We start from the raw sequence: 60,948 nt of genomic DNA, 5'->3' as shown, positions 1-60,948 counted from the left end.
CACCCACTGAGAACACGCCTGACTTTGCGCCAAGAATGTGGACACAGCTCTCACTTTGGTTATACATCTCGTAGCAATGAATCCGGTACCCCATACTTCAAGTCTACAAAACACATGTATACTGGATGGGCGAACTCCCATGACCCCTCCAACAGCCCTGCAAGGGTAAAGAGCTGGTCCACTGTGCCACGACCAGGAAGAAAACCGCATTGTTCCTCTTCAATCTGAGGTTCGACAATCGGGCGGAGCCTCCTTTCCAGCACCTGGAGTAGACTTTCCCAGGAAGGCTGAGTAGTGTGATACCCCGATAATTGGAGCAAACCCTCCGGTCCCCTTTTTTGAAAATGGGGACCACCACCCCGGTCTGACAATCCACAGGTACTGTCCCTGACCTCCACGCGACAACCCGTAGTCGCATTGAGGCGACACTCTTGTTCCCCGGGGAGAACTCCAACACAGCGGCGCTCAGCCAAGGACTCATGAGTATCCCCACACCCACCTGGCACCTCTCGCTCTGACAAACTTGGGAAAAGGAGAGATTCCAGCCCCTCTCCAGGAGTCTGGTTCCAGAGCCGACACCGTGCGTGGAAGCAAGCCCAACTATATCTAGCTGGTAGCGCTCAGCCTCCCGCACCAGCTCCGGCTCCTTCCCCTCCAGAGAGGTGACGTTCCATGTCCATAGAGCCAGTCTACGATGCCAGGGATGCGCACGCCCAGGACCCCACCTTGGCCTGTCACCTGGCTCTCCATGCACCCAACCCCTGTAGCGGCCCCTGCAGGTGGTGAGCCCACAGGGTTGCGGTTCCACATTATTCCTTCGTGCCTGGCCCAGCTGGGCCCCGTGGATCCAGGCCCAGCCACCACACGCTCGCCAGCGGGCTCCCCTCACAGAAGGAGGCCCCGGTTTCTCTAACCTGGGTGAAGGAACATTGATCTTTCGGTTCCGCTGGCCCCTCCCCTGGAATCACTTTGCCTTGGGAGACCCTACCAGGGGCTATAGCCCCCGACAACACAGCTCCCAGGCTCACAGGGGCGCACAAACTCCCCCACCGTGATTAGGCGGCGATTCATTGGGGGAGAGCAGGAGGATCAATTACAGCTAAAACAGTTTAAATGTACTCATGGCCGTCTGACTACTGACTTGTAATGTTGTGAACTTGTCCTTTAACATCTTTACTCCTGCATTACAAAGTCATCCGGCTGAAGCTGAAGCTGTCGTATGTGTTTCCTCCACAAGATGGAAGCACAGCATCAAAGAATAAAACCCACCCTCTGAAAAGTGCTGGTGGGGGTGGGACTTACAAAAGGTGACTGATCCAACATATTTGCATCTTTCTGTCTGTTTTTATTCATGTTCCTGCACTGAAAGGGTTAGTTCAGATTATTTGAAGTGTGGTGGCATGAGGTCCTTTTCTGTTGTCAGTGTATCTCCTACAGTAGATGTGGAGAGGGCGGCAGGAGAAGACTTTTACCCTAAAAGAATCCACCTCAGTTTAAATGTGTCAGCTACATTACTTAACATGAGAATAAACACTGGACGGCAACTGGAAAGACAGATGTTTGTATTAAAAGCATTTATTTCATTAATAATGAGAATGATGACAGTAATAACTTGGATTAATAAACCACCTTTCAAGAAACCCAAGACACTTAAAAACCTTGTTTATTATCTTATATGGCTTTGCTGTTTTACAGAGTTAGTTGGGTTCTGAACTAACGTGTTAAAACACCAAAGTCACAGCAACAGAACTGTCAACTCTTTTTGTGTTCAGCAAAGTAAAATCACAGCTTTTCTCAATGGAGTCTGGTGGCTTTGAGGACAAACATGGGACAGCTGTCTGTTTAGCAAAAATGATCTTCCAGGTCTCTCTCTGTAGGGATCCTTTCTATAACACTGTCCAAAACAGTAGAGGTTTACTGTCGATGCCTGAGACCTGAACAAGACTAAATCCTGGACAGTTCTGACTAAACAATGCAAATGTCCCTTCTTTTATAGCCCCAAATCAGCAGAATGATGTCATCTGCCCCCCACCAGCATCTGCACCCGGCCAACTAGAATATACCAGACTTTATACCAGTCTCAATATTTGATTCCACAAGTTTCATCTACTTCTCTGACCTTTAACCTCCCAAAACATGAAGAGAAACACATTCATACACAGCTGTAATCAGCAGAGTTCAGAGTTCAGTTTATTCCCTGAAAGACTCTCACAGCAGGTTTCCAGTCCTCCTTCTTCTCATTATGGACATTAACATCAGATTGTGTGTGTGCGATAGGTGTCTTCCCTTTTCTTCTCCAAACAGCGGTTGCTGGTCTTCATGGCTCCACACACACAAGTGAAGAGAATTAAAACATGGACAACAATTTAAAATGATTCAGTATTAATAATAAAGAGACAAATCCTGAACAGACCAGAGATAAAGATCAGAACAATGTACACATGAAAAGATCGTCAGTAGAAACAAAAAGTAGATTTTCAAACTAAATAACAAAGACAAAATAAAATCAATAAAGAACAATAGCTGAAACTAAAATATGCATCTTTGGAATAATGAGAATAATGAGACAGGTGGAGGACAGGTGCTGCTTCATCCTCTTTATCTCTGACTGCTCTGTCCCACTGTCACACTGACCTGCACTGGTAATATCTTCACTGGGAGATTATCCCAAGTGTCCATGTATGGAAACATCCTCTGAGTGAAGGTGTGTGTGAAGGTGTGTATGTGTGTGTTAGTATCAGGATCAGAGAACGTCAGCTTTCGTCTGTTCCAGTCCAGATTCACTCTGACTATGAGGCTTCTTCTTCACTACGAGATCAGTGACTGGAGCTGGTGGTGAGATTGCTGAGTATTTACCATCATAGAATCTTATTAACCAGGATCCAGACAGTGTGTCTCCCTTCCTCTGGACAGACTCTGATAACAGACCCAAAAACCAGCTTCTGTTGTCTCCAACCTCGACATCCCAGCTGTGAGTCCCTGAGGTGAAGCCCTCAGATCCCAGAATACTTAAACAATCAAACCTCTCTGGATTATCAGGAAGCTGCTGTTTCCCTCCTCCTCTCAGGCTGCTCAGATCTTCAGACAGGATGAGTTGTGGATGTGCAGTGTTTGGGTCCAGGATCACAGGAGAGTAGGAGACCATGTCCTTCATCTTGTTCCAGATGTTGAAGGTCAGGTTGCCCAGGTGTTTGGCCTCGTCTATCAGAGCTCCTGAGGGCAGCTGTGGATCCTCCAGCAGGGGGCGCTGCTGGACTCTCTCCACTGCAGCCTTGTAGTTGTTCAGGAATGAGACGTCTTCAGCTCTCAGCTCCTTCTCTGTGGCTCTGACTGTGTGTGAAAGAGCTGCTATCTCTCTGCTCAGAGCCTCCATCTTCTCCTTCATCATCTGACTCTTCTGCTGCTCTTCCTCCCTCAGTGCAGCCATCCTCACCTCCTCTTCCTCTTCTAGAAACTGGTGAAGCTTCTTAAACTGCTCCTTAATCTGCCTCTCTGTCTGTCGGGCCTGGACCTTAATGTGTTCTGCTGTTTGATCAAACTTCACTTTAACATGTTCAGAAACCTTTAACTTCTCCTTTAAGGGCTCAAGAGTTTCCTGAAGTTTCTTCTTGTGTTGTCGTGCAGCTTCATCAATTGGTCTGAATCTGTGGTTGGTGTGTTTTTCTGAATCTTTGCAGATGAGACACACCGGCTGCTGATGGTCCAGACAGAAGAGTTTGAGTTTCTCAGAGTGCAGACTGCAGAGAGCCTCTGAAGCTCTCTGATCTCTCTCCAGTAAGAAGGACTCACACAGGTTCTTTAGCACCAGGTTTAAAGGAGGTTCTGACCTTGAAGATCTTCTCTTACAAAGTGGACACTCCTGTGTTTGTTTCTCTCTCCACCATCTCTTCAGACAGTCTTTACAGAAGCTGTGGCTACATGACAGAACAACAGGATGTCTGAAGACGTCGTGACAGACCGGACAGCAGAGATCCTCCTCTGATCTGGAAGCCATTTTGTCAGTGAGTGAAGCTGAAAACTCAGCAGACAGGGAGCACAGTCAGCCACAGCTCCCCTCCCTTCTCTCCTAACCACAGTGAAGTTTACTTTCAGTGTGACTCCAGTTTTTAGTCAAACTCACATGCAGTGTTTGGAGACTCGGCAGGTTGAAGCAGCAGTGTTGTAGTTTCCACTTTTCTCTCCTGTAGCTGAACTCACTCAGAGAAAGTTGGTAGTTTGGTCTGAAGGTGAATCTGATCGTCTGCTCTTCAGTCCGTGTCACTCTTTACTCAGGAAGAAACTGTTTCCTGCTTTGTCTTGGTTCAGTCTGGTGAGGGGTGGGGCTTTGTAGATTTAAAACGTACACTGAATGCAGTGGAAGAGTTAGAAGATAACTTAAAGCCCAGGAGTATTATAGGACTGGTGGACCATGGACTATGGAGGGAAAGGGATGGAGGGAGGGAGGTGTGTAGGTGACCATAGCCCAGTGTCACTGTGGTCATGAAGGGGACACTACTCTACTCTCTATATAGGCTACATGTTTGGATAGAGTTGAGTTTTTATAGTAAACTGGCAGGCCGTTCCTCACAATCACCCCTCTCCAGGTTTCTCCATCATTGCCCATGTGAGTGTTGAAGTCTCCCAGTAGAACTAAGGAGTCCCCAGATGGAACCCCTTCCAGGATCCCATCCAGAGCCTCCAAGAAGGCCGGATAGTCAGAACTGCCGTTTGGTGCAAACGCACACACAACAGTCAGAGCCTTCCCCCCCAGCAACCCGTCATCGCATGTAGGCGGCCCTCTTGTTCACCAGGGAGAACTCCAACACAGCGGCGCTCAGCTGGGGACTCACACCCACCTGGCGCCTCTCACCCTGAGCAACTCCAGAAAAGGAGAGAGTCCAGCCCCTCTCCAGGAGTCTGGTTCCAGAGCCGACACTGTGCGTGGAAGCAAGCTCAACTATTTCTAGCTGCAAGCGCTCAGCCTCCCGCACCAGCTCCGGCTCCTTCCCCTCCAGAGAGAAGACGTTCCATGTCCATGTCCAATTGGAAAAGGCAGATGTTTGTATTAAAAGTAAAAATGTTTGTAATAAAAGAATGAAGACAGTAATTACTTCCTCTGGACAGACTCTTCTAACAGACCCAGTGTCCAGCCTCTGTTGTCTCCAACCTTGACATCCCAGCTGTGAGTCCCTGAGGTGAAGCCCTCAGATCCCAGAACACTTAAATAATAATCAACCCTCTCTGGATTATCAGGTAGCTGCTGTTTCCCTCCTTCTATTACGCTGCTCAGATCTTCAGACAGGGTGAGTTGTGGATGTGCAGTGTTTGGGTCCAGGATCACAGGAGAGTAGGAGACCATGTCCTTCATCTTGTTCCAGATGTTGAAGGTGTTATAAGAATTTCCACTAAAGGACATGCTCAGCAAGTTACAAGAATTTGCAGTCAAGGATATGCTCTGCAGCAGTGTGTACCCATTCAAGGACAAGAGGACCTGAACTATCCAGATGTCTGCCACCAGTAGATGATCACACGGCCAACTCCCTGAACAGAATTTCACACCCAGGACTGAGATGATAAAAACCAACTGTACACGCTCACTTGCTGAACCTTTTACTCTGTAACCTCCATGATGTTGTTGCTCTTGCAAGATAAAAACTTTGTTAAAACTCACAAGTTGGCTCCAATCTCCTCTATGTAAAGTAAAGGTCTTTTGACAATTTGGCGCCCAACATGGGGCTTCTCTTCCTCCAGACAAAGCAGACCTTGTGCAAGGCTGAGTGAAAAACTCAGGGGTAAGACCTCCACCGAAGGGTTCTTAAAAAAACGTTTTGGACAGGGAGGCCAGGACTACTGGAGAAAGGTATGGTGACGGTGCCAACAGAGGAGTGACGGACCAGATACCCTGAGTCTGGGACTCAACAACAGGGGTGAGTTTAAACCAAAGACTAGGTCAGGGACCTAAGGCAAGTCATGGACTTGCAGTGAAAGACGACAAAAGCTAATCTCTCAGCACCTGAGTTAACAATAATAGACGTCAAGTAGTCAGGGACTTCAGGGAGTCAGGGACTCACAAATAATAAAGAATAAATTATAAATTAACTATAGAGAAGGCAAAAAAGGAAGGACTTACAGAAGCCAAGGCGTGGTTAAGAGAAGCAGAAGCTAGACGAAAAAAGATGAAGGAGGAGAGGAAAAACAAAGACAGAGGGAAAAGAAAGAGAAAGAATCAGAAGGGGATAAGAAAATTCCACCATACCTGGATTCACAACAATCACCTCTGCTGTCCACGCCTCTCCTGGTGAATGTCCCTCCAACGTCCTCCACTCCAGGATCGTCCTCCTCATCGTCTGCCCCCCACCAGTTACCTCAATCACCCATGACCGTGTAACCATCCCTGTCCGGGGTGGACACACCACACCGGACCCGGAGTGGTAATGTATACAATTCTTTACATTACTTCAGTTCTCCACCACCACCGGTACCTAATCAAGGATTTAGAGATGCAGAGGTGTTTCCTATGATAGAAACGCCAAATCCCAGAGCAGGACAGAGTAATCAACCACCCACTGTCAGAGTATACAGACCATGGACTGATGCAGACGTAAAAGAAGCTGCTGCAGGCAACGTCCATCCCTAAACAAATCCAGAAGAGTTCATAACAGAAATAAAGAGACTGTGTGACAGTTTCAGGCTGGACACAGTGGAGACTGAGAGAGTTCTGTGATGTGTCATAAAACAGGATTGGTGTTTGGTGAAGGGGACATGGGACCCCTTTGAAAACAACGCACCCAATTCATTCGGAGTTGGGCAATATACTGAGAGGACAGAGGCACTGTATGGTAGAATAGTCCAACACTACAGAGGACAGGCTTGTTACTCTCAAGTGTTGAGTGCTGAGTCAGATTTTTGCAACTCACAGTGGTGTTCCTGTAGACCATGCAGACACGAGTAATTACAACCTACAGCTAAAAAAATGCATTCCTACATGGAATGCATCCACAAATCTGTCAATGCATCAAAAAGCACCTCATTGGATGGAGAAGTCCAGGGAAAAAAAAAAAAGACACTTAAGTTTAAAAGTAATGATACTTTTCTAACTGAGGACTGTGATGAATTTCCCACTGATGAATATTATGATGTTTGTTACCGAGGAGATGATTGCAGGGGAGGTGGAGGCAGATGAGGATGAGGACAAGGACGGGGAGGAGGAGGAGGAGGACACGGAGGACCGGGAGGGGATGGCAAATGCTACAATTGTGGCAAATTTGGACATTGGGCCGGAGAATGCAGGGGGCCGAGACGAAGAGGAGGATCAAGAGGAGGATCACGAGGGGGAGGAGGACCCAGGCAACATGACACTATAGCTCTCCTACAACACTTAGCTGATCAAGGTCATAAAGCTAGCAAAAACAAACTCCAACACTGGAAATCAACGTTCAAATATTTAGGTTTCAATATCTCACAGGAAGGAAAACATCTAGACAAGAGTAGAAAACAGCAATATTTCAAGCACCAAAACCAGTGACTAAAAACCAGAAGATTTTTTCTGCAGAACCTGGATTGCCAATTATGCAGAAGTCGCCCAGCCACTGTTAAGTCTGATCTATGATCAGCCGATGGCTGCTGGTGATCCCATCATCTGGACACAAAAAGCAGAGAAATAATTCACAGAGGTGAAACAATTACTAGTAGTAGTACTAGTAAAACCATTTGTCCAAACATGTGATGCACGACGGGGTTTTATAACAAGTGTTCTTACACAGGAAACCAGTTGCATACTATTCCTCCAAACTAGACCCAATTGTGAGAGCAATGCCACAATGCCTGCAGGCTGTACAAGCAGCAGCATTGGCTGTGCAGTGCTCAGCAACAATAGTGTTATTCCACCCACTCACACTGAAAGTATCACATGCAGTAGAGGCACTTCTCACTCAGACCAAAATAAGTTTTATGTCAACTGCTAGACATCTCAGTTGTATGACAGTTTTACTCTCACAATCTCGTAGAGATGTACAACACTGAATCCATCTACACTCCTACCTAATGAATTAGATGGTGCTAAACATGACTGTGTAGCAGAGACCACAACAACGGTCTTACCAAGACCTGATCTCACTGTAATGTAACAAAAAAATCACAGTATCACAGCCAGTATGCTTTTTCCACTCTACATGTGTTTGCACAACAGTGGAAAAATAGAGGTATGCCAACATCAACTGGAAAATCAATCATGCACAAAGACTTTATTTTCAATCTGTTAAAGGCAATTCAATTGCCCTCAAAAGTAGCAGTATGTAAATGTTCAGCTCACACAACAGGAACTGATCCAGTTTCACAAGGAAACCACAGAGCAGATGAGAAAGCAATATTAGCCGCAGCTAGGCAACTTCCTGCTGACGGAGTGTACACAGCTAGTGACAAGCACACACACATTGATCATGACATACTTAGAGACATGCAGCATAACACAGAAAAACAATTGTGGAGCACTAAAGGTGCCACCCAGACAGATGGGGGATTATGGCAATGACCTGAAGGCAAACTAATCCTTCCAAAAAATCTTTTTAGATTTGCAGCTATTTTGAGGAGGGATGATATCTATGATAAACAAAACATATACAACTTATGGTTTCCAAAACTTGTGCTTCATGTCTGATATGTTCTAAACAAAATTCACGAGGGAGAATGAGACCAAGACCAGATACATTTCCTGAATCAACCTACTCTTTTCAAATTATTTGTATGGATTTCATAGAACTAAATAAAAACGAAGGGAAAAGATATTGTTTGGTGATAATAGATGTGTTCTCAAAATGGGTAGAAGTAACTCCAACAGTAACAAATGATGCCATGACAGTAGCTAAAATCCTTGATACAGTAATAGCAACTAGATTTGGATTGCCGGAAAGGATCTATTGTGATAAAGATCCACATTTCAGGAATCTAGTCATGATGAAACCTAGTGAACTCTTTTCAATACAATTAAAATACCATTGCAGTTACCATCCACAATCAGCTGGACTAGTAGAAAGAGTCAATGGAACAATAAAAGCAAAGCTACAAAAAGCTATGTAAGAAACAAAAAAGGTTGGATAACATGCCAACCAGCCTTTATGTTAAGTCACCATTCGAAGTCTTGTGGATCACACAGGTTCTTTGGCACCAGGTTTAAAGGAGGTTCTGATCTTGGGTTAGGGTTGGGTTGGGGTTGGGGTTCCGGGTTCCAAATAGGGTAAGTAGCAATGGCCTATTGATCTGCTGTGTGGTGTAGTGGGGAGGGCCGTGGTGGCCGACATCAGGGACCTGGGTTCAATCCCCAGGCAGAACACAGTGAGGGAGAGAAGGAGAGCGGCCCACTGGGTGATCCTCTAACAAAAATGCAGGGTTTGTGCTGCTGTGGTGGTATTTATTGCCATGTAAATGTAGGTTCAGGGTTGGGACAGCCAATCCAGGGATAGATGGATCTGTTTAGGCCTTTCATTTAAAAATCATTAAGGCCTCCTGGAGTGGTGGTCCCAAGTCTGTGGATCCAAATCCTTTCCGCTCTCCTTCTCTGTCCCGTGGTCCAGTGGTCATTGTTTTCCAGACCGGAGATTATGAGATGATTGGGGGGGTGTAATTGAAAGTGTGTGATTAGGGGGGTGCCAAGTCGACCTAGCCTAATGTTACGGAGGTGTTGTGAGAGACGGGTGTGTATGGAATGTCGTGTTTCGCCTATGTAATGTTTGTTACAGAGTGTGCATGTGATGATGTAAATGACGTTTGTGGTGGTGATAGGGTTAGAAACGGGGGTGGAAAAGGGGTTAAGGTGAGGTATAAGGAAAGGGGCGGGGTCAAGAGGAGAGATGCGGGGAGGAGAGGAGTTAAGGTTAGATGTGGGGTGGAGAGGGGAGTTGGGATTGGGGGAGGAAGGGAGGCGGTTAAGGTGAGGTATGGGGGAGGAAAGGAGGTGGGGGTCAGGTAAGTGAGAGGAAGGGAAGGAAGGTGGAGGCGGCTCTGGTCCCGGGACCTGGGCTGGGGGGGAGGAAGAGGAGGAGCGAATGGGAGCAAGAGTTGCCAGGGTGTTGTTTTTGATGGAGCGGAACCGTTTTGAATAGCCTCTGGGGCGGAGGCTATGGAAAAGGGTCTGAGTGGCTGTGTGAAAGTCAGTGATATCTGAGCAAATACGGAAAAAGCGGATGATTTGTGACTTTATGATGGCTGTGAATGTGTGTTTTGGGTGATAGCTAGACTTATGTAAAAGAGCATGTGAATCTGTGGGTTTGAAGTAAACTTTGGTTTGTAGCTTCTTATGTGTGGTGTTGAATGGCCTGAAAAAAACTGTTGTATCGAGAAAGTTGATTTGTTCTGGGTCTATGGTGTGTTTGACCTTAATGGATGGATGATGGTTATTGAGGATGTGGATGAATTCTGTGAAGTGGGAAATGTTGTGTGGCCAAATACCGATGATGTCGTCCAGGAATCTGAGATATAGAGATGGTTGAAGTGGGCATTTGGCTAGGGCTTCTCGCTCCCATTTGCTCATGTAGAGGTTCGCGTAGGAGGGGGCGAATCTTTGACCCATGGCTGTCCCGAGGATCTGAAGGAAAAACTCGTTATTGAAAAGAAAGTCATTGTTATTGAGACAGAGTTCTATGAGTTATAAAAGTTCCTGATCTGGTCTGTTCCGGTCCGGGTTTCTATTGAATATTTTCCGGAGTATTTGTAGGCCTAGGGTGGTGTCGATGTTGGTGTATAGATTGTCGATGTCTATTGTAAAGAGATATGATTGGTTGGGGACAGCCATGGGTCTGATGGTGTCAATGAAGTGGTATGTGTCCTTTATGTAGCTGGGATGTTTGGAGGAGAGGGGGCCCAGGAGGTGATCGATGTATTGTGAAATGTGGTAGGTGGCGCTGTTGCAATCGGAGACTATTGGTCGACCGGGGGGAACCTCAAAGGGAATGGTCCAAGTCTGTGGTTCCTTGTGAATTTTGGGCAGTAGGTAAAAGTAACGGGGACGTGGGTTATCTGGTCCAAGTAGGAAGTCTCGTTGTTTGGCTGTGATGTATTTATCGTTGTACAGTGTGTGTATGATAGTCCTGAGTTTGGTCTGGGTTTGGGGTTGACTTTGGTCGTCCAGTCGTCTATAGTAAGTGGTATTGTTGAGTTGGCGGTTGGCTTCAAAGAGATACTGTTGGCGGTCTAGGATTACTATTTTTGAGCCTTTGTCTGCTGGTTTAATGATGATGGTGGGGTTATGGGTGAGTCCGGTCAGGGCCCCGCGTTCGGCCCGTGACAGATTGTCTGGGACATCTGCCGGGGGCCGATATTGTCGCAGGGCCCGTCTGTTTGTGTGGATGAGAGTTTGTGTTAGTGGATTGAGTCCGGTCAGTTCTGGTTCCCAGTGTGACGGATGGGTGAAAGGTCTGTGTTTATGATTGGAGTGGGGGTGGAGGTGGAAGTGATCAATGAGTTTGAGTCGTCTATGAAAGTTGTGTAGGTCCCTTTGAAGTTCCTCCCGGTCATATTTTGTGGGCCGTGGGATGAAGGAGAGCCCCCTCTCCTGGAGTTGGCGTTGTGGTGTGGACGGTGTGAAGAGGGTAGCCAGAGTGAGGATGTTGGAGGGGGAATTCCAGCCCAGGTCCCGGTCCTGTTGTGTAGAAGGTGTGTGTGTGTGTGTGTGTGTGTGTTCCTGAGTTGGTCTTGGTGGTTAATGTAAATTTAGCTGTTTGCACCAGTTCTGTAGAATTAGGTTGGCTGTGGTGGCTGTCCAGTGGATGTTATCTTCACTGGTTGAGAATGTGTCATGCGGGATTCCAGTCAGAAATGGAAAATGTGTAGCCATGGTGTTGTTAATGAGTTTAAGGTTCTGTTTCTGTATGGATGTGAGATGAGGTGAGAAGTTCATGATGGGAAAAACAATGTTGGCATTAGGGAAGGTCGACCTGGCCTGATGGAAGAGAGCTTTGAGTTGTTTAATTGTGGTCTGCCTGGGGTCCTGGTCCCTGTTGTTAATACCCACCGAGAAGATGACGATCTTGGTGTGTGGGTTGGGGATGGCTTTCTCGCAGACTTTGAGGAAATGGTAAGCGGTGGCTCCAGGATAGCTGTCCAGTTGGATTTGGGGATGGTTGTGGGTTGGGATCCGGCTTATGTTTGTCTCACCCAGTACCAGGACTGGCCTCCTGCCTGTGAAGTGCCAGTCCTGGATTTTGTGGTGGGTGCGTGCCGTGTGCCTGGTTGGTCTGTTAAGGGAATGTGGAGAAGGATGAGTGTTGACTGTGGTGAAAATTGAGAAGGGAGAGAGAGCAGGAGAGGAAGATGGGGGAGGAGGGGGTGGTGGGGGAGGGGGGATTGCAGGGAAAAGGGGGGAGGGAGAGGAGGAGTAGGTTGCGTTATGTGGGAGAGGAATAGGTTGAATAGAGGTCAGGGGTCGTGGGGGGAGGGAGGGGGGACAGGTTGGGGTGAGGCAGGAGAGCTGGGGTGAGAGTAAGAAGCTGGAGGGGAGGTAGATTTAGGAGAGGAGGGAGAGTGAATGGATTTGGAGGGAGAGAAGGAATGGTGGGGGGAGAGAGGTGAAAGGTTAGTGAGCTGGTGATGTTGTGCTGATGAGCTGGTGCCCGGGGTAGGGGTGCCCGGCCGTCTGGCGGTTAGGAGGTTCTGATCTTGGGTTAGGATGCAGTTCAAATAAATAAAAGGATTCCTGCTGGTCCTTCCAGATGGTGTTCAGTCCAATGTGGAGATGAGGGAGGAAGCAGTGGTGGCTGTTTGTCCTTGGTAGTGAATTACTAACCGGTTAAAGGGCCATTTAAAAACCAAGCCATGCCATAAAAAGCCATCAATAAAGGACCATTAAGAACTGTGCTAAAAAGCAAATAAAAGAAAGATAAAAAAGGTTAAAAGAGCTGCCTAACATTTCGCCAATTTAGGCTTCATCAGAGGAGCAAGAAAGAGCACCAGCATCTCTTGGAATTTAAATGAAGGTAGGAGAGGATCATTGCTGACGTGTCAGTTGCTGATTGGTCCTATTTTCCTCCTTCCTGTCATGTGACTTTCAGGTGTAGTTTTTTTGAACTCTCCTGTTTTGTGTTGGCTCCCCCTATAGGTTCGGAGCTTCAAGTTTTCCAGGTGAGTGTGTGTGTATACATCTGAACCATAAATATTCTTATATCTATTTATATGTAGGTATATATAGATTTACATGTATGTATATGTATACTTAAGTACATGTATGTAGAGGTATGTGGTGATGTATATAGATTCCTATGGCGATGCTGGTGGTTAGGCCTGCTTCTGCTATTTCCCCCTAGAGAAAAGAGAGAAGAGAGTGTGGGGGAAATAGGGGGAGACTGGCAGCTGGGATCATGACCTGGGCTCGGGCTAGGTTAGGATGCAGAGAAACTGGTGAAACTTCTTAAACTGCTCCTTAATCTGCCGTGAACCCACAAGGTTGCGGTTCCACGTTATTCCTTCGGGCTTGGCCCAGCTGGTCCCCATGGGTCCAGGCCCAGCCACCAACCGCTCGCCAGCGGGCTCCCCTCCCAGGTCTGGCTCTGGTTTCCCTAAACCGGGTGAGGGAACATTGCGGTTCCACTCCGCTGGAATCAGTTTGCCTTGGGAGACCCTACCAGGGCCTATAGCCCCCGACAACACAGCTCCCAGGTTCACAGGGGCGAGCAGGAGGAACAATTACAGCTAAAACAGTTTAAATGTACTCATGGGCGTCTGACTACTGACTTGTAATGTTGTGAACTTGTCCTTTAACATCTTTACTCCTGCATCACAAACTCATCCGGCTGAAGCTGAAGCTGTCGTATGTGTTTCCTCCACAAGATGGAAGCACAGCATCTCTGAAAAGTGCTGGTGGGGGTGGGACTTACAAAAGGTGACTGATCCAACATATTTGCATCTTTCTGTCTGTTTTTATTCATGTTCCTGCACTGAAAGGGTTAGTTCAGATTATTTGAAGTGTGGTGGCATGAGGTCCTTTTCTGTTGTCAGTGTATCTCCTACAGTAGATGTGGAGAGGGCGGCAGGAGAAGACTTTTACCCTAAAAGAATCCACCTCAGTTTAAATGTGTCAGCTACATTACTTAACGTGAGAATAAACACTGGACGACAACTGGAAAGACAGATGTTTGTATTAAAAGCATTTATTTCAATAATAATGAGAATGATGACAGTAATAACTTGGATTAATAAAGCACCTTTCAAGGAACCCAAGACACTTAAAAACCTTGTTTATTATCTTATATGGCTTTGCTGTTTTACAGAGTTAGTTGGGTTCTGAACTAACGTGTTAAAACACCAAAGTCACAGCAACAGAACTGTCAACTCTTTTTGTGTTCAGCAACGTAAACTCACAGCTTTTATCAATGGAGTCTGGTGGCTTTGAGGACAAACATGGGACAGCTGTCTGTTTAGCAAAAAGGATCTTCCAGGTCTCTCTCTGTGGGGATCCTTTCTATAACACTTTCCAAAACAGTAGAGGTTTACTGTCGATACCTGAGACCTGAACAAGACTAAATCCTGGACAGTTCTGACTAAACAATGCAAAGGTCCCTTCTTTTATAGCCCCAAATCAGCAGAATGATCTCATCTGCCCCCCACCAGCATCTGCACCCAGCCAACTAGAATACACCAGACTTTACCAGGAGGAGTTTGTCCCTCTGGCCTTAATGTGACCTGATCACTTTGTCCTACCTGGGAATTATTACTGAGCACTTATTATTTCTATTGATCCACAGCAGCTCCTGCTGACACCATCAGGCTCCAACTCTTCCTCAGTACATTTATTCAAACAAAGTGTAAAACAACAGATTTAAAAAGAGAATAAAATGTGATATTTGGTGACATTCTGGTTACATTGATTCACACTTATTGATTGGTTACATGTTCCATCACCTTTGTTAATTGATCAACACTCGTGTCATACTAACCATCGTGTTACATGTCTTTATCAATTCCTACTTCATCTTAATCAATACTTAATCAGGACGTTACATTTACATCGTGTGATATGTCAATATTTGATTCCACAATATTAATCTACTTCTCTGACCTTTAACCTCCCAAAACATGAAGAGAAACACATTCATACACAGCTGTAATCATCACAGTTCAGAGTTCAGTTTAAAAGACAAATCCTGAACAGACCAGAGATAAAGATCAGAACAATGTACACATGAAAAGATCGTCAGTAGAAACAAAAAGTAGATTTTCAAACTAATTAACAAAAACCAAATAAAAACAATAAAGAACAATAGCTGAAACTAAAATATGCGTCTTTGGAATAATGAGAATAATGAGACAGGTGGAGGACAGGTGCAGCTTCATCCTCTTTATCTCTGACTGCTCTGTCCCACTGTCACACTGACCTGCACTGGTAATATCTTCACTGGGAGATTATCCCAAGTGTCCATGTATGGAAACATCCTCTCAGTGAAGGTGTGTGTGAAGGTGTGTATGTGTCTGTTAGTATCAGGATCAGAGAACGACAGCTTTCGTCTGTTCCAGTCCAGATTCACTCTGATCCTCTGAGGATTCTTCTGCACTACGAGATCAGTGACTGGAGCTGGTGGTGACCATGCTGAGTATTTACCATTAGAGAGTCCTATAAACCAGGATCCAGACAGTGTGTCTCCCTTCCTCTGGACAGACTCTGCTAACAGACCCAAAAACCAGCCTCTGTTTTCTCCAACCTCGACATCCCAGCTGTGAGTCCCTGAGGTGAAGCCCTCAGATCCCAGAATACTTAAACAATCAAATCTCTCTGGATTATCAGGAAGCTGCTGTTTCTCTCCTCCTCTCAGGCTGCTCAGATCTTCAGACAGGATGAGTTGTGGATGTGCAGTGTTTGGGTCCAGGATCACAGGAGAGTAGGAGACCATGTCCTTCATCTTGTTCCAGATGTTGAAGGTCAGGTTGCCCAGGTGTTTGGCCTCGTCTATCAGAGCTCCTGAGGGCAGCTGTGGATCCTCCAGCAGGAGGCGCTGCTGGACTCTCTCCACTGCAGCCTTGTAGTTGTTCAGGAATGAGACGTCTTCAGCTCTCAGCTCCTCCTCTGTGGCTCTGACTGTGTGTGAAAGAGCTGCTATCTCTCTGCTCAGAGCCTCCATCTTCTCCTTCACCATCTGACTCTTCTGCTCCTCTTCCTCCCTCAGTGCAGCCATCCTCACCTCCTCTTCCTCTTCTAGAAACTGGTGAAGCTTCTTAAACTGCTCCTTAATCTGCCTCTCTGTCTGTCTGGCCTGGACCTTAATGTGTTCTGCTGTTTGATCAAACTTCACTTTAACTTGTTCAGAAACCTTTAACTTCTCCTTTAAGGGCTCCAGAGTTTCCTGAAGTTTCTTCTTGTGTTGTCGTGCAGCTTCATCAATTGGTTTGCATCTGTGGTTGGTGTGTTTTTCCGAATCTTTGCAGATGAGACACACCGGCTGCTGATGGTCCAGACAGAAGAGTTTGAGTTTCTCAGAGTGCAGACTGCAGAGAGCCTCTGAAGCTCTCTGATCTCTCTCCAGTAAGAAGGACTCACACAGGTTCTTTAACGTCAGGCTTAAAGGAGGTTCTGACTTTGAAGATCTTCTGTTACAAAGTGGACACTCCTGTGTTTGTTTCTCTCTCCACCAGCTCTTCAGACAGTCTTTACAGAAGCTGTGGCTACATGACAGAACAACGGGATGTCTGAAGACGTCGTGACAGACCGGACAGCAGAGATCCTCCTCTGATCTGGAAGCCATTTTGTCTGTGAGTGAAGCTGAAAACACAGCAGACAGGGAACACAGTCAGCCACAGCTCCCCTCCCTTCTCTGCTAACGACAATGAAGTTTACTTTCAGTGTGACTCCAGTTTTTAGTCAAACTCACATGCAGTGTTTGGAGACTCGGCAGGTTGAAGCAGCAGTGTTGTAGTTTCCACTTTTCTCTCCTGTAGCTGAACTCACTCAGAGAAAGTTGGTAGTTTGGTCTGAAGATGAATCTGATCGTCTGCTCCTCAGTCTGTGTCTCTCTCCTCACTGAGGAAAAATAACAAACTGTTTCCTGGTTTGTCTCAGGTGAGTCAGGTGATGGGTGGAGTCAGACCGGCTCTGCTACATGCTTTTACTTCACATGTAACACAGGGGTTTGTCTCAGTTTCAGGAAATGACTGATTCCTTGCTTGGAAAGCAGACTTATGGTGTGTTCAAGATGTGGCAGATCAGTTATGTTTATATTCAAAAATAGTCTGAACGTAGGCTGAATGTTGTGGAGATGTTCAATCATAAGTTCATGAATTACCAATGATATGATTGAACATGGAGGGAAAGGGGTAACATGGTTGGAGAGGGGTAGTATCTGCCTGAAGGGGTGCTGCATGGAATAATGTATGTAAGTAGTAATAAATACTAGTAATTCTGCTTGTGATCCATACAGACTGTGTCCTTCCCCCCCAACCATTCAAACCATTTAACTCTATAAAGTCTAACAGAAGAGGAGTTCTGCAGAACAATCTAATCAAAGTTAAAGTTACCACCACTGGCAAAGTCAAACAGGACAGGAGAGTTAAATGAGGAGCATAAGATGTTCCTCAATTAGTCCCACGACGGGGACATTTACATCATTACAGCTGACAGGAGGAGATATAAAAAACATGCACAGTTTAGACAGAGGAGGAATAAATAGAAAGAAACGATATGAATGGGGGGAAATCAAAAAGAAGGTGAGATATATGTGATATATAAGAATGTGTGATGTTCCTGTCTGTGTGTCTCTGGTTCTAGTTTGTTGTTGTTTTGTTTTATTAGATTTCCAGAAGTGAAATATAATGAATTGAAATGCTCTTTGTGCTGTAGCTAGATTCAGGGTTTAGAGAAAGTGGTTGAGGTTAGAGTCTCTCATTTTATTTGTCAGTGTGAGTTAGTCAAACTTAAAATGTGTGTGTTTTTGGAGACACACAGAAAGAAGTTCAGGCTAAAAAGACGTAGCGTTCACCTCATTTGTCTCATTTAGACTCCTGAAGCTTCATATTAGCTTCAGCTTCAAGCTTAAACTTAGTATACTTGGAACTTAGAACCACGGCCTCAGACTTAGAGGTGCTGACCCTCATCCCAAACCGCTCCAGCGCCTGCTGAAGGTCACGGTCTGAGGAAGCCAACAGAACCACATCATGTATTCTGAGGTCCCCAAACCGGACGCTCTCCTCACCTCGACTGTGCCTTGAGATCCTGTCCATGAAAATCACCAACAGGATCGGTGATAAGGGGCAGCCTTGGTGGAGTCCAACACCCACTGAGAACACGCTTGACTTTGCACCAAGAATGTGGACACAGCTCTCACTTTGGTTATACATCTCGTAGCAATGAATCCGGTACCCCATACTCCAAGTCTACAAAACACATGTATACTGGATGGGCAAACTCCCATGACCCCTCCAACAGCCCCGCAAGGGTAAAGAGCTGGTCCACTGTGCAACGACCAGGAAGAAAACCGCATTGTTCCTCTTCAATCTGAGGTTCGACAATCGGGCGGAGCCTCCTTTCCAGCACCTGGAGTAGACTTTCCCAGGAAGGCTGAGTAGTGTGATACCCTGATAATTGGAGCACACCCTCTGGTCCCCTTTTTTGAAAATGGGGACCACCACCCCGGTCTGACAATCCACAGGTACTGTCCCTGACCTCCACGCGACAACCCGTAGTCGCATTGAGGCGACACTCTTGTTCCCCGGGGAGAACTCCAACACAGCGGCGCTCAGCCAAGGACTCATGAGTATCCCCACACCCACCTGGCACCTCTCGCTCTGACAAACTTGGGAAAAGGAGAGATTCCAGCCCTTCTCCAGGAGTCTGGTTCCAGAGCCGACACCGTGCGTGGAAGCAAGCCCAACTATATCTAGCTGGTAGCGCTCAGCCTCCCGCACCAGCTCCGGCTCCTTCCCCTCCAGAGAGGTGATGTTCCATGTCCATAGAGCCAGTCTACGATGCCAGGGATGCGCACGCCCAGGACTCCACCTTGGCCTGTCACCTGGCTCTCCATGCACCCAACCCCTGTAGCGGCCCCTGCAGGTGGTGAGCCCACAGGGTTGCGGTTCCACATTATTCCTTCGGGCTTGGCCCAGATGGGCCCCGTGAATCCAGGACCAGCCACCACACGCTCGCCAGCGGGCTCCCCTCCCAGGTCTGGCTCCAGAAGGAGGCCCCGGTTTCTCTAACCTGGGTGAAGGAGCATTGATCTTTCGGTTCCGCTGGCCCCTCCCCTGGAATCACTTTGCCTTGGGAGACCCTACCAGGGGCTATAGCCCCCGACAACACAGCTCCCAGGCTCACAGGGGCGCACAAACTCCCCCACCGCGATTAGGTGGCGATTCATTGGGGGAGAGCAGGAGGAACAATTACAGCTAAAACAGTTTAAATGTACTCATGGCCGTCTGACTACTGACTTGTAATGTTGTGAACTTGTCCTTTAACATCTTTACTCCTGCATCACAAACTCATCCGGCTGAAGCTGAAGCTGTCGTATGTGTTTCCTCCACAAGATGGAAGCACAGCTTCTCTGAAAAGTGCTGGTGGGGGTGGGACTTACAAAAGGTGACTGATCCAACATATTTGCATCTTTCTGTCTGTTTTTATTCATGTTCCTGCACTGAAAGGGTTAGTTCAGATTATTTGAAGTGTGGTGGCATGAGGTCCTTTTCTGTTGTCAGTGTATCTCCTACAGTAGATGTGGAGAGGGCGGCAGGAGAAGACTTTTACCCTAAAAGAATCCACCTCAGTTTAAATGTGTCAGCTATATTACTTAACGTGAGAATAAACACTGGACGACAACTGGAAAGACAGATGGTTGTATTAAAAGCATTTATTTCAATAATAATGAGAATGATGACAGTAATAACTTGGATTAATAAAGCACCTTTCAAGAAACCCAAGACACTTAAAAACCTTGTTTATTATCTTATATTGCTTTGCTGTTTTACAGAGTTAGTTGGGTTCTGAACTAACGTGCTAAAACACCAAAGTCACAGCAACAGAACTGTCAACTCTTTTTGTGTTCAGCAACGTAAAATCACAGCTTTTATCAATGGAGTCTGGTGGCTTTGAGGGCAAACATGGGACAGCTGTCTGTTTAGCAAAAAGGATCTTCCAGGTCTCTCTCTGTGGGGATCCTTTCTATAACACTGTCCAAAACAGTAGAGGTTTACTGTCGATACCTGAGACCTGAACAAGACTAAATCCTGGACAGTTCTGACTAAACAATGCAAAGGTCCCTTCTTTTATAGCCCCAAATCAGCAGAATGATCTCATCTGCCCACCACCAGCATCTGCACCCAGCCAACTACAATATACCAGACTTTACCAGGAGGACTTTGTCCCTCTGACCTTAATGTGACCTGATCACTTTGTCCTACCTGGGAATTATTACTGAGCACTTATTATTTCTATTGATCCACAGCAGCTCCTGCTGACACCATCAGGCTCCAACTCTTCCTCAGTACATTTGTTCAAACAATGTGTCAAACAACAGATTTAAAAAGAGAATAAAATGTGATATTTGGTGACATTCTGGTTACATTGATTCACACTTATTGATTGGTTACATGTTCCATCACCTTTGTTAACTGATCAACACTCCTGTCATACTAACCATCGTGTTACATGTCTTTATCAATTCCTACTTCATCTTAATCAATACTTAATCAGGACGTTACATTTACATCGTGTGATATGTCAATATTTGATTCCTCAATATTCATCTACTTCTCTGACCTTTAACCTCCCAAAACATGAAGAGAAACACATTCATACACAGCTGGAATCATCAGAGTTCAGAGTTCAGTTTAAAAGACAAATCCTGAACAGACCAGAGATAAAGATCAGAACAATGTACACATGAAAAGATCGTCAGTAGAAACAAAAAGTAGATTTTCAAACTAAATAACAAAGAGAAAATAAAAACAATAAAGAACAATAGCTGAAACTAAAATATGCGTCTTTGGAATAATGAGAATAATGAGACAGGTGGAGGACAGGTGCAGCTTCATCCTCTTTATCTCTGACTGCTCTGTCCCACTGTCACACTGACCTGCACTGGTAATATCTTCATTGGGAGATTATCCCAAGTGTAAATGATTGGAAACATCCTTTGAGTGAAGGTGTGTGTGAAGGTGTGTATGTGTGTGTTAGTATCAGGATCAGAGAACGACAGCTTTCCTCTGTTCCAGTCCAGATTTACTCTGATCCTCTGAGGATTCTTCTGCACTACGAGATCAGTGACTGGAGCCGATGGTGACCTTGCTGAGTATTTACCTTCATGGAATCTCATTCTCCAGAATCCAGACTGTATGCGTCCCTTCCTCTGGACAGACTCTGCTAACAGACCCAAAAACCATCTTCTGTTGTCTCCAACCTCGACATCCCAGCTGTGAGTCCCTGAGGTGAAGCCCTCAGATCCCAGAACACGTTTAAAATAATCAAACCTCTCTGGATTATCAGGAAGCTGCTGTTTCTCTCCTCCTCTCACGCTGCTCAGATCTTTAGACAGGATGAGGTCTGGATGTGCAGTGTTTGGGTCCAGGATCACAGGAGAGTAGGAGACCATGTCCTTCATCTTGTTCCAGATGTTGAAGGTCAGGTTGCCCAGGTGTTTGGCCTCGTCTATCAGAGCTCCTGAGGGCAGCTGTGGATCCTCCAGCAGGGGGCGCTGCTGGACTCTCTCCACTGCAGCCTTGTAGTTGTTCAGGAATGAGACGTCTTCAGCTCTCAGCTCCACCTCTGTGGCTCTGACTGTGTGTGAAAGAGCTGCTATCTCTCTGCTCAGAGCCTCCATCTTCTCCTTCATCATCTGACTCTTCTGCTGCTCTTCCTCCCTCAGTGCAGCCATCCTCACCTCCTCTTCCTCTTCTAGAAACTGGTGAAGCTTCTTAAACTGCTCCTTAATCTGCCTCTCTGTCTGTCGGGCCTGGACCTTAATGTGTTTTGCTGTTTGATCAAACTTCACTTTAACTTGTTCAGAAACCTTTAACTTCTCCTTTAAGGGCTTCAGAGTTTCCTGAAGTTTCTTCTTGTGTTGTCGTGCAGCTTCATCAATTGGTTTGAATCTGTGGTTGGTGTGTTTTTCTGAATCTCTGCAGATGATACACACCGGCTGCTGATGGTCCAGACAGAAGAGTTTGAGTTTCTCAGAGTGCAGACTGCAGAGAGCCTCTGAAGCTCTCTGATCTCTCTCCAGTAAGAAGGACTCACACAGGTTCTTTAACGTCAGGCTTACAGGAGGTTCTGGCTTTGAAGATCTTCTCTTACAAAGTGGACACTCCTGTATTTGTTTCTCTCTCCACCATCTCTTCAGACAGTCTTTACAGAAGCTGTGGCTACATGACAGAACAACAGGATGTCTGAAGACGTCCTGACAGACCGGACAGCAGAGATCCTCCTCTGATCTGGAAGCCATTTTGTCTGTGAGTGAAGCTGAAAACACAGCAGACAGGGAGCACAGTCAGCCACAGCTCCCCTCCCTTCTCTCCTAACCACAGTGAAGTTTACTTTCAGTGTGACTCCAGTTTTTAGTCAAACTCACATGCAGTGTTTGGAGACTCGGCAGGTTGAAGCAGCAGTGTTGTAGCTTCCACTTTTCTCTGCTGTAGCTGAACTCACTCAGAGAAAGTTGGTAGTTTGGTCTGAAGATGAATCTGATCGTCTGCTCTTCAGTCTGTGTCTCTCTCCTCACTGAGGAAAAATAACAAACAGTTTCCTGGTTTGTCTCAGGTGAGTCAGGTGAGGGGTGGAGTCAGACCGGCTCTGCTACATGCTTTTACTTCACATGTAACACAGGGGTTTGTCTCAGTTTCAGGAAATGACTGATTCCTTGCTGGGAAAGCAGACGTATGGTGTGTTCAAGATGTGGCAGATCAGTTATGTTTATATTCAAAAATAGTCTGAACGTAGGCTGAATGTTGTGGAGATGTTCAATCATAAGTTCATGAATTACCAATGATATGATTGAACATGGAGGGAAAGGGGTAACATGGTTGGAGAGGGGTAGTATCTGCCTGAAGGGGTGCTGCATGGAATAATGTATGTAAGTAGTAATAAATAGTAGTAATTCTGCTTGTGATACATACAGACTGTGTCCTTCCCCCCCAACCATTCAAACCATTTAACTCTATAAAGTCTAACAGAAGAGGAGTTCTGCAGAACAATCTAATCAAAGTTAAAGTTACCACCACTGGCAAAGTCAAACAGGACAGGAGAGTTAAATGAGGAGCATAAGATGTTCCTCAATTAATCCCACGACGGGGACATTTACATCATTACAGCTGACAGGAGGAGATATAAAAAACATGTACAGTTTAGACAGAGGAGGAATAAATAGATAGAAACAATATGAATGGGGGGAAATCAAAAAGAAGGTGAGATATATGTGATATATAAGAATGTGTGATGTTCCTGTCTGTGTGTCTCTGGTTCTAGTTTGTTGTCGTTTTGTTTTATTAGATTTCCAGAAGTGAAATATAATGAATTGAAATGCTCTTTGTGCTGTAGCTAGATTCAGGGTTTAGAGAAAGTGGTTGAGGTTAGAGTCTCTCGTTTTATTTGTCAGTGTGAGTTAGTCAAACTTAAAATGTGTGTGTTTTTGGAGACACACAGAAAGAAGTTCAGGCTAAAAAGACGTAGCGTTCACCTCATTTGTCTCATTTAGACTCCTGAAGCTTCATGTTAGCTTCAGCTTCAAGCTTAAACTTAGTATACTTGGAACTTAGAACCACGGCCTCAGACTTAGAGGTGCTGACCCTCATCCCAAACCGCTCCAGCGCCTGCTGAAGGTCACGGTCTGAGGAAGCCAACAGAACCACATCATGTATTCTGAAGTCCCCAAACCGGACGCTCTCCTCACCTCGACTGTGCCTTGAGATCCTGTCCATGAAAATCACCAACAGGATCGGTGATAAGGGGCAGCCTTGGTGGAGTCCAACACCCACTGAGAACACGCCTGACTTTGCGCCAAGAATGTGGACACAGCTCTCACTTTGGTTATACATCTCGTAGCAATGAATCCGGTAACCCATACTCCAAGTCTACAAAACACATGTATACTGGATGGGCAAACTCCCATGACCCCTCCAACAGCCCCGCAAGGGTAAAGAGCTGGTCCACTGTGCCACGACCAGGAAGAAAACCGCATTGTTCCTCTTCAATCTGAGGTTCGACAATCGGGCGGAGCCTCCTTTCCAGCACCTGGAGTAGACTTTCCCAGGAAGGCTGAGTAGTGTGATACCCCGATAATTGGAGCACACCCTCCGGTCCCCTTTTTTGAAAATGGGAACCACCACCCCGGTCTGACAATCCACAGGTACTGTCCCTGACCTCCACGCGACAACCCGTAGTCGCATTGAGGCGACACTCTTGTTCCCCGGGGAGAACTCCAACACAGCGGCGCTCAGCCAAGGACTCATGAGTATCCCCACACCCACCTGGCACCTCTCGCTCTGACAAACTTGGGAAAAGGAGAGATTCCAGCCCCTCTCCAGGAGTCTGGTTCCAGAGCCGACACCGTGCGTGGAAGCAAGCCCAACTATATCTAGCTGGTAGCGCTCAGCCTCCCGCACCAGCTCCGGCTCCTTCCCCTCCAGAGAGGTGACGTTCCATGTCCATAGAGCCAGTCTACGATGCCAGGGATGCGCACGCCCAGGACCCCACCTTGGCCTGTCACCTGGCTCTCCATGCACCCAACCCCTGTAGCGGCCCGTGCAGGTGGTGAGCCCACAGGGTTGCGGTTCCACATTGTTCCTTCGGGCTTGGCCCAGCTGGGCCCCGTGAATCCAGGCCCAGCCACCACACGCTCGCCGGCGGGCTCCCCTCCCAGGTCTGGCTCCAGAAGGAGGCCCCGGTTTCTCTAACCTGGGTGAAGGAACATTGATCTTTCGGTTCCGCTGGCCCCTCCCCTGGAATCACTTTGCCTTGGGAGACCCTACCAGGAGCTATAGCCCCCGACAACACAGCTCCCAGGCTCACAGGGGCGCACAAACTCCCCCACCGCGATTAGGTGGCGATTCATTGGGCGAGAGCAGGAGGATCAATTACAGCTAAAACAGTTTAAATGTACTCATGGCCGTCTGACTACTGACTTGTAATGTTGTGAACTTGTCCTTTAACATCTTTACTCCTGCATCACAAACTCATCTGGCTGAAGCTGAAGCTGTCGTATGTGTTTCCTCCACAAGATGGAAGCACAGCATCTCTGAAAAGTGCTGGTGGGGGTGGGACTTACAAAAGGTGACTGATCCAACATATTTGCATCTTTCTGTCTGTTTTTATTCATGTTCCTGCACTGAAAGGGTTAGTTCAGATTATTTGAAGTGTGGTGGCATGAGGTCCTTTTCTGTTGTCAGTGTATCTCCTACAGTAGATGTGGAGAGGGTGGCAGGAGAAGACTTTTACCCTAAAAGAATCCACCTCAGTTTAAATGTGTCAGCTACATTACTTAACGTGAGAATAAACACTGGACGACAACTGGAAAGACAGATGTTTGTATTAAAAGCATTTATTTCAATAATAATGAGAATGATGACAGTAATAACTTGGATTAATAAAGCACCTTTCAAGAAACCCAAGACACTTAAAAACCTTGTTTATTATCTTATATGGCTTTGCTGTTTTACAGAGTTAGTTGGGTTCTGAACTAACGTGTTAAAACACCAAAGTCACAGCAACAGAACTGTCAACTCTTTTTGTGTTCAGCAACGTAAAATCACAGCTTTTCTCAATGGAGTCTGGTGGCTTTGAGGACAAACATGGGACAGCTGTCTGTTTAGTAAAAAGGATCTTCCAGGTCTCTCTCTGCGGGGATCCTTTCTATAACACTGTCCAAAACAGTAGAGGTTTACTGTCGATGCCTGAGACCTGAACCAGACTAAATCCTGGACAGTTCTGACTAAACAATGCAAAGGTCCCTTCTTTTATAGCCCCAAATCAGCAGAAGGATCTCATCTGCCCCCCACCAGCATCTGCACCCAGTCAACTAGAATATACCAGACTTTATACCAGTCTCAATATTTGATTCCACAACATTCATCTACTTCTCTGACCTTTAACCTCCCAAAACATGAAGAGAAACACATTCATACACAGCTGTAATCAGCAGAGTTCAGAGTTCAGTTTATTCCCTGAAAGACTCTCACAGCAGGTTTCCAGTCCTCCTTCTTCTCATTATGGACATTAACATCAGATTGTGTGTGTGCGACAGGTGTCTTCCCTTTTCTTCTCCAAACAGCGGTTGCTGGTCTTCATGGCTCCACACACACAAGTGAAGAGGATTAAAACATGGACAACAATTTAAAATGATTCAGTATTAATAATAAAGAGACAAATCCTGAACAGACCAGAGATAAAGATCAGAACAATGTACACATGAAAAGATCGTCAGTAGAAACAAAAAGTAGATTTTCAAACTAAATAACAAAGAGAAAATAAAAACAATAAAGAACAATAGCTGAAACTAAAATATCCATCTTTGGAATAATGAGAATAATGAGACAGGTGGAGGACAGGTGCAGCTTCATCCTCTTTATCTCTGACTGCTCTGTCCCACTGTCACACTGACCTGCACTGGTAATATCTTCACTGGGAGATTATCCCAAGTGTCAATGATTGGAAACATCCTCTCAGTGAAGGTGTGTGTGAAGGTGTGTATGTGTGTGTTAGTATCAGGATCAGAGAACGACAGCTTTCCTCTGTTCCAGTCCAGATTCACTCTGATCCTCTGAGGCTTCTTCTGCACTACGAGATCAGTGACTGGAGCTGGTGGTGACCATGCTGAGTATTTACCTTCATAGAGTCCTATTAACCAGAATCCAGACTGTATGTCTCCCTTCCTCTGGACAGACTCTGCTAACAGACCCAGTGTCCACCTTCTTTTGTCTCCAACCTTGACATCCCAGCTGTGAGTCCCTGAGGTGAAGCCCTCAGATCCAAGAACACTTAGAAAACAATGAAATCTCTCTGGATTATCAGGAAGCTGCTGTTTCTCTCCTAGTCTCACGCTGCTCAGATCTTTAGACAGGATGAGGTCTGGATGTGCAGTGTTTGGGTCCAGGATCACAGGAGAGTAGGAGACCATGTCCTTCATCTTGTTCCAGATGTTGAAGGTCAGGTTGCCCAGGTGTTTGGCCTTGTCTATCAGAGCTCCTGAGGGCAGCTGTGGATCCTCCAGCAGGGGGCGCTGCTGGACTCTCTCCACTGCAGCCTTGTAGTTGTTCAGGAATGAGACGTCTTCAGCTCTCAGCTCCTCCTCTGTGGCTCTGACTGTTTCTGAAAGAGCTGCTATCTCTCTGCTCAGAGCCTCCATCTTCTCCTTCACCATCTGACTCTTCTGCTGCTCTTCCTCCTTCAGTGCAGCCATCCTCACCTCCTCTTCCTCTTCTAGAAACTGGTGAAGCTTCTTAAACTGCTTCTTAATCTGCCTCTTTGTCTGTCGGGCCTGGACCTTAATGTGTTTTGCTGTTTGATCAAACTTCTCTTTAACTTGTTCAGAAACCTTTAACTTCTCCTTTAAGGGCTCCAGAGTTTCCTGAAGTTCCTCCTTGTGTTGTTGTGCAACTTCATCAACTGGTCTGATTTTGTGGTTGGTGTGTTTTTCTGAATCTCTGCAGATGATACACACCGGCTGCTGGTGGTCCAGACAGAAGAGTTTGAGTTTCTCAGAGTGCAGACTGCAGAGAGCCTCTGAAGCTCTCTGATCTCTCTCCAGTAAGAAGGACTCACACAGGTTCTTTAACACCAGGTTTAAAGGAGGTTCTGACCTTGAAGATCTTCTGTTACAAAGTGGACACTCCTGTGTTTGTTTCTCTCTCCACCATCTCTTCAGACAGTCTTTACAGAAGCTGTGGCTACATGACAGAACAACAGGATGTCTGAAGACGTCGTGACAGACCGGACAGCAGAGATCCTCCTCTGATCTGGAAGCCATTTTGTCTGTGAGTGAAGCTGAAAACACAGCAGACAGGGAGCACAGTCAGCCACAGCTCCCCTCCCTTCTCTGCTAACCACAGTGAAGTTTACTTTCAGTGTGACTCCAGTTTTTAGTCAAACTCACATGCAGTGTTTGGAGACTCGGCAGGTTGAAGCAGCAGTGTTGTAGTTTCCACTTTTCTCTCCTGTAGCTGAACTCACTCAGAGAAAGTTGGTAGTTTGGTCTGAAGATGAATCTGATCGTCTGCTCTTCAGTCTGTGTCTCTCTCCTCACTGAGGAAAAATAACAAACTGTTTCCTGGTTTGTCTCAGGTGAGTCAGGTGATGGATGGAGTCAGACCGGCTCTGCTACATGCTTTTACTTCACATGTAACACAGGGGTTTGTCTCAGGTTCAGGAAATGACTGATTCCTTGCTGGGAAAGCAGACGTATGGTGTGTTCAAGATGTGGCAGATCAGTTATGTTTATATTCAAAAATAGTCTGAACGTAGGTTGAATGTTGTGGAGATGTTCAATCATAAGTTCATGAATTACCAATGATATGATTGAACATGGAGGGAAAGGGGTAACATGGTTGGAGAGGGGTAGTATCTGCCTGAATGGGTGCTGCATGGAATAATGTATGTAAGTAGTAATAAATAGTAGTAATTCTGCTTGTGATCCATAGAGACTGTGTCCTTCCCCCCCAACCATTCAAACCATTTAAATCTATAAAGTCTAACAGAAGAGGAGTTCTGCAGAACAATCTAATCAAAGTTAAAGTTACCACCACTGGCAAAGTCAAACAGGACAGGAGAGTTAAATGAGGAGCATAAGATGTTCCTCAATTAGTCCCACGACGGGGACATTTACAACATTACAGCTGACAGGAGGAGATATAAAAAACATGTACAGTTTAGACAGAGGAGGAATAAATAGATAGAAACAATATGAATGGGGGGAAATCAAAAGGAAGGTGAGATATATGTGATATATAAGAATGTGTGATGTTCCTGTCTGTGTGTCTCTGGTTCTAGTTTGTTGTCGTTTTGTTTTATTAGATTTCCAGAAGTGAAATATAATGAATTGAAATGCTCTTTGTGCTGTAGCTAGATTCAGGGTTTAGAGAAAGTGGTTGAGGTTAGAGTCTCTCGTTTTATTTGTCAGTGTGAGTTAGTCAAACTTAAAATGTGTGTTTTTTGGAGACACACTGAAAGAAGTTCAGGCTAAAAAGACGTAGCGTTCACCTCATTTGTCTCATTTAGACTCCTGAAGCTTCATGTTAGCTTCAGCTTCAAGCTTAAACTTAGTATACTTGGAACTTAGAACCACGGCCTCAGACTTAGAGGTGCTGACCCTCATCCCAAACCGCTCCAGCGCCTGCTGAAGGTCACGGTCTGAGGAAGCCAACAGAACCACATCATGTATTCTGAGGTCCCCAAACCGGACGCTCTCCTCACCTCGACTGTGCCTTGAGATCCTGTCCATGAAAATCACCAACAGGATCGGTGATAAGGGGCAGCCTTGGTGGAGTCCAACACCCACTGAGAACACGCCTGACTTTGCGCTTAGAATGTGGACACAGCTCTCACTTTGGTTATACATCTCGTAGCAATGAATCCGGTACCCCATACTCCAAGTCTACAAAACACATGTATACTGGATGGGCAAACTCCCATGACCCCTCCAACAGCCCCGCAAGGGTAAAGAGCTGGTCCACTGTGCCACGACCAGGAAGAAAACCGCATTGTTCCTCTTCAATCTGAGGTTCGACAATCGGGCGGAGCCTCCTTTCCAGCACCTGGAGTAGACTTTCCCAGGAAGGCTGAGTAGTGTGATACCCCGATAATTGGAGCAAACCCTCCGGTCCCCTTTTTTGAAAATGGGGACCACCACCCCGGTCTGACAATCCACAGGTACTGTCACTGACCTCCACGCGACAACCCGTAGTCGCATTGAGGCGACACTCTTGTTCCCCGGGGAGAACTCCAACACAGCGGCGCTCAGCCAAGGACTCATGAGTATCCCCACACCCACCTGGCACCTCTTGCTCTGACAAACTTGGGAAAAGGAGAGATTCCAGCCCCTTTCCAGGAGTCTGGTTCCAGAGCCGACACCGTGCGTGGAAGCAAGCCCAACTATATCTAGCTGGTAGCGCTCAGCCTCCCGCACCAGCTCCGGCTCCTTCCCCTCCAGAGAGGTGATGTTCCATGTCCATAGAGCCAGTCTACGATGCCAGGGATGCGCACGCCCAGGACCCCACCTTGGCCTGTCACCTGGCTCTCCATGCACCCAACCCCTATAGCGGCCCCTGCAGGTGGTGAGCCCACAGGGTTGCGGTTCCACATTATTCCTTCGTGCTTGGCCCAGGTGGGCCCCGTGAATCCAGGCCCAGCCACCACACGCTCGCCGGCGGGCTCCCCTCCCAGGTCTGGCTCCAGAAGGAGGCCCCGGTTTCTCTAACCTGGGTGAAGGAACATTAATCTTTCGGTTCCGCTGGCCCCTCCCCTGGAATCACTTTGCCTTGGGAGACCCTACCAGGAGCTATAGCCCCCGACAACACAGCTCCCAGGCTCACAGGGGCGTACAAACTCCCCCACCGTGATTAGGCGGCGATTCATTGGGGGTGAGCAGGAGGAACAATTACAGCTAAAACAGTTTAAATGTACTCATGGCCGTCTGACTACTGACTTGTAATGTTGTGAACTTGTCCTTTAGCATCTTTACTCCTGCATCACAAACTCATCCGGCTGAAGCTGAAGCTGTCGTATGTGTTTCCTCCACAAGATGGAAGCACAGCATCTCTGAAAAGTGCTGGTGGGGGTGGGACTTACAAAAGGTGACTGATCCAACATATTTGCATCTTTCTGTCTGTTTTTATTCATGTTCCTGCACTGAAAGGGTTACTTCAGATTATTTGAAGTGTGGTGGCATGAGGTCCTTTTCTGTTGTCAGTGTATCTCCTACAGTAGATGTGGAGAGGGCGGCAGGAGAAGACTTTTACCCTAAAAGAATCCACCTCAGTTTAAATGTGTCAGCTACATTACTTAACGTGAGAATAAACACTGGACGACAACTGGAAAGACAGATGGTTGTATTAAAAGCATTTATTTCAATAATAATGAGAATGATGACAGTAATAACTTGGATTAATAAAGCACCTTTCAAGAAACCCAAGACACTTAAAAACCTTGTTTATTATCTTATATGGCTTTGCTGTTTTACAGAGTTAGTTGGGTTCTGAACTAACGTGTTAAAACACCAAAGTCACAGCAACAGAACTGTCAACTCTTTTTGTGTTCAGCAACGTAAAATCACAGCTTTTCTCAATGGAGTCTGGTGGCTTTGAGGACAAACATGGGACAGCTGTCTGTTTAGCAAAAAGGATCTTCCAGGTCTCTCTCTGTGGGGATCCTTTCTATAACACTGTCCAAAACAGTAGAGGTTTACTGTCGATGCCTGAGACCTGAACAAGACTAAATCCTGGACAGTTCTGACTAAACAATGCAAAGGTCCCTTCTTTTATAGCCCCAAATCAGCAGAATGATCTCATCTGCCCACCACCAGCATCTGCACCCAGTCAACTAGAATATACCAGACTTTATATCAGTCTCAATATTTGATTCCACAACATTCATCTACTTCTCTGACCTTTAACCTCCCAAAACATGAAGAGAAACACATTCATACACAGCTGTAATCAGCAGAGTTCAGAGTTCAGTTTATTCCCTGAAAGACTCTCACAGCAGGTTTCCAGTCCTCCTTCTTCTCATTATGGACATTAACATCAGGTTGTGTGTGTGCGACAGGTGTCTTCCCTTTTCTTCTCCAAACAGCGGTTGCTGGTCTTCATGACTCAACACACACAAGTGAAGAGAATTAAAACATGGACAACAATTTAAAATGATTCAGTATTAATAATAAAGAGACAAATCCTGAACAGACCAGAGATAAAGATCAGAACAATGTACACATGAAAAGATCGTCAGTAGAAACAAAAAGTAGATTTTCAAACTAAATAACAAAGAGAAAATAAAAACAATGAAGGACAATAGCTGAAACTAAAATATGCGTCTTTGGAATAATGAGAATAATGAGACAGGTGGAGGACAGGTGCAGCTTCATCCTCTTTATCTCTGACTGCTCTGTCCCACTGTCACACTGACCTGCACTGGTAATATCTTCACTGGGAGATTATCCATAGTGGTAATGATTGGAAACATCCTCTGAGTGAAGGTGTGTGTGAAGGTGTGTATGTGTGTGTTAGTATCAGGATCAGAGAACGACAGCTTTCCTCTGTTCCAGTCCAGATTCACTCTGATCCTCTGAGGATTCTTCTGCACTATGAGATCAGTGGACAGAGCTGGTGGTGACCAAGCTGAGTATTTACCTTCATAGAATCCTATTCTCCATAATCCAGACTGTATGTCTCCCTTCCTCTGGACAGACTCTGCTAACAGACCCAAAAACCATCTTCTGTTGTCTCCAACCTCGACATCCCAGCTGTGAGTCCCTGAGGTGAAGCCCTCAGATCCCAGAACACTTACATAACAATGAAACCTCTCTGGATTATCAGGAAGCTGCTGTTTCTCTCCTCCTCTCACGCTGCTCAGATCTTCAGACAGGATGAGTTGTGGATGTGCAGTGTTTGGGTCCAGGATCACAGGAGAGTAGGAGACCATGTCCTTCATCTTGTTCCAGATGTTGAAGGTCAGGTTGCCCAGGTGTTTGGCCTCGTCTATCAGAGCTCCTGAGGGCAGCTGTGGATCCTCCAGCAGGGGGCGCTGCTGGACTCTCTCCACTGCAGCCTTGTAGTTGTTCAGGAATGAGACGTCTTCAGCTCTCAGCTCCTCCTCTGTGGCTCTGACTGTGTGTGAAAGAGCTGCTATCTCTCTGCTCAGAGCCTCCATCTTCTCCTTCACCATCTGACTCTTCTGCTGCTCTTCCTCCCTCAGTGCAGCCATCCTCACCTCCTCTTCCTCTTCTAGAAACTGGTGAAGCTTCTTAAACTGCTCCTTAATCTGCCTCTCTGTCTGTCGGGCCTGGACCTTAATGTGTTTTGCTGTTTGATCAAACTTCACTTTAACTTGTTCAGAAACCTTTAACTTCTTCTTTGAGGGCTTCAGAGTTTCCTGAAGTTTCTTCTTGTGTTGTTGTGCAGCTTCATCAATTGGTCTGAATCTGTGGTTGGTGTGTTTTTCTGAATCTCTGCAGATGATACACACCGGCTGCTGATGGTCCAGACAGAAGAGTTTGAGTTTCTCAGAGTGCAGACTGCAGAGAGCCTCTGAAGCTCTCTGATCTCTCTCCAGTAAGAAGGACTCACACAGGTTCTTTAACGTCAGGCTTAAAGGAGGTTCTGGCTTTGAAGATCTTCTCTTACAAAGTGGACACTCCTGTGTTTGTTTCTCTCTCCACCAGCTCTGCAGACAGTCTTTACAGAAGCTGTGGCTACATGACAGAACAACAGGATGTCTGAAGACGTCGTGACAGACCGGACAGCAGAGATCCTCCTCTGATCTGGAAGCCATTTTGTCTGTGAGTGAAGCTGAAAACACAGCAGACAGGGAACACAGTCAGCCACAGCTCCCCTCCCTTCTCTCCTAACTACAATGAAGTTTACTTTCAGTGTGACTCCAGTTTTTAGTCAAACTCACATGCAGTGTTTGGAGACTCGGCAGGTTGAAGCAGCAGTGTTGTAGTTTCCACTTTTCTCTCCTGTAGCTGAACTCACTCAGAGAAAGTTGGTAGTTTGGTCTGAAGATGAATCTGATCGTCTGCTCTTCAGTCTGTGTCTCTCTCCTCACTGAGGAAAAATAACAAACTGTTTCCTGGTTTGTCTCAGGTGAGTCAGGTGATGGATGGAGTCAGACCGGCTCTGCTACATGCTTTTACTTCACATGTAACACAGGGGTTTGTCTCAGTTTCAGGAAATGACTGATTCCTTGCTGGGAAAGCAGACTTATGGTGTGTTCAAGATGTGGCAGATCAGTTATGTTTATATTCAAAAATAGTCTGAACGTAGGCTGAATGTTGTGGAGATGTTCAATCATAAGTTCATGAATTACCAATGATATGATTGAACATGGAGGGAAAGGGGTAACATGGTTGGAGAGGGGTAGTATCTGCCTGAAGGGGTGCTGCATGGAATAATGTATGTAAGTAGTAATAAATAGTAATAATTCTGCTTGTGATCCATAGAGACTGTGTCCTTCCCCCCCAACCATTCAAACCATTTAACTCTATAAAGTCTAACAGAAGAGGAGTTCTGCAGAACAATCTAATCAAAGTTAAAGTTACCACCACTGGCAAAGTCAAACAGGACAGGAGAGTTAAATGAGGAGCATAAGATGTTCCTCAATTAGTCCCACGACGGGGACATTTACATCATTACAGCTGACAGGAGGAGATATAAAAAACATGCACAGTTTAGACAGAGGAGGAATAAATAGAAAGAAACGATATGAATGGGGGGAAATCAAAAAGAAGGTGAGATATATGTGATATATAAGAATGTGTGATGTTCCTGTCTGTGTGTCTCTGGTTCTAGTTTGTTGTCGTTTTGTTTTATTAGATTTCCAGAAGTGAAATATAATGAATTGAAATGCTCTTTGTGCTGTAGCTAGATTCAGGGTTTAGAGAAAGTGGTTGAGGTTAGAGTCTCTCATTTTATTTGTCAGTGTGAGTTAGTCAAACTTAAAATGTGTGTTTTTTTGGAGACACACAGAAAGAAGTTCAGGCTAAAAAGACGTAGCGTTCACCTCATTTGTCTCATTTAGACTCCTGAAGCTTCATGTTAGCTTCAGCTTCAAGCTTAAACTTAGTATACTTGGAACTTAGAACCACGGCCTCAGACTTAGAGGTGCTGACCCTCATCCCAAACCGCTCCAGCGCCTGCTGAAGGTCACGGTCTGAGGAAGCCAACAGAACCACATCATGTATTCTGAAGTCCCCAAACCGGACGCTCTCCTCACCTCGACTGTGCCTCGAGATCCTGTCCATGAAAATCACCAACAGGATCGGTGATAAGGGGCAGCCTTGGTGGAGTCCAACACCCACTGAGAACACGCCTGACTTTGCGCCAAGAATGTGGACACAGCTCTCACTTTGGTTATACATCTCGTAGCAATGAATCCGGTAACCCATACTCCAAGTCTACAAAACACATGTATATGGATGGGCAAACTCCCATGACCCCTCCAACAGCCCCGCAAGGGTAAAGAGCTGGTCCACTGTGCCACGACCAGGAAGAAAACCGCATTGTTCCTCTTCAGTCTGAGGTTCGACAATCGGGCGGAGCCTCCTTTCCAGCACCTGGAGTAGACTTTCCCAGGAAGGCTGAGTAGTGTGATACCCCGATAATTGGAGCACACCCTCCGGTCCCCTTTTTTGAAAATGGGGACCATCACCCCGGTCTGACAATCCACAGGTACTGTCACTGACCTCCACGCGACAACCCGTAGTCGCATTGAGGCGACCCTCTTGTTCCCCGGGGAGAACTCCAACACAGCGGCGCTCAGCCAAGGACTCATGAGTATCCCCACACCCACCTGGCACCTCTCGCTCTGACAAACTTGGGAAAAGGAGAGATTCCAGCCCCTCTCCAGGAGTCTGGTTCCAGAGCCGACACCGTGCGTGGAAGCAAGCCCAACTATATCTAGCTGGTAGCGCTCAGCCTCCCCACCAGCTCCGGCTCCTTCCCCTCCAGAGAGGTGATGTTCCATGTCCATAGAGCCAGTCTACGATGCCGGGGATGCGCACGCCCAGGACCCCACCTTGGCCTGTCACCTGGCTCTCCATGCACCCAACCCCTGTAGCCGCCCCTGCAGGTGGTGAGCCCACAGGGTTGCGGTTCCACATTATTCCTTCGGGCTTGGCCCAGCTGGGCCCCGTGGATCCAGGCCCAGCCACCACACGCTCGCCGGCGGGCTCCCCTCCCAGGTCTGGCTCCAGAAGGAGGCCCCGGTTTCTCTAACCTGGGTGAAGGAACATTGATCTTTCGGTTCCGCTGGCCCCTCCCCTGGAATCACTTTGCCTTGGGAGACCCTACCAGGGGCTATAGCCCCCGACAACACAGCTCCCAGGCTCACAGGGGCGTACAAACTCCCCCACCGTGATTAGGCGGCGATTCATTGGGGGAGAGCAGGAGGAACAATTACAGCTAAAACAGTTTAAATGTACTCATGGCCGTCTGACTACTAACTTGTAATGTTGTGAACTTGTCCTTTAACATCTTTACTCCTGCATCACAAACTCATCCGGCTGAAGCTGAAGCTGTCGTATGTGTTTCCTCCACAAGATGGAAGCACAGCTTCTCTGAAAAGTGCTGGTGGGGGTGGGACTTACAAAAGGTGACTGATCCAACATATTTGTATCTTTCTGTCTGTTTTTATTCATGTTCCTGCACTGAAAGGGTTAGTTCAGATTATTTGAAGTGTGGTGGCATGAGGTCCTTTTCTGTTGTCAGTGTATCTCCGACAGTAGATGTGGAGAGGGCGGCAGGAGAAGACTTTTACCCTAAAAGAATCCACCTCAGTTTAAATGTGTCAGCTATATTACTTAACGTGAGAATAAACACTGGACGACAACTGGAAAGACAGATGGTTGTATTAAAAGCATTTATTTCAATAATAATGAGAATGATGACAGTAATAACTTGGATTAATAAAGAACCTTTCAAGAAACCCAAGACACTTAAAAACCTTGTTTATTATCTTATATGGCTTTGCTGTTTTACAGAGTTAGTTGGGTTCTGAACTAACGTGCTAAAACACCAAAGTCACAGCAACAGAACTGTCAACTCTTTTTGTGTTCAGCAACGTAAAATCACAGCTTTTATCAATGGAGTCTGGTGGCTTTGAGGGTAAACATGGGACAGCTGTCTGTTTAGCAAAAAGGATCTTCCAGGTCTCTCTCTGCGGGGATCCTTTCTATAACACTGTCCAAAACAGTAGAGGTTTACTGTCGATACCTGAGACCTGAACAAGACTAAATCCTGGACAGTTCTGACTAAACAATGCAAAGGTCCCTTCTTTTATAGCCCCAAATCAGCAGAAGGATCTCATCTGCCCACCACCAGCATCTGCACCCAGCCAACTACAATATACCAGACTTTACCAGGAGGACTTTGTCCCTCTGACCTTAATGTGACCTGATCACTTTGTCCTACCTGGGAATTATTACTGAGCACTTATTATTTCTATTGATCCACAGCAGCTCCTGCTGACACCATCAGGCTCCAACTCTTCCTCAGTACATTTGTTCAAACAATGTGTCAAACAACAGATTTAAAAAGAGAATAAAATGTGATATTTGGTGACATTCTGGTTACATTGATTCACACTTATTGATTGGTTACATGTTCCATCACCTTTGTTAATTGATCAACACTCCTGTCATACTAACCATCATGTTACATGTCTTTATCAATTCCTACTTCATCTGAATCAATACTTAATCAGGACGTTTCATTTACATCATGTGATATGTCAATATTTGATTCCACAATATTCATCTACTTCTGTGACCTTTAACCTCCCAAAACATGAAGAGAAACACATTCATACACAGCTGGAATCATCAGAGTTCAGAGTTCAGTTTAAAAGACAAATCCTGAACAGACCAGAGATAAAGATCAGAACAATGTACACATGAAAAGATCGTCAGTAGAAACAAAAAGTAGATTTTCAAACTAAATAACAAAGAGAAAATAAAAACAATGAAGGACAATAGCTGAAACTAAAATATGCGTCTTTGGAATAATGAGAATAATGAGACAGGTGGAGGACAGGTGCAGCTTCATCCTCTTTATCTCTGACTGCTCTGTCCCACTGTCACACTGACCTGCACTGGTAATATCTTCACTGGGAGATTATCCATAGTGGTAATGATTGGAAACATCCTCTGAGTGAAGGTGTGTGTGAAGGTGTGTATGTGTGTGTTAGTATCAGGATCAGAGAACGACAGCTTTCCTCTGTTCCAGTCCAGATTCACTCTGATCCTCTGAGGATTCTTCTGCACTATGAGATCAGTGGACAGAGCTGGTGGTGACCAAGCTGAGTATTTACCTTCATAGAATCCTATTCTCCATAATCCAGACTGTATGTCTCCCTTCCTCTGGACAGACTCTGCTAACAGACCCAAAAACCATCTTCTGTTGTCTCCAACCTCGACATCCCAGCTGTGAGTCCCTGAGGTGAAGCCCTCAGATCCCAGAACACTTACATAACAATGAAACCTCTCTGGATTATCAGGAAGCTGCTGTTTCTCTCCTCGTCTCACGCTGCTCAGATCTTTAGACAGGATGAGGTCTGGATGTGCAGTGTTTGGGTCCAGGATCACAGGAGAGTAGGAGACCATGTCCTTCATCTTGTTCCAGATGTTGAAGGTCAGGTTGCCCAGGTGTTTGGCCTCGTCTATCAGAGCTCCTGAGGGCAGCTGTGGATCCTCCAGCAGGGGGCGCTGCTGGACTCTCTCCACTGCAGCCTTGTAGTTGTTCAGGAATGAGACGTCTTCAGCTCTCAGCTCCTCCTCTGTGGCTCTGACTGTGTGTGAAAGAGCTGCTATCTCTCTGCTCAGAGCCTCCATCTTCTCCTTCACCATCTGACTCTTCTGCTGCTCTTCCTCCCTCAGTGCAGCCATCCTCACCTCCTCTTCCTCTTCTAGAAACTGGTGAAGCTTCTTAAACTGCTCCTTAATCTGCCTCTCTGTCTGTCGGGCCTGGACCTTAATGTGTTTTGCTGTTTGATCAAACTTCACTTTAACTTGTTCAGAAACCTTTAACTTCTTCTTTGAGGGCTTCAGAGTTTCCTGAAGTTTCTTCTTGTGTTGTTGTGCAGCTTCATCAATTGGTCTGAATCTGTGGTTGGTGTGTTTTTCTGAATCTCTGCAGATGATACACACCGGCTGCTGATGGTCCAGACAGAAGAGTTTGAGTTTCTCAGAGTGCAGACTGCAGAGAGCCTCTGAAGCTCTCTGATCTCTCTCCAGTAAGAAGGACTCACACAGGTTCTTTAACGCCAGGTTTAAAGGAGGTTCTGGCTTTGAAGATCTTCTCTTACAAAGTGGACACTCCTGTGTTTGTTTCTCTCTCCACCAGCTCTGCAGACAGTCTTTACAGAAGCTGTGGCTACATGACAGAACAACAGGATGTCTGAAGACGTCGTGACAGACCGGACAGCAGAGATCCTCCTCTGATCTGGAAGCCATTTTGTCTGTGAGTGAAGCTGAAAACACAGCAGACAGGGATCACAGTCAGCCACAGCTCCCCTCCCTTCTCTCCTAACTACAATGAAGTTTACTTTCAGTGTGACTCCAGTTTTTAGTCAAACTCACATGCAGTGTTTGGAGACTCGGCAGGTTGAAGCAGCAGTGTTGTAGTTTCCACTTTTCTCTCCTGTAGCTGAACTCACTCAGAGAAAGTTGGTAGTTTGGTCTGAAGATGAATCTGATCGTCTGCTCTTCAGTCTGTGTCTCTCTCCTCACTGAGGAAAAATAACAAACTGTTTCCTGGTTTGTCTCAGGTGAGTCAGGTGATGGATGGAGTCAGACCGGCTCTGCTACATGCTTTTACTTCACATGTAACACAGGGGTTTGTCTCAGTTTCAGGAAATGACTGATTCCTTGCTGGGAAAGCAGACTTATGGTGTGTTCAAGATGTGGCAGATCAGTTATGTTTATATTCAAAAATAGTCTGAACGTAGGCTGAATGTTGTGGAGATGTTCAATCATAAGTTCATGAATTACCAATGATATGATTGAACATGGAGGGAAAGGGGTAACATGGTTGGAGAGGGGTAGTATCTGCCTGAAGGGGTGCTGCATGGAATAATGTATGTAAGTAGTAATAAATAGTAGTAATTCTGCTTGTGATCCATAGAGACTGTGTCCTTCCCCCCCAACCATTCAAACCATTTAACTCTATAAAGTCTAACAGAAGAGGAGTTCTGCAGAACAATCTAATCAAAGTTAAAGTTACCACCACTGGCAAAGTCAAACAGGACAGGAGAGTTAAATGAGGAGCATAAGATGTTCCTCAATTAGTCCCACGACGGGGACATTTACATCATTACAGCTGACAGGAGGAGATATAAAAAACATGCACAGTTTAGACAGAGGAGGAATAAATAGAAAGAAACGATATGAATGGGGGGAAATCAAAAAGAAGGTGAGATATATGTGATATATAAGAATGTGTGATGTTCCTGTCTGTGTGTCTCTGGTTCTAGTTTGTTGTCGTTTTGTTTTATTAGATTTCCAGAAGTGAAATATAATGAATTGAAATGCTCTTTGTGCTGTAGCTAGATTCAGGGTTTAGAGAAAGTGGTTGAGGTTAGAGTCTCTCATTTTATTTGTCAGTGTGAGTTAGTCAAACTTAAAATGTGTGTTTTTTTGGAGACACACAGAAAGAAGTTCAGGCTAAAAAGACGTAGCGTTCACCTCATTTGTCTCATTTAGACTCCTGAAGCTTCATGTTAGCTTCAGCTTCAAGCTTAAACTTAGTATACTTGGAACTTAGAACCACGGCCTCAGACTTAGAGGTGCTGACCCTCATCCCAAACCGCTCCAGCGCCTGCTGAAGGTCACGGTCTGAGGAAGCCAACAGAACCACATCATGTATTCTGAAGTCCCCAAACCGGACGCTCTCCTCACCTCGACTGTGCCTCGAGATCCTGTCCATGAAAATCACCAACAGGATCGGTGATAAGGGGCAGCCTTGGTGGAGTCCAACACCCACTGAGAACACGCCTGACTTTGCGCCAAGAATGTGGACACAGCTCTCACTTTGGTTATACATCTCGTAGCAATGAATCCGGTAACCCATACTCCAAGTCTACAAAACACATGTATATGGATGGGCAAACTCCCATGACCCCTCCAACAGCCCCGCAAGGGTAAAGAGCTGGTCCACTGTGCCACGACCAGGAAGAAAACCGCATTGTTCCTCTTCAGTCTGAGGTTCGACAATCGGGCGGAGCCTCCTTTCCAGCACCTGGAGTAGACTTTCCCAGGAAGGCTGAGTAGTGTGATACCCCGATAATTGGAGCACACCCTCCGGTCCCCTTTTTTGAAAATGGGGACCATCACCCCGGTCTGACAATCCACAGGTACTGTCACTGACCTCCACGCGACAACCCGTAGTCGCATTGAGGCGACCCTCTTGTTCCCCGGGGAGAACTCCAACACAGCGGCGCTCAGCCAAGGACTCATGAGTATCCCCACACCCACCTGGCACCTCTCGCTCTGACAAACTTGGGAAAAGGAGAGATTCCAGCCCCTTTCCAGGAGTCTGGTTCCAGAGCCGACACCGTGCGTGGAAGCAAGCCCAACTATATCTAGCTGGTAGCGCTCAGCCTCCCCACCAGCTCCGGCTCCTTCCCCTCCAGAGAGGTGATGTTCCATGTCCATAGAGCCAGTCTACGATGCCGGGGATGCGCACGCCCAGGACCCCACCTTGGCCTGTCACCTGGCTCTCCATGCACCCAACCCCTGTAGCCGCCCCTGCAGGTGGTGAGCCCACAGGGTTGCGGTTCCACATTATTCCTTCGGGCTTGGCCCAGCTGGGCCCCGTGGATCCAGGCCCAGCCACCACACGCTCGCCGGCGGGCTCCCCTCCCAGGTCTGGCTCCAGAAGGAGGCCCCGGTTTCTCTAACCTGGGTGAAGGAACATTGATCTTTCGGTTCCGCTGGCCCCTCCCCTGGAATCACTTTGCCTTGGGAGACCCTACCAGGGGCTATAGCCCCCGACAACACAGCTCCCAGGCTCACAGGGGCGTACAAACTCCCCCACCGTGATTAGGCGGCGATTCATTGGGGGAGAGCAGGAGGAACAATTACAGCTAAAACAGTTTAAATGTACTCATGGCCGTCTGACTACTAACTTGTAATGTTGTGAACTTGTCCTTTAACATCTTTACTCCTGCATCACAAACTCATCCGGCTGAAGCTGAAGCTGTCGTATGTGTTTCCTCCACAAGATGGAAGCACAGCTTCTCTGAAAAGTGCTGGTGGGGGTGGGACTTACAAAAGGTGACTGATCCAACATATTTGTATCTTTCTGTCTGTTTTTATTCATGTTCCTGCACTGAAAGGGTTAGTTCAGATTATTTGAAGTGTGGTGGCATGAGGTCCTTTTCTGTTGTCAGTGTATCTCCGACAGTAGATGTGGAGAGGGCGGCAGGAGAAGACTTTTACCCTAAAAGAATCCACCTCAGTTTAAATGTGTCAGCTATATTACTTAACGTGAGAATAAACACTGGACGGCAACTGGAAAGACAGATGGTTGTGTTAAAAGCATTTTTTCAATAATAATGAGAATGATGACAGTAATAACTTGGATTAATAAAGCACCTTTCAAGAAACCCAAGACACTTAAAAACCTTGTTTATTATCTTATATGGCTTTGCTGTTTTACAGAGTTAGTTGGGTTCTGAACTAACGTGTTAAAACACCAAAGTCACAGCAACAGAACTGTCAACTCTTTTTGTGTTCAGCAACGTAAAATCACAGCTTTTCTCAATGGAGTCTGGTGGCTTTGAGGACAAACATGGGACAGCTGTCTGTTTAGCAAAAAGGATCTTCCAGGTCTCTCTCTGTGGGGATCCTTTCTATAACACTGTCCAAAACAGTAGAGGTTTACTGTCGATACCTGAGACCTGAACAAGACTAAATCCTGGACAGTTCTGACTAAACAATGCAAAGGTCCCTTCTTTTATAGCCCCAAATCAGCAGAATGATCTCATCTGCCCACCACCAGCATCTGCACCCAGTCAACTAGAATATACCAGACTTTATACCAGTCTCAATATTTGATTCCACAACATTCATCTACTTCTCTGACCTTTAACCTCCCAAAACATGAAGAGAAACACATTCATACACAGCTGTAATCAGCAGAGTTCAGAGTTCAGTTTATTCCCTGAAAGACTCTCACAGCAGGTTTCCAGTCCTCCTTCTTCTCATTATGGACATTAACATCAGGTTGTGTGTGTGCGACAGGTGTCTTCCCTTTTCTTCTCCAAACAGCGGTTGCTGGTCTTCATGGCTCCACACACACAAGTGAAGAGAATTAAAACATGGACAACAATTTAAAATGATTCAGTATTAATAATAAAGAGACAAATCCTGAACAGACCAGAGATAAAGATCAGAACAATGTACACATGAAAAGATCGTCAGTAGAAACAAAAAGTAGATTTTCAAACTAAATGACAAAGACAAAATAAAAACAATAAAGAACAATAGCTGAAACTAAAATATCCATCTTTGGAATAATGAGAATAATGAGACAGGTGGAGGACAGGTGCAGCTTCATCCTCTTTATCTCTGACTGCTCTGTCCCACTGTCACACTGACCTGCACTGGTAATATTTTCACTGGGAGATTATCCCAAGTGTCAATGAATGGAAACATCCTCTGAGTGAAGGTGTGTGTGAAGGTGTGTATGTGTGTTTTAGTATCAGGATCAGAGAACGACAGCTTTCCTCTGTTCCAGTCCAGATTCACTCTGATCCTCTGAGGATTCTTCTTCACTACGAGATCAGTGACTGGAGCTGGTGCTGACCGTGCTGAGTATTTACCTTCATAGAATCCTATGAACCAGAATCCAGACTGTATGTCTCCCTTCCTCTGGACAGACTCTACTAACAGACCCAGTGTCCAGCCTCTGTTGTCTCCAACCTCGACATCCCAGCTGTGAGTCCCTGAGGTGAAGCCCTCAGATCCCAGAACACTTAGAAAACAATGAAACCTCTCTGGATTATCAGGAAGCTGCTGTTTCTCTCCTCCTCTCAGGCTGCTCAGATCTTCAGACAGGATGAGGTCTGGATGTGCAGTGTTTGGGTCCAGGATCACAGGAGAATAGGAGACCATGTCCTTCATCTTGTTCCAGATGTTGAAGGTCAGGTTGCCCAGGTGTTTGGCCTCGTCTATCAGAGCTCCTGAGGGCAGCTGTGGATCCTCCAGCAGGAGGCGCTGCTGGACTCTCTCCACTGCAGCCTTGTAGTTGTTCAGGAATGAGACATCTTCAGCTCTCAGCTCCTCCTCTGTGGCTCTGACTGTGTGTGAAAGAGCTGCTATCTCTCTGCTCAGAGCCTCCATCTTCTCCTTCATCATCTGACTCTTCTGCTGCTCTTCCTCCCTCAGTGCAGCCATCCTCACCTCCTCTTCCTCTTCTAGAAACTGGTGAAGCTTCTTAAACTGCTCCTTAATCTGCCTCTCTGTCTGTCGGGCCTGGACCTTAATGTGTTTTGCTATTTGATCAAACTTCACTTTAACTTGTTCAGAAACCTTTAACTTCTTCTTTAAGGGCTCCAGAGTTTCCTGAAGTTTCTTCTTGTTTTGTCGTGCAGCTTCATCAATTGGTCTGAATCTGTGGTTGGTGTGTTTTTCTGAATTTCTGCAGATGATACACACCGGCTGCTGATGGTCCAGACAGAAGAGTTTGAGTTTCTCAGAGTGCAGACTGCAGAGAGCCTCTGAAGCTCTCTGATCTCTCTCCAGTAAGAAGGCCTCACACAGGTTCTTTAACGTCAGGCTTACAGGAGGTTCTGACCTTGAAGATCTTCTCTTACAAAGTGGACACTCCTGTGTTTGTTTCTCTCTCCACCATCTCTTCAGACAGTCTTTACAGAAGCTGTGGCTACATGACAGAACAACAGGATGTCTGAAGACGTCGTGACAGACCGGACAGCAGAGATCCTCCTCTGATCTGGAAGCCATTTTGTCTGTGAGTGAAGCTGAAAACACAGCAGACAGGGATCACAGTCAGCCACAGCTCCCCTCCCTTCTCTCCTAACGACAATGAAGTTTACTTTCAGTGTGACTCCAGTTTTTAGTCAAACTCACATGCAGTGTTTGGAGACTCGGCAGGTTGAAGCAGCAGTGTTGTAGTTTCCACTTTTCTCTCCTGTAGCTGAACTCACTCAGAGAAAGTTGGTAGTTTGGTCTGAGGATGAATCTGATCGTCTGCTCTTCAGTCTGTGTCTCTCTCCTCACTGAGGAAAAATAACAAACTGTTTCCTGGTTTGTCTCAGGTGAGTCAGGTGATGGGTGGAGTCAGACCGGCTCTGCTACATGCTTTTACTTCACATGTAACACAGGGGTTTGTCTCAGTTTCAGGAAATGACTGATTCCTTGCTTGGAAAGCAGACTTATGGTGTGTTCAAGATGTGGCAGATCAGTTATGTTTATATTCAAAAATAGTCTGAACGTAGGCTGAATGTTGTGGAGATGTTCAATCATAAGTTCATGAATTACCAATGATATGATTGAACATGGAGGGAAAGGGGTAACATGGTTGGAGAGGGGTAGTATCTGCCTGAAGGGGTGCTGCATGGAATAATGTATGTAAGTAGTAATAAATAGTAGTAATTCTGCTTGTGATCCATAGAGACTGTGTCCTTCCCCCCCAACCATTCAAACCATTTAACTCTATAAAGTCTAACAGAAGAGGAGTTCTGCAGAACAATCTAATCAAAGTTAAAGTTACCACCACTGGCAAAGTCAAACAGGACAGGAGAGTTAAATGAGGAGCATAAGATGTTCCTCAATTAGTCCCACGACGGGGACATTTACATCATTACAGCTGACAGGAGGAGATATAAAAAACATGTACAGTTTAGACAGAGGAGGAATAAATAGAAAGAAACGATATGAATGGGGGGAAATCAAAAAGAAGGTGAGATATATGTGATATATAAGAATGTGTGATGTTCCTGTCTGTGTGTCTCTGGTTCTAGTTTGTTGTCGTTTTGTTTTATTAGATTTCCAGAAGTGAAATATAATGAATTGAAATGCTCTTTGTGCTGTAGCTAGATTCAGGGTTTAGAGAAAGTGGTTGAGGTTAGAGTCTCTCATTTTATTTGTCAGTGTGAGTTAGTCAAACTTAAAATGTGTGTTTTTTGGAGACACACAGAAAGAAGTTCAGGCTAAAAAGACGTAGCGTTCACCTCATTTGTCTCATTTAGACTCCTGAAGCTTCATGTTAGCTTCAGCTTCAAGCTTAAACTTAGTATACTTGGAACTTAGAACCACGGCCTCAGACTTAGAGGTGCTGACCCTCATCCCAAACCGCTCCAGCGCCTGCTGAAGGTCACGGTCTGAGGAAGCCAACAGAACCACATCATGTATTCTGAAGTCCCCAAACCGGACACTCTCCTCACCTCGACTGTGCCTTGAGATCCTGTCCATGAAAATCACCAACAGGATCGGTGATAAGGGGCAGCCTTGGTGGAGTCCAACACCCACTGAGAACACGCCTGACTTTGCGCCAAGAATGTGGACACAGCTCTCACTTTGGTTATACATCTCGTAGCAATGAATCCGGTACCCCATACTCCAAGTCTACAAAACACATGTATACTGGATGGGCAAACTCCCATGACCCCTCCAACAGCGCCGCAAGGGTAAAGAGCTGGTCCACTGTGCCACGACCAGGAAGAAAACCGCATTGTTCCTCTTCAATCTGAGGTTCGACAATCGGGCGGAGCCTCCTTTCCAGCACCTGGAGTAGACTTTCCCAGGAAGGCTGAGTAGTGTGATACCCCGATAATTGGAGCACACCCTCCTGTCCCCTTTTGTGAAAATGGGAACCACCAACCCAGTCTGACAATCCACAGGTACTGTCCCTGACCTCCATGCGACAACCCGTAGTCGCATTGAGGCGACACTCTTGTTCCCCGGGGAGAACTCCAACACAGCGGCGCTCAGCCAAGGACTCATGAGTATCCCCACACCCACCTGGCACCTCTCGCTCTGACAAACTTGGGAAAAGGAGAGATTCCAGCCCCTCTCCAGGAGTCTGGTTCCAGAGCCGACACCGTGCGTGGAAGCAAGCCCAACTATATCTAGCTGGTAGCGCTCAGCCTCCCGCACCAGCTCCGGCTCCTTCCCCTCCAGAGAGGTGATGTTCCATGTCCATAGAGCCAGTCTACGATGCCAGGGATGCGCACGCCCAGGACCCCACCTTGGCCTGTCACCTGGCTCTCCATGCACCCAACCCCTGTAGCGGCCCCTGCAGGTGGTGAGCCCACAGGGTTGCGGTTCCACATTATTCCTTCGTGCTTGGCCCAGGTGGGCCCCGTGAATCCAGGCCCAGCCACCACACGCTCGCCAGCGGGCTCCCCTCCCAGGTCTGGCTCCAGAAGGAGGCCCCGGTTTCTCTAACCTGGGTGAAGGAACATTAATCTTTCGGTTCCGCTGGCCCCTCCCCTGGAATCACTTTGCCTTGGGAGACCCTACCAGGAGCTATAGCCCCCGACAACACAGCTCCCAGGCTCACAGGGGCGTACAAACTCCCCCACCGTGATTAGGCGGCGATTCATTGGGGGTGAGCAGGAGGAACAATTACAGCTAAAACAGTTTAAATGTACTCATGGCCGTCTGACTACTGACTTGTAATGTTGTGAACTTGTCCTTTAGCATCTTTACTCCTGCATCACAAACTCATCCGGCTGAAGCTGAAGCTGTCGTATGTGTTTCCTCCACAAGATGGAAGCACAGCATCTCTGAAAAGTGCTGGTGGGGGTGGGACTTACAAAAGGTGACTGATCCAACATATTTGCATCTTTCTGTCTGTTTTTATTCATGTTCCTGCACTGAAAGGGTTAGTTCAGATTATTTGAGGTGTGGTGGCATGAGGTCCTTTTCTGTTGTCAGTGTATCTCCTACAGTAGATGTGGAGAGGGCGGCAGGAGAAGACTTTTACCCTAAAAGAATCCACCTCAGTTTAAATGTGTCAGCTACGTTACTTAACGTGAGAATAAACACTGGACGACAACTGGAAAGACAGATGTTTGTATTAAAAGCATTTATTTCAATAATAATGAGAATGATGACAGTAATAACTTGGATTAATAAACCACCTTTCAAGAAACCCAAGACACTTAAAAACCTTGTTTATTATCTTATATGGCTTTGCTGTTTTACAGAGTTAGTTGGGTTCTGAACTAACGTGTTAAAACACCAAAGTCACAGCAACAGAACTGTCAACTCTTTTTGTGTTCAGCAACGTAAAATCACAGCTTTTCTCAATGGAGTCTGGTGGCTTTGAGGACAAACATGGGACAGCTGTCTGTTTAGCAAAAAGGATCTTCCAGGTCTCTCTCTGTAGGGATCCTTTCCATAACACTGTCCAAAACAGTAGAGGTTTACTGTCGATGCCTGAGACCTGAACAAGACTAAATCCTGGACAGTTCTGACTAAACAATGCAAAGGTCCCTTCTTTTATAGCCCCAAATCAGCAGAATGATCTCATCTACCCCCCACCAGCATCTGCACCCAGCCAACTAGAATATACCAGACTTTATACCAGTCTCAATATTTGATTCCACAACATTCATCTACTTCTCTGACCTTTAACCTCCCAAAACATGAAGAGAAACGCATTCATACACAGCTGTAATCAGCAGAGTTCAGAGTTCAGTTTATTCCCTGAAAGACTCTCACAGCAGGTTTCCAGTCCTCCTTCTTCTCATTATGGACATTAACATCAGGTTGTGTGTGTGCAACAGGTGTCTTCCCTTTTCTTCTCCAAACAGCGGTTGCTGGTCTTCATGACTCCCCACACACAAGTGAAGAGAATTAGAACATGGACAACAATTTAAAATGATTCAGTATTAATAATAAAGAGACAAATCCTGAACAGACCAGAGATAAAGATCAGAAAAATGTACACATGAAAAGATCGTCAGTAGAAACAAAAAGTAGATTTTCAAACTAAATAACAAAGACAAAATAAAAACAATGAAGGACAATAGCTGAAACTAAAATATGCGTCTCTGGAATAATGAGACAGGTGGAGGACAGGTGCAGCTTCATCCTCTTTATCTCTGACTGCTCTGTCACACTGTCACACTGACCTGCACTGGTAATATTTTCACTGGGAGATTATCCATAGTGTAAATGTATGGAAACATCCTCTCAGTGAAGGTGTGTGTGAAGGTGTGTATGTGTGTGTTAGTATCAGGATCAGAGAACGACAGCTTTCCTCTGTTCCAGTCCAGATTCACTCTGATCCTCTGAGGCTTCTTCTGCACTACGAGATCAGTGACTGGAGCTGGTGGTGACCAAGCTGAGTATTTACCATCATAGAATCCTATTCTCCATAATCCAGACTGTGTGACTCTCTTCCTCTGGACAGACTCTGCTAACAGACCCAGTGACCATCTTCTGTTGTCTCCAACCTCGACATCCCAGCTGTGAGTCCCTGAGGTGAAGCCCTCAGATCCCAGAACACGTTTAAAACAATCAAATCTCTCTGGATTATCAGGAAGCTGCTGTTTCTCTCCTCCTCTCACGCTGCTCAGATCTTCAGACAGGATGAGTTGTGGATGTGCAGAGTTTGGGTCCAGGATCACAGGAGAGTAGGAGACCATGTCCTTCATCTTGTTCCAGATGTTGAAGGTCAGGTTGCCCAGGTGTTTGGCCTCGTCTATCAGAGCTCCTGAGGGCAGCTGTGGATCCTCCAGCAGGGGGCGCTGCTGGACTCTCTCCACTGCCGCCTTGTAGTTGTTCAGGAATGAGACGTCTTCAGCTCTCAGCTCCTCCTCTGTGGCTCTGACTGTGTGTGAAAGAGCTGCTATCTCTCTGCTCAGAGCCTCCATCTTCTCCTTCACCATCTGACTCTTCTGCTGCTCTTCCTCCCTCAGTGCAGCCATCCTCACCTCCTCTTCCTCTTCTAGAAACTGGTGAAGCTTCTTAAACTGCTCCTTAATCTGCCTCTCTGTCTGTCTGGCCTGGACCTTAATGTGTTCTGCTGTTTGATCAAACTTCACTTTAACTTGTTCAGAAACCTTTAACTTCTCCTTTAAGGGCTTCAGAGTTTCCTGAAGTTCCTTCTTGTGTTGTCGTGCAGCTTCATCAATTGGTTTGAATCTGTGGTTGGTGTGTTTTTCTGAATCTCTGCAGATGAGACACACCGGCTGCTGATGGTCCAGACAGAAGAGTTTGAGTTTCTCAGAGTGCAGACTGCAGAGAGCCTCTGAAGCTCTCTGATCTCTCTCCAGTAAGAAGGACTCACACAGGTTCTTTAACGCCAGGTTTAAAGGAGGTTCTAACCTTGAAGATCTTCTCTTACAAAATGGACACTCCTGTGTTTGTTTCTCTCTCCACCATCTCTTCAGACAGTCTTTACAGAAGCTGTGGCTACATGACAGAACAACAGGATCTCTGAAGACGTCCTGACAGACCGGACAGCAGAGATCCTCCTCTGATCTGGAAGCCATTTTGTCTGTGAGTGAAGCTGAAAACACAGCAGACAGGGATCACAGTCAGCCACAGCTCCCCTCCCTTCTCTCCTAACCACAGTGAAGTTTACTTTCAGTGTGACTCCAGTTTTTAGTCAAACTCACATGCAGTGTTTGGAGACTCGGCAGGTTGAAGCAGCAGTGTTGTAGTTTCCACTTTTCTCTCCTGTAGCTGAACTCACTCAGAGAAAGTTGGTAGTTTGGTCTGAAGGTGAATCTGATCCTCTGCTCTTCAGTCTGTGTCTCTCTCCTCACTGAGGAAAAATAAGACTGTTTCCTGGTTTGTCTCAGGTGAGTCAGGTGAGGGGTGAGGCTTTGAACCTACACTGAATGCAGTGGAAGAGTTAGAAGATTACTTGAAGCCCAGGAATATTATAGGACTGGTGGATCATGGGAGGGAAAGGGATGGAGGGAGGGAGGTGTGTAGGTGATCATAGCCCAGTGTCACTGTGGTCATGAAGGGGACACTACTCTACATAGGCTACATGTTAGGATAGAGTTAAAAACACTTGTAAGGAGAGAAAAACACTACGTTAAAAATCAATTGTGCGCTTTAATTTGAGTTGAATGAATTTAATGAGACACGAGTGAAATAAAACATCTTTATTTCAGTTGTTGCTGGTGAAATAATCCATTTGGCTGAAATTCAAACCTCACGAATTCAGTGAACTGACAGAGATTTCAACCAACCACAGACCAGATATTGATGTGGGAGTGACACTCCCAACTCAGGCCACAGACTAAGTGTCAATCTTCTCCTTCCAGGTTCCAAGTCTTTCAAAGTGTTGTTGGGCACTGGAAGGGCTAGTTTGGTTATTGGATGAAAATTATGAAAACTGATTATTAATAAGACTGGACACTCTTAAGTGTCCTTATTAATATCACAAAAATTATTAATTAAATCAATAAGATCGGGGCACCACCCTGGAATCAGGGACCAATAACCAATCTATAAAATAGTCTCAAGATAAGTTCACTTGAAATGTGGATATTTAAAGACACTATCTTACACTCAAGTGGACTTGAAGGGTTGAATTCGAGCACAGACTATCGCAACCAGCTGTTATCACAACCCATGAACAAATAATTACAAACCACTCTTTAAATACACAAAAGGTTTAATTAAACTCAACACCCTGATCACAATCAATAATGCTTTGTTCAATAACTTCCTCCTATGCACGTAAACAGTTAACAAATTATTAGTTAAGCAACATAATCAAGACATTCAACGTGTGTATGTGTGTGAGGAAGTGTGTGTATTTGAGGAAGAGGGTGTGTATGTGTGTGTGTATGTGTGTGTGAGAGGGGAGAGAGAGGGAGAGAGAAGTCGGGTGGTGACGTAGTCACGGAGGTGATCACGTCACGTCCGGCTCCTAAGATGGCGGGTGAGCCGTGGGAGTTTGAAAGGAGGGGGCTAGTTACAAGGCTGTAATTGGTAGTCTGGACGCTAGGGCAGGACACTACCACGTGTGTACAGTAACTGCAATTACAGGGCTGAAACGCTAGGGTACAGGATAGCCTTGAGGGTGTCCTGGTGGCTGTAGTTACCGGCTCAAACGCTGGAGGCAGGGTACTGCGGCACGTGCGCTTGGTAGCTACTGTAACTAGCCTGAACAATAGGCTAACTGTAATGGCGCCGACTGCGCCTGTAGGCTAAATGTATGTACTCGTGTATGTAGAGATGTGAATGTAAGTTAGTAAAGGAAACAAAGAGGAGAGTACAGAAGCGATGGTTTAACCCTTGTGGCGTACACGATAACCAGCTGTTTTATCACTCAGCGGCAAGGTCGGTAACTCTAGTTCACCGAAGGCGATGCTGGCCCTTTAATCGATAAAACAACGTTATCGGCTCTCCACGTGTTGGTTACTACGCACCGCAAGGATTCCTTGCACGGGGTATGCAAGTACAGAAAAGCACAGCTAACAGAAACACGCTTGGCATGAATACTTTCAACTGTAGCAAACAGAAACTTAAGGAAACAAAAGCAACAACAGCACAGATCTTTGGAACAAACGGGACGCGGCGGTCCGGCAACTATTAGGTTATAGATTTAAGTTTAGCAGCAAGAATACAATAACACACACAATCAATACGGTCTATCTCTGCCCAGACATAAACCTCTTACTTGAGATCGCTCTGTATGCGATCGGTGTACAATCCTGGCGCGCTTTTTAGTCCGGCGTGGAAACAGCGCGAGGAGAAAGTCCGTGAAACGCGGCTCTGGCGTGTTCAGGGCGCACTGGTCCGTGAGTGGCAGCACGGGAACAGTGGGAGTCGACTTAGTGGAAAAAAAGAAGAACGTGGCGTAAAGTTCTTTCTGGTTCCGGAGAGGACGGCGTTCTGTCTCTCCCTTCTGCAGGCAAGAGTATGGGAAAAACCGCTGGTTGCTCGGTAACTTCCCTAAGGATCCTGATGTGTCCGGTGTGGACACGTAACTACACTAACAAACAAAGGGAACAAAAACGAGGGAAGAACAGCTACTTAACTCGTCCAGCGAGCTGAGGAAAAAGCCGTTATCTAGATAGGAGTGGGGGGAGAAGACGTCTCTTCAGGTCACCTCCTGTAGCAACGCCTGTCGCAATGGAAAGAGGACGTGGTTCTGGCGTTCACCGGTATTATACCTGTGGTGACGTCACAGCCGTATCTCAGCTGCTCCTGGGTTTTCCTCCAATGAGGGCCCAAGGTGCGGGTCCTCGGGCCACCCCCCTACCTAGTTTCCTTACAGCACCGCCCGAGGGAAAGTTTGGCGCTCATTCCTTTGTTTGAGAAAATCCTTTGTTTAGGCTTTTATGGTTACATGTAGGCCGCTGTCTGGCCATGTGGCAAGGCCCACATCTGGGCCCAACAGTGTCAAAAACCAAAGAGTCAGTCCTCCAAATAGGCAGAGTTCAGAGCAGTAGAGGTTTACTGTGGACAAAAAGCCCCGAGGCCTGAACCAGACTAAATCCTGGACAGTTCTGACTAAACAGTGCAAAGGTCTCTTCTTTATAGCCCTAAATCAGCAGAATGATCTTATCTACCCCCCCCCCCCCCCCCCCCACCTCCAGCATCTGCACCCAGCCAACTAGAATACACCAGACTTTACCAGGAGGAGTTTGTCCCTCTGGCCTTAATGTGACCTGATCACTTTGTCCTACCTGGGAATTATTACTGAGCTCTTATTATTTCTATTGATCCACAGCAGCTCCTGCTGACACCATCAGGCTCCAACTCTTCCTCAGTACATTTATTCAAACAAAGTGTAAAACGACAGATTTAAAAAGAGAATAAAATGTGATATTTGGTGACATTCTGGTTACATTGATTCACTTATTGATTGGTTACATGTTCCATCACCTTTGTTAACTGATCAACACTCCTGTCATACTAACGATCATGTTACATGTCTTTATCAATTCCTACTTCATCTTAATCAATACTTAATCAGGACGTTTCATTTACATCATGTGATATGTCAATATTTGATTCCACAATATTCATCTACTTCTGACCTTTAACCTCCCAAAACATGAAGAGAAACACATTCATACACAGCTGGAATCATCAGAGTTCAGAGTTCAGTTTAAAAGACAAATCCTGAACAGACCAGAGATAAAGATCAGAACAATGTACACATGAAAAGATCGTCAGTAGAAACAAAAAGTAGATTTTCAAACTAAATAACAAAGAGAAAATAAAAACAATAGCTGAAACTAAAATATGCATCTTTGGAATAATGAGAATAATGAGACAGGTGGAGGACAGGTGCAGCTTCATCCTCTTTATCTCTGACTGCTCTGTCCCACTGTCACACTAACCTGCACTGGTAATATCTTCACTGGGAGATTATCCATAGTGTTAATGTATGGAAACACCTTCTCAGTGAAGGTGTGTGTGAAGGTGTGTATGTGTGTGTTAGTTTCAGGATCAGAGAACGACAGCTTTCCTCTGTTCCAGTCCAGATTCACTCTGATCCTCTGAGGATTCTTCTGCACTACGAGATCAGTGGACAGAGCTGGTGGTGACCAAGCTGAGTATTTACCATCATCGAATCCTATTCTCCATAATCCAGACAGTGTGACTCTCTTCCTCTGGACAGACTCTGCTAACAGACCCAGTGTCCACCTTCTTTTGTCTCCAACCTCGACATCCCAGCTGTGAGTCCCTGAGGTGAAGCCCTCAGATCCCAGAACACTTAAATAATCAAACCTCTCTGGATTATCAGGAAGCTGCTGTTTCTCTCCTCCTCTCACGCTGCTCAGATCTTCAGACAGGATGAGTTGTGGATGTGCAGTGTTTGGGTCCAGGATCACAGGAGAGTAGGAGACCATGTCCTTCATCTTGTTCCAGATGTTGAAGGTCAGGTTGCCCAGGTGTTTGGCCTCGTCTATCAGAGCTCCTGAGGGCAGCTGTGGATCCTCCAGCAGGGGGCGCTGCTGGACTCTCTCCACTGCAGCCTTGTAGTTGTTCAGGAATGAGACGTCTTCAGCTCTCAGCTCCTCCTCTGTGGCTCTGACTGTGTGTGAAAGAGCTGCTATCTCTCTGCTCAGAGCCTCCATCTTCTCCTTCATCATCTGACTCTTCTGCTCCTCTTCCTCCCTCAGTGCAGCCATCCTCACCTCCTCTTCCTCTTCTAGAAACTGGTGAAGCTTCTTAAACTGCTCCTTAATCTGCCTCTCTGTCTGTCGGGCCTGGACCTTAATGTGTTTTGCTGTTTGATCAAACTTCACTTTAACTTGTTCAGAAACCTTTAACTTCTCCTTTAAGGGCTTCAGAGTTTCCTGAAGTTCCTTCTTGTGTTGTCGTGCAGCTTCATCAATTGGTCTGAATCTGTGGTTGGTGTGTTTTTCAGAATCTTTGCAGATGAGACACACCGGCTGTTGATGGTCCAGACAGAAGAGTTTGAGTTTCTCAGAGTGCAGACTGCAGAGAGCCTCTGAAGCTCTCTGATCTCTCTCCAGTAAGAAGGCCTCACACAGGTTCTTTAACGCCAGGTTTAAAGGAGGTTCTGGCATTGAAAATCTTCTCTTACAAAGTGGACACTCCTGTGTTTGTTTCTCTCTCCACCATCTCTTCAGACAGTCTTTACAGAAGCTGTGGCTACATGACAGGAGAACAGGATGTCTGAAGACGTCGTGACAGACTGGACAGCAGAGATCCTCCTCTGATCTGGAAGCCATTTTGTCTGTGAGTGAAGCTGAAAACACAGCAGACAGGGATCACAGTCAGCCACAGCTCCCCTCCCTTCTCTCCTAACCACAATGAAGTTTACTTTCAGTGTGACTCCAGTTTTTAGTCAAACTCACATGCAGTGTTTGGAGACTCGGCAGGTTGAAGCAGCAGTGTTGTAGCTTCCACTTTTCTCTCCTGTAGCTGAACTCACTCAGAGAAAGTTGGTAGTTTGGTCTGAAGGTGAATCTGATCGTCTGCTCTTCGGTCTGTGTCTCTCTCCTCACTGAAGAAAAATAACAGACTGTTTCCTGGTTTGTCTCAGGTGAGTCAGGTGAGGGGTGAGGCTTTGTAGACTTTGAACCTACACTGAATGCAGTGGAAGAGTTAGAAGAATATTATATGACTGGTGGACTGGTGGATCATGGGAGGGAAAGGGATGGAGGGAGGGAGGTGTGTAGGTGATCATAACCCAGTGTCACTGTGGTCATGAAAGGGACACTACTCTACTCTCTATATAGGCTACATGTTAGGATAGAGTTGAGCTTTTATAGTAAACTGCTAAGAGAATATTTTAGATCCAAGACGAAAACTGACAGACAGGTCGGACTTAGAGAACAATTACAAATCAGTGTGCCACTTCAGCACCATGGATCTATGAACACAGCACAGCAACAAGGGGCAAGGAAGGGAAACCCCCAACTCAGGCCACAGACTAAGTGTCAATCTTCTCCTTCCAGGTTCCAAGTCTTTCAAAGTGTCAAAAACCAAAGAGTCAGTCCTTCAAATAGGCAGAGTTCAGAGCAGTAGAGGTTTACTGTGGACAAAAAGCCTGAGACCTGAACCAGACTAAATCCTGGACAGTTCTGACTAAACAGTGCAAAGGTCCCTTCTTTTATAGCCCCAAATCAGCAGAAGGATCTCATCTGCCCACCAGCATCTGCACCCAGCCAACTAGAATATACCAGACTTTAATGTGACCTGATCACTTTGTCCTACCTGGGAATTATTACTGAGCTCTTATTATTTCTACTGATCCACAGCAGCTCCTGCTGACACCATCAGGCTCCAACTCTTCCTCAGTACATTTATTCAAACAAAGTGTAAAACAACAGATTTAAACAGAGAATAAAATGTGATATTTGGTGACATTCTGGTTACATTGATTCACACTTATTGATTGGTTACATGTTCCATGGCGGCAACAAAGGGCTTTTGTGGACCGGCTTCACCTTGGACACATGGAAGGTGGGATGAATGCGTATGGAGCGTGGAAGCCTCAGTCTCACCGCTGACGGGCTGATGATCCTCTGGATGTGGAATCGGTAGACGAACCTGGGTTCCAGTTTTTTAGATTCCACCCAGAGAGGCAGGTCTCGGGCGGACAGCCAAACTTTCTGCCCAACCTGTTAGACTGGGGCTGGAGAACATCGCCAGTTGGCTGAAGCAGCATAGCGACCGACAAAGCACTGGAGGGCGACGCGTGCCTGGGCCCAGGTTCGACGGCAACGGCGGGCGAAGGCTTGAGCTGAAGGGCAGGAGACCTCTCTACTCCACCCACAGGAGCTGCTGAGCATTGGAACCCGGAGGAGAGACTGGCAGTGGCTCCCATCAGGCTGCAGAACTCAGAGATGTAATCCCTCCAGCGGGTTCTGGGTCTTCCTCGGGGTCTCCTCCCAGAGGGACATGCCCGGAAGACCTCTAAGGGGAGGTGCCCAGGGGGCATCCTGACCAGATGCCCGAACCACCTCAACTGGCTCCTTTCGATGTGAAGGAGCAGCGGCTCTACTCCGAGCCCCTCCCGGATGTTTGAGCTCCCCTCCCTATCTCTAAGGCTGAGCCCAGACACCCTACAGAGGAAACTCATTACCGCTGACAGCTCACCAATCCGACTGTCCATCTCGCGCTCCATTTTACCCTCACTCATGATCAAGACCCCAAGATACTTAAACTCCCCCACTTGGGGCAGCAACTCACTCCCAACCCAAAGGGGGCAATCCACCTTTTTCCGGCAGAAAACCACGGCCTCAGACTTAGAGGTGCTGACCCTCATCCCAAACTGCCCCAGTGCCTGCTGAAGGTCACGGTCTGAGGAAGCCAACAGAACCACATCATCTATTTTGAGGTCCCCAAACCGGACACTCTCCTCACCTTGACTGCGCCTCGAGATCCTGTCCATGAAAATCACCAACAGGATCGGTGATAAGGGGCAGCCTTGGTGGAGTCCAACACCCACTGAGAACACGCCTGACTTTGCGCTTAGAATGTGGACACAGCTCTCACTTTGGTTATACAGCTCGTAGCAATGAATCCGGTACCCCATACTCCAAGTCTACAAAACACATGTATACTGGATGGGCGAACTCCCATGACCCCTCCAACAGCGCCGCAAGGGTAAAGAGATGGAAAAGAACTGGAGTTGACTTTCCTGGGAAGGCTGAGTTATGTGATACCCCAATAATTGGAGCACAGCCTCTGGTCCCCTTTTTTGAAAATGGGAACCACCACCCTGGTCTGCCAATCCACAGGTACTGTCCCTGACCTCCACGTGACAATGAAGAGGCGTGTAATTCAAGACAGCCCAACAATGTCCAAAGCCTTCAGCATCTTAGGTCGAATCTCATCTCGTCCATAGAGTCAGTCTACAATGCCAGGAATCCGCACGCCCAGGATCCCACCTTGGCCTGTCACCTGGCTCTCCATGCACCCAACCGGCCCCTGCAGGTGGTGAGCCCACAGGGTTGTGGTTCCGCGTTATTCCTTCGGGCAGGCCCAGCCACCAGACGCTCATTGTTCTTTCAGTTCTGCTTCATACAGGGTTTTTTGAACCGCTCTTAGTCTGGCCCCTCCCCTGGAACCACTTTGCCTTGGGAGACCCTACAAGGGGCTATAGCCCCCGACAACATAGTTCTCAGGTTCACAGGGGTGCACAAACTCAGGGGCGAGCAGGAGGAACAGTTACAGCTAAAACAGTTTAAATGTACTCATGGCCGTCTGACTACTGACTTGTAACGTTGTGAACTTGTCCTTTAACATCTTTACTCCTGCATCACAAACTCATCCGGCTGAAGCTGAAGCTGTCGTATGTTTCCTCCACAAGATGGAAGCACAGCATCGAAGAATAAAACCCACCCTCTGAAAAGTGCTGGTGGGGGTGGGACCTACAAAAGGTGACTGATCCAACATATTTGCATCTTTCTGTCTGTTTTTATTCATGTTCCTGCACTGAAAGGGTTAGTTCAGATTATTTGAAGTGTGGTGGCATGAGGTCCTTTTCTGTTGTCAGTGTATCTCCTACAGTAGATGTGGAGAGGGCGGCAGGAGAAGACTTTTACCCTAAAAGAATCCACCTCAATTTAAATGTGTCAGCTACATTACTTAATGTGAGAATAAACACTGGACGACAACTGGAAAGACAGATGTTTGTATTAAAAGCTTTTTTTTTTCATTAATAATGAGAATGATGACAGTAATAACTTGGGTTTATAAACCACCTTTCAAGAAACCCAAGACACTTAAAAACCTTGTTTATTATCTTATATGGCTTTGCTGTTTTACAGAGTTAGTTGGGTTCTGAACTAACGTGTTAAAACACCAAAGTCACAGCAACAGAACTGTCAACTCTTTTTGTGTTCAGCAACGTAAAATCACAGCTTTTCTCAATGGAGTCTGGTGGCTTTGAGGACAAACATGGGACAGCTGTCTGTTTAGCAAAACGGATCTTCCAGGTCTCTCTCTGTAGGGATCCTTTCCATGATGCTGTCACACACTTAGAATAACACTCTGAGCCTGTCAGTGGATCAAACAAGCTCTTTTAGTGGACCTACTGTGATCAGGTGCAGCTGTCCCATCACAGCCTGTTCTTAGCTACCAAATAATTACAATAAGGTTTAAAAATACTGGAGGCATCCTTTAATGTGAGTAACTTGGTAACAGGAATGAATCTCCTGAAATTCTTCATAAAGTAACTCTAAACAAATTAAAACCTGAAACCTTTCAGACGAATGTAGAGTTACGTTCACATTCATCAGGAAGATGGAAGATTCATTCTGAATAATGAAAGCACAGACGTCTCCTTGAAATATTAAGATACGTCCAAACACTCAGCTCGCTTGAATGAAGTGAAGTTGGTTGTGAGCATAACTGCAGATGGATGTTTGCTGTTTGACAGCAGGTAGGTAATAAACTATTCATCAGCTCCAGCAGCGACTGTCATCGGCCGTCATGTTTGCCTGACAGGAGGCCGTCTCTGTGACGCTGCCTCAGGTACGTGCTGCGCATAAGAGCACTTCAAACGCTCCCATACAAAGACAAATATCTCATCAGAAGTCTGAGGCAGACAGGAACCCAACCCCCCCGACCACCATGTTTCCTCTAAACATAATAGTGGCTTCATAACGCTTCCCAGCAAGTCAGCTGGTCATTTCTATCAGCTTTATGTGAAACCTTCCCACTCAGGCTCAGCTGACTGGATCGGACATGTAATGCAGGGTTATCACATTTAAATCTGACTCTACTTTGCAAAAATATCCCAAACAAGATTAAATATGTTTTAACTTTAAAATGCCCTCTGTAATTATGAACCTGTGTGTGTGATGAGTCGGGTTTGAGCCCACAGCAGCAGTTTCACACAGCGAGGCGCCATCGCAGTGCGGCGGCTGATCGATGGGAGCGTTGAACTCTGCCGTCGGGTCAGAGGATCCATCACTGCTTTCATACTTTTATTGCTGTTGTACCAGTTCAGTGGGACAAGAAGGGAAAGAGTTTTATACTCCAGCCGACACGTCGTAAAAAAGGAGCACAGTGGACACCTGGCAGAGCAGACGAGGAAGTGAACTTTACAAAACTCCTCCTCTTCAGGTGGTGCTTTACAGAAGTGTAACAGTTAATGATTAAAGCAAAGAAGAATGAATAGAAGTAGACTGTGATATCATAAAAGCGTCGGTGACAGTCGTGGTCAAACACACGCTCGATAAAAGCCAGGATAGTGTGTTACAGTGATCACATTTTGTTTAGTGGGAAGCCAGTGAGGGATCAGTTTCTGCCCCTGTGGCGTCCAGTCACTTTGAGCGTCTGACAAACAGTCGAGAGCTCTTCCCTCTTTGTAAAACATGTGTAGCACAGCTTTTTAAAGCGTTTCAGATCCAGCAGTGGAACCATGGGCTGGACTGTGTGTTGTGTCCCATCATGAGGAACATTAAGACACAGCTGGGCATCACGACAGCTGCTCCCATTGTTTCCCGCCTCTAACCTCCACGCTGGCTGCAGCTTGTTGTGTGCCCGTGCCCACTGTCCCTTTTTGCAGCCTGAAAAAATACCATTTTTTTCCTGAGGAAAAGCTGTTTTGCACTTCAGCACCTCGTGGGCTCAGCTGCAGACGTCATGTACCAGTTAGCTCACTTTTCACTGTACTTTAAACTATCTCACTTGTAAATAGCATCCCATCAGCTAGTTGTTGTGGTGGAGGAATATCCCAACCTATATGACAACAACACTTCCTGCTGGCAGCGCTTGGTTTTGGGCTTCCCTCAGTGTGTTTGATATTACGTCTGTGTGTCCCAGACATTAAATCTCCACAGAACCCAGTGACAGGCAGCTCCTCCCATAGTTTACTCCTCTGAAGGAACACCCTAAGGTGCAGAGTGAATGAGCCGCAGATGCTCAGTAAACGACAGCA

The 60,948-nt window shown here is 46.3% G+C and overlaps 8 protein-coding genes and 1 pseudogene across 8 annotated transcripts; all 9 read right to left on the bottom strand.

Moving 5' to 3' along the window:
- Positions 1 to 2,463: 2,463 nt before the first annotated feature.
- On the bottom strand, positions 2,464 to 17,014 carry LOC139219459 (nuclear factor 7, ovary-like; annotated as a pseudogene).
- On the bottom strand, positions 15,226 to 16,961 carry LOC139219468 (nuclear factor 7, ovary-like). The gene is made up of 2 exons (XM_070851328.1): positions 16,827 to 16,961; positions 15,226 to 16,717 (listed from the first exon to the last, which is right to left on the bottom strand). Exon 2 carries the CDS (start codon positions 16,698 to 16,700, stop codon positions 15,303 to 15,305), a length of 1,398 nt encoding a protein of 465 aa, XP_070707429.1. The 5' UTR covers positions 16,701 to 16,717; positions 16,827 to 16,961; the 3' UTR covers positions 15,226 to 15,302.
- A 3,887-nt stretch (positions 17,015 to 20,901) lies between the features above and the next one.
- LOC139213041 (E3 ubiquitin-protein ligase TRIM39-like) lies at positions 20,902 to 22,636 on the bottom strand. Its single transcript, XM_070843653.1, has 2 exons — positions 22,506 to 22,636; positions 20,902 to 22,396 (listed from the first exon to the last, which is right to left on the bottom strand). Exon 2 carries the CDS (start codon positions 22,377 to 22,379, stop codon positions 20,979 to 20,981), a length of 1,401 nt encoding a protein of 466 aa, XP_070699754.1. The 5' UTR covers positions 22,380 to 22,396; positions 22,506 to 22,636; the 3' UTR covers positions 20,902 to 20,978.
- Positions 22,637 to 26,411: 3,775 nt separating this feature from the next.
- On the bottom strand, positions 26,412 to 28,156 carry LOC139213473 (nuclear factor 7, ovary-like). The gene is made up of 2 exons (XM_070844180.1): positions 28,020 to 28,156; positions 26,412 to 27,910 (listed from the first exon to the last, which is right to left on the bottom strand). The coding sequence occupies exon 2, from the start codon at positions 27,891 to 27,893 to the stop codon at positions 26,493 to 26,495; it is 1,401 nt and encodes a 466-aa protein (XP_070700281.1). The 5' UTR covers positions 27,894 to 27,910; positions 28,020 to 28,156; the 3' UTR covers positions 26,412 to 26,492.
- Positions 28,157 to 31,934: 3,778 nt separating this feature from the next.
- Positions 31,935 to 33,669, bottom strand: LOC139212973 (E3 ubiquitin-protein ligase TRIM39-like). The gene is made up of 2 exons (XM_070843567.1): positions 33,533 to 33,669; positions 31,935 to 33,423 (listed from the first exon to the last, which is right to left on the bottom strand). Exon 2 carries the CDS (start codon positions 33,404 to 33,406, stop codon positions 32,006 to 32,008), a length of 1,401 nt encoding a protein of 466 aa, XP_070699668.1. The 5' UTR covers positions 33,407 to 33,423; positions 33,533 to 33,669; the 3' UTR covers positions 31,935 to 32,005.
- Positions 33,670 to 37,586: 3,917 nt separating this feature from the next.
- LOC139212983 (E3 ubiquitin-protein ligase TRIM39-like) lies at positions 37,587 to 39,203 on the bottom strand. Its single transcript, XM_070843578.1, has one exon. It carries the CDS (start codon positions 39,081 to 39,083, stop codon positions 37,683 to 37,685), a length of 1,401 nt encoding a protein of 466 aa, XP_070699679.1. The 5' UTR covers positions 39,084 to 39,203; the 3' UTR covers positions 37,587 to 37,682.
- A 3,909-nt stretch (positions 39,204 to 43,112) lies between these two features.
- Positions 43,113 to 44,804, bottom strand: LOC139213259 (nuclear factor 7, ovary-like). The gene has a single exon (XM_070843921.1). The coding sequence runs from the start codon at positions 44,592 to 44,594 to the stop codon at positions 43,194 to 43,196; it is 1,401 nt and encodes a 466-aa protein (XP_070700022.1). The 5' UTR covers positions 44,595 to 44,804; the 3' UTR covers positions 43,113 to 43,193.
- A 3,911-nt stretch (positions 44,805 to 48,715) lies between these two features.
- On the bottom strand, positions 48,716 to 50,359 carry LOC139210649 (nuclear factor 7, ovary-like). Its single transcript, XM_070840741.1, has 2 exons — positions 50,225 to 50,359; positions 48,716 to 50,115 (listed from the first exon to the last, which is right to left on the bottom strand). Exon 2 carries the CDS (start codon positions 50,096 to 50,098, stop codon positions 48,716 to 48,718), a length of 1,383 nt encoding a protein of 460 aa, XP_070696842.1. The 5' UTR covers positions 50,099 to 50,115; positions 50,225 to 50,359.
- Positions 50,360 to 53,787: 3,428 nt separating this feature from the next.
- Positions 53,788 to 55,599, bottom strand: LOC139210642 (nuclear factor 7, ovary-like). Its single transcript, XM_070840728.1, has 2 exons — positions 55,409 to 55,599; positions 53,788 to 55,299 (listed from the first exon to the last, which is right to left on the bottom strand). Exon 2 carries the CDS (start codon positions 55,280 to 55,282, stop codon positions 53,885 to 53,887), a length of 1,398 nt encoding a protein of 465 aa, XP_070696829.1. The 5' UTR covers positions 55,283 to 55,299; positions 55,409 to 55,599; the 3' UTR covers positions 53,788 to 53,884.
- Between the last annotated feature and the right edge of the window lie 5,349 nt (positions 55,600 to 60,948).

Source organism: Pempheris klunzingeri, chromosome 2, assembly GCF_042242105.1.
Source record: "Pempheris klunzingeri isolate RE-2024b chromosome 2, fPemKlu1.hap1, whole genome shotgun sequence".
Classification (NCBI taxonomy): domain Eukaryota; kingdom Metazoa; phylum Chordata; class Actinopteri; order Acropomatiformes; family Pempheridae; genus Pempheris; species Pempheris klunzingeri.
Note: the sequence above shows the minus strand (reverse complement) of the source record. Positions and strands in the feature narration are given on the sequence as shown.

Excerpts from the sequence above, each read along its gene's own strand:
- LOC139219468 (XM_070851328.1), bottom strand. The coding sequence starts at position 16,700 with ATGGCTTCCAGATCAGAGGAGGATCTCTGCTGTCCGGTCTGTCACGAC.
- LOC139213041 (XM_070843653.1), bottom strand. The coding sequence starts at position 22,379 with ATGGCTTCCAGATCAGAGGAGGATCTCTGCTGTCCGGTCTGTCAGGAC.
- LOC139213473 (XM_070844180.1), bottom strand. The coding sequence starts at position 27,893 with ATGGCTTCCAGATCAGAGGAGGATCTCTGCTGTCCGGTCTGTCACGAC.
- LOC139212973 (XM_070843567.1), bottom strand. The coding sequence starts at position 33,406 with ATGGCTTCCAGATCAGAGGAGGATCTCTGCTGTCCGGTCTGTCACGAC.
- LOC139212983 (XM_070843578.1), bottom strand. The coding sequence starts at position 39,083 with ATGGCTTCCAGATCAGAGGAGGATCTCTGCTGTCCGGTCTGTCACGAC.
- LOC139213259 (XM_070843921.1), bottom strand. The coding sequence starts at position 44,594 with ATGGCTTCCAGATCAGAGGAGGATCTCTGCTGTCCGGTCTGTCACGAC.
- LOC139210649 (XM_070840741.1), bottom strand. The coding sequence starts at position 50,098 with ATGGCTTCCAGATCAGAGGAGGATCTCTGCTGTCCGGTCTGTCAGGAC.
- LOC139210642 (XM_070840728.1), bottom strand. The coding sequence starts at position 55,282 with ATGGCTTCCAGATCAGAGGAGGATCTCTGCTGTCCAGTCTGTCACGAC.